A 72,089-nucleotide genomic window follows, 5' to 3' on the forward strand; every position below is an offset into this window, starting at 1 on the left:
TACATTATGAACCGTGTTTATGGTGTGTGGGTCACATGACCAAGGCGCTATTGAATTTCAAAAATTAAAATAAATTATTTTAAATAATGTGAGATGTAAACCAACTAAAAATGTGTGTGTATGCCAGCTAGAACCAGTTTCGAAAGTTTTAGGAGTAATGTTTAAAGAGATATTGAAATTTTTAAAATGTTATTTGTCACTATGTTGACGGTCCCGAACTGCTGTTGGTGGACGTAAGGAAAACTACAGCTGAATATCCGTCAAATATCCAACCTGAATCTGTCTTTACCTCAGTCGAAAGTCATAGTTTGAATGACTAAACAACAAAAACAGGTAAAAAAGCACAGGTAGGATAATTCTCCTTTTGTGACATCGTTCCTGCCCTGATGTTGAAGCTAGTTTCCTCCGGCGGTATAGTAATGAGTCATGGACCATCACAACACGGTTTCATTTTTACAGAGACCTTTGTACAGTCTGTGTTGTAACAATACATGGCAAAACAAAAATTGTCTCTATGCCAGAGTTTCACTGAAAAATGGGCTGCGGTAGGCCTGCAGGCAACATTTTCTCATGTCATTATAGTTCATCTGGCATGAAGGAAAATATCACAACTAAATAAAGGGGCAATCTGCAGTTGCTACATACATTTTTTTTTATTTTTAAAGTATAATACCCATTGATTATTGAAAACATATAGATGACACATTAACTTAGTTCAACTGTCTTACCACATCAGAACCCAAACTATAAGCTTGTCTTACTCCTTTGTTTGTAAATGTAAACAAAAACTCAACATGTGGTCCAAACTATAATGTTGATATCATGGATGGTCAGTCCTTCCATCCATAGTTCTATTAATGAGTTTGAGAGTGGTTACATTTCTCCAGCCCCATCCCTCAGCTGTTTATGAAGTCAGTGGTGGGTGTATGCTTTGTTATTGTTTGAAATGCAGATTGGCCCTTTAATAAAGTAATTGATTTGTTCTAATCAAGCCATGCTGATTTAAATTTCCTGGGGACATCTAGAGGACAGTGTCAGCACAGGGTCAACACAGAATTTCACACAAAACATATGCATGCACACACACACAAAACCAACACACACACAGAACACCCACACATAGAACAGTTTTTGCAAAGGTAGGGACTGTAGTCTATTTTATTCCCTGTTGAAATGGGTCATCACACAGTTAATTCAGCACAATAGCAGGGGGACTTGCAGTGCACAGTAGTACTTACAGGGGGCATGAATCTCTTCAGTCACAGCAGGGAGTCTTTGATTCCAAATGAAATGGGATATTCTTCTATTAAGAATTCTGTCAAAGTTCTGGAGCAAAACGATATGCAAAATTATATGCTCAAACACTCAGAAAAGTAGTCTAATAGATATTCATGTAAATTCACTGAACAAGTTAAATAAGGTCATGATGACAACTTTTAAAGGGACAATCTGGGATTCGACCTGCCACTTGTTTTGGTAAACACCTGAGTGATGGGGCTGGAGAAATGTAACCACACTCAAATAATGCATATACAGAGCAATGGATGCAAGTAAGAAAATAAATATGTCCGTGACTCAACTCACCTCCCATCACCTCTGTCTGACAGTTTTACAGACTACTCAACCAGACGGTTCTTTATTTAACAAGGGTAGTCACATTGAGGTGGATCTTTTTCTAAATGTGTCTTGTTTGTCACTTTCTCAAGTCATTGTCTTGTAGCTATTTGAAAAGAGTTTGTTGGGAAATGCATTACCTGAAGTTAAAAAGTTCCATAGCCATCGTGTAGGAGCTTTGGTGTTTCCCTGTCTTTATCTTCATTCACAGGGGCAGCAGCACTGTCTCTCTCATTTCAAGTCATTATAAAAGGATGATTTATAACATGTGAGACAAACATTACTGGAGAGCGAGCTATCATATGATGCAAACATTATGATCCGATGCTTCTTATTTAGTTATCAGACCACTGAGCAGGCTTGCCCTTACAAAATAGGCCCGTACAGTAAAGGTGGTTTCACAGACACCACCTTCTTAATTTTAGTCCTTGACTAAAAAACTAATTAGGATTAGGTTTAATCTGTGTCTGGGGAAAAAGCCATCTAAAATTTCAGATTTCAATCATAACTCTGCTAACATGAGCAACCAGACATGAGTGATATCTACAGTACAGTGTAATCAATGTGGTATATATTGTCTGTGAACCCAGTGACAGTGAGTTGTGTGGGAGCAGCAGAGTAGGCTGGTATTTACTGTGTGCATGTTGCTCTGTCCCTTAGGAATGATAGGAATGTCTTTCTTCTGCCTCTGCTGATTTAGCAACTTTCATTCCCCCTGCTACCAGCCTGGTCCTGAATCCGTTTGCACTCTCATGCCAACTCCTGCTACCTTGACAATACATCTGGGACCAGGCTATTTGTCTGCTCCATCTCTTTGTAACAGGCTGCTGGAGGTGGCAGTACTGTCTGGGAGTGAAATTGCCTGCAGGAGTTTGCCATTATTGGCCTGGGGCAAGGTTCAGTTAGCCTCAATACAAGGTTCTTCTTCCCTAAAAGCCACATTCTGTCATTTCAACAAGCCTGAATCAATGGGATTAATTGAAATAACCATTAAACAGCAGGGACAATGGCAGAATATGGTGTTAAGACTGATGCACTTTTGAAACCATAGCTCAGTTAGCCTGTGGTCTACAAGGTTCAATCTTTCTTGGAACACTGCTAGATCAAACCACAGTTCAGTCCATAAGACGGAGGGAGAAGCTGAGGGTGAACCCTAATAGACATACCTGCCATATGTAACTTCCTTAGTCCTCATTAGAACGACCCAGCTCTCCAGGCCTTGACAGCCCCATTACCATGCTGGGCCCAGTATGTATAATTTGGGCTCCTGAGTGTCTAGGGCACTGCATCTCAGTGCTAGAGGTGCCACTACAGATCCTGGTTCGATTTCAGGCTGTATCACAACTGGCCATGATTGGGATAGGGAGGTGCACAATTGTCCCAGTGTCGTCCGGGTTTGGATGGTGTAGGCCATCATTGTAAATAAGAATTTGTTCTAAACTGACTTCCCTAGTTAAATAAAAATACAAAAGTCTCAGAGTAGAAGTGGTGATCGGGGATCAGGTCCATGTAATCTTATTCATTAAGATCTAAAAGGCAAAACTGATTCTAGATCAGCATTTCTACTCTTAGACGCCCCCTTGGGCTCCTACATCCCCAGAGCTCCCTCCATAGTTATTTATAGCATGAAAGGAACTTTTCCAGTCCCACTAGTTGTCTTCATACATACTGTAGGCTGTAACCCATTGGCTGTGGTAAATGTAATAGTGGGGGTAGGGAGTTGGTAAGGAGACATAGATTGCAGAATAACTACTGTGCTTAGTTTATTTTTCATAAGTTAGGCCTGTATCTCTGTGGTGAGGTTGGTGGCTGTGATGGATACAGATTGAAACCGGTGTTTTGCTTCTGTTGACTGGGAATCAATTGCTAGATTGTATGATGATGACAGCGTGTCTGCTCTCCATTGTGCTGGGGTGAGGTAGTCTGGCATTGCAAGACATTACAGTATTCTCTAACATGGAAACTTATGACAGCTGGTGTCGAGGCTATGGTGGGGGCATGGATGACATCAGAGCTCAGGTTAATGTACTAGCCTATATTTCCGAGTTCCTTGTCCCAGATCTGTTAGTGATGTCTTCCAAAACAGATCTGGGACAAGGCAATATTTCCACAGCTCCACCAAATGAGTCCACTTTTCACCACCTTTGAATAGGAGGGAGCTGAAGTCCAACACAAATTGAAATCGACCCCAATTCCTCTGTTAGTTGCTGACAGAGCAGAGCTGCACCTCTCTGCTTTTTCATTCAACAAGGCTGCAGCTGTAGCGTTTAGACAGATGTTACTCATCGGTGTCTACTAGCATGTTCAGTGTTTCTATATTTATCCTCCTCAATTCCAGTGGGAGAACACAGGGATTGTGTGTGTGGTTGACTGGTGACAAGACACAGACACGACAAAGAGCAAGATGTTGCTTTCTCCTCCTCTCTAACTTCTTTATGTATTCAGTATTGTTCTCTTGTGTTGGGCTAAATATTACCACATGGCACTATTTGCTGAATTGCCACTAATAAAAGAAACAACCCAACTCGCCAGCTATTACATAATTAAACCAACAGTCAATTTGCCAGCTATTACATAATTAAACCAACAGTCAACTCGTCAGCTATTAAATAATTAAACCAACAGTCAACTCGCCAGCTATTAAATAATTAAACCAACAGTCAACTCGTCAGCTACTAAATAATTAAACCAACAGTCAACTCATCAGCTATTAAATAATTAAACCAACAGTCAACTCGCCAGCTATTAAATAATTAAACCAACAGTCAACTCGTCAGCTATTAAATAATTAAACCAACAGTCAACTCGTCAGCTACTAAATAATTAAACCAACAGTCAACTCGTCAGCTTTTAAATAATTAAACAAACAGTCAACTCATCAGCTATTACATAATTATACCAACAGTCAACTCGCCAGCTACTAAATAATTAAACCAACAGTCAACTCGCCAGCTATTAAATAATTAAACCAACAGTCAACTCGCCAGCTATTAAATAATTAAACCAACAGTCAACTCATCAGCTATTAAATAATTAAACCAACAGTCAACTCGCCAGCTATTAAATAATTAAACCAACAGTCAACTCGCCAGCTTTTAAATAATTAAACCAACAGTCAACTCGCCAGCTTTTAAATAATTAAACCAACAGTCAACTCGCCAGCTGTTAAATAATTAAACCAGTCATGTGGGAAATTTCATGTCGCCGATTGGCTGAGGGAACATCATCTGACTGCGCTGTGTTGGCAGATTTTTATGACACTTTTCAGATTAATCTGAACCAAAATCCCACTAAAATCTACTAAAAGGATCTCAAATGTCGATTTTGAAAACTGCCTAATCTGGCAACACTAACTGTAGGAGAGGTCTCTTAGACAGAATGCTCACTAGGGGGGATTGTGAGGTTATGTATTGGTGTAAATAAGAGATGCCTGATACAGTATATTTCATAGCAAATGCACCAATATACAATACCTGCCAGATGGGGGCTGGTGGGAGTCACTATTGGAGGACGGGCTCATTGTAATGGCTGGAATGGAATTTTATGGAACGGTATAAAACACATCATGCATATGGAAACCATATGTTTGATTCTGTTCCATTAATTCCATTCCAGCCACTACAAAGAGCCTGTCCTCCTATAGCTCCTCCCACCAGCCTCCACTGATACCTGTAGATTCTAGAGAAAAACATTGTATGCTGTTACTCTGTATGTTCTCATCTATGACAATGTTCTGTTCAGCTTTTCAGCAGGGAAGGCCTCTGTGGTGGAGTCTGAGGATAACGTCAACAACAGAACCAGCCATGTGCTCCATGAACAATCCAAACTGGGTGACCTTCGAGGATGAGTGTACTACATCTACGTCCCCTTTTTTTGCCTCAACACCCCTAAAGATCCCAGGGAGTGGGACAAGGTTGGCCTCTACAACCCTGAAGATCCCAGGGAGTGGGACAAAGTTGGCCTCAACACCCCTGAAGATCCCAGGGAGTGGGACAAAGTTGGCCTCAACACCCATGAAGTCACCAGGGGCAAAGATAGGGTCACCCCCTTCCTATGTCTCTACAGCCCTGAAGACACACCCAGGTAGTGGTACTGCCCCCATTGGGAGATCCATCCTGGAGCTTCAGCAGTTCCCTTGAATTCAGCTCCCCTCCAATGCATTTGAACATCAATGGAAGTTCCTGTGTGCCCTGCAACACTCCTCTCTGCACGCCGGTAAGGGAGGCTCCTCCTAGCAGTGCATTACCTTTCCATTGCAGGTCCTGGGATCAGCACGACTTCTTCCGTAGCTTCTCTAGTTCTGCCTCTGCCACCATGCATTCTTCTTCTCCCCCAGGCCTAGACCAGGCCACCCACACAGGCACCACTCCACATCCCCAGAGTGACGTCTCTGTCTCCGATGGCCCCGGCCCCTTCCCCTCCTTCCAGGGGGACCCGGGGCATTTCAACCCATTCTGGGAGCGGGCTGGTGGGCATAGCATGGACTCTGGGAGCTCCTCTTCCGACTGAGGGTGGAGGTTCTAGTCTGCCTTGCTTCTTCATCCAGCCGAAAGACAGCAAAGATCCTCCTCGACCAGACCACCTCCAGAACTCCTACTTCTACATCTGTCACAAGCTGGAGGGCCTGCAGGCTGAGGAAGACAACGATACAGAGGAAGGATTAGGGATGGATAGAGGGGGGAGGAGAGGAGTAAGAGACAAGGAGGACGTCAGGGAGGGACCATCAACAGCCTTTGTCTCTCACAGTCTGTTTCTTAGCGAGAAGAGAGACGGCTGGTCTTTAATGCTGAGGATCCCGGAGAAGAAAAAAACGAATGTCGTCCCGACAGTGGGGCCCCATTTACCTGCGTCTGCTGTCTGGAGGGGTGCTCCAGATGTACTATGAGAAAGGACTGGAGAAGCCCTTCAAAGAGTTCCAGCTGCAGCCTCACTGCAGGTTTTCAGATCTCAAGCTGGAGAGCAACGGAGAGCCTCGCAAGATCCAGACAGTGAAGGTGGAGGACGTGTCTTACACAGAGAAGAAGCGCTACCACCACAAGGTAAGAGGGCTTTAAAAAAAAAAATATCACGTAAAAAAAATAATAATAATTTGGGGCTTGGTGTTTAATCAACAATCAACAATGCATAAAGTTTGATTTGATTCGAAGCTGGAGGTGTCCCACGAGGCTGAGGTGGAGCAGCTGCTGAAATTTGGAACCACGGAATACGGCGACATGGAGGATCTGTTAGAGACCATGGAGGAGGAGATTCTTAGGCTGACTCCGCCCGCCCCTGTCGCAAAAACGGCACTACGAGGAACAGGAGATGACACTGCAGATCCCAGACCACCTCTGGGTGCAGCTGGACAAGGTACATTTACTTCACTACTGTAAGATGGCACACAGTCTCTTCAGGAAATGTACCTAGTAGTTAATTGGTATTTCAGCATTATTACAGGTTGTTATTAAAAACTCTTGAATTACTTGCTGTTACTTATTATCTAAAAATGTAAAGCCTAAATAAGAAGGTTATACATTTCTATGAATGTCTTTTGCTAAAATCATTCACAAAAATGACTCCTTACCTCCTGTTTTTTACATATTGCATGATCCTTGGGGATCCTTTTTTTGCGACCTCTCATTGACTAAAATCTTAAAATACATTTTAAGGACGGTGTGGTAATGGATCGGGCAGCCATGACGAGGATCCACTGCCTGGCTTTCCTCAACGGACCAGGGGAGTGTTTCCTGGCTCTCAACGACCTAGGGCTCCTCCGCTTCGACGCCAGCTTCGGCTCTGAGGAGGTTGGGTGTTCGTTTCTTAACACACATATCAACACATACATACAATTTAACCTGCATATCAAAAGACAACACAATTAGTAGAATCATCCAGGGTGACACCAAAAGGTTGACCTAGGTCTATTTCAATTGTGGTCCTTTAATTCCATTGTGGTCTTTCAGGACGACCTCCTTGAGGGCTGGATGGAGATCAGTGACTGCCACTTCCACAAGTGCATCAATGACTTGGAGTTCCACAGGTCCCGGCTGCTCAAGTTCTCCCCTCCGGACGCCTGTAGAGTAGAACTGATGCGCTACAAGACGTTAGCCCTGGGATGTACTAACCTACCGTTCTCCGTCAAAGCCGTGGTGACTGTCCAAGGGGCCTATGTGGAACTCCAAGCCTTTCTCAACATATCAGCCGCCTTCCCGTCATTTACCGGAGTGTCGGAGACTGAGCCGCTCTACGAGAACGTTCTGATCCGTGTGCCGGTTCCCGGCGGACTGGGTGAAGGTGTCACGCACTGTGACGTTGCTAAGACGGAAGTCCCTGCCGGCCAGGATCAACCGGAACGCGTGTCTGGGGACAGTCAGTGTTGTTGAGTCACAGCCGGTCATGCAAGTTACCGTGGGGACAGTCAAGTATGAGAATGTGTACTTGGCCATGGTGTGGAGGATCGACAGACTGCATGCTAAGAACATGGGTAAGGATTAAGAGGAATAGTCTGGCTGTCTTTGATGATCGATTGATGATGGTCTATTGATAATCCCTTTTTGTATGGAATGCTGGCTTATTCTGATTTGGCTTTATTTTACATGTTACATTTACCGAAACATGTTTCAATATAGGCTATGTTAAAATGTAACTTATGTTCCCTAATCAGTTTAGCTAAAATACATAAAGTCTTTATAGTATTAGGGTTTGTTATACTACAGCTTGGCTAGAAAACACAATCTCCCTTTTTCCTCTCACAGCAGTAGAAAATCCCATACCTTCGCCTGTAAATTAGAGCTTGGTTCAGATCAGGAGATCCCCACTGACTGGTATCCGTTTGTCACGATGGAGTGTGAGATGGTAGGGGCTGTGGTCTCACAGACCAGAGTGACGTCACTGGGCACAGACAGTGACGTTCAGCCTCAGAAACATGTCACCGGTAGGACCCACTATCATTGTCAGGTAAGGCCTGAGATATTGTTATATTAGATAACAAGTTTAATATCTATAATGTGTTGTATATATAATACTGTTTAATATCTATAATGCTGTGGTTGATCTTAATTTTGTTTGTTTCTATTTTGCTCTATTTTTGTTAGTTCCAAAGCAAAATCATGATTTGCGACTTATTAGGGGAACTTGGTATATATTTCAGACAGGGATCTATATTGCAGACACTGGTTGAATCAACGTTGTTTCCACGTCATGTCAATCAAATGATGTTGAACCAACGTTGAATAGATGTTGAATTGACATCTGTGTCCAGTGGGGCCATAGGGGGTATTCCATAATGAAACTAAACCATATTGGTCTGTCCTTTTTGTAGGTGGAAATTGAGAAGAAGTGGATTGAGACAGAAGCACATAGGCAATCAGTCTGCACACCACAGTAGTGATGATGATCAATTACCATACTTCCAAGTCTCGTTCATCGTGAGGAAGCCTCGTGAGGAAGCCTTCGAATCGAGACAAAACACAGGATGCCTTGATGCCTGATGAACACTTGTTTTTATATTGTTTTTATAGTGGCGCAGCGAGCTAAGGCACTGCGTCTCAGTGCTAGAGGCATCACTACAGACACCCTGGTTCAAATCCAGGCGGTATCACAACTGGCTGTGATTTGGAGTCCCATAGGGCGGCGCACAATTGGCCCAGCATCCTCCGGGTAGGGTGTCATTGTAAATAAGAATTTGTTCTTAACTGACTTGCCTAGTGAAATGAAGGTTAAAATAAAATCAAAAGGTTGACATTCCATAATATTGTTTGGCCCTGTTGTATCCCTGTATGTATGGATATTAACATGTTATAACCTAGCCTGGGTGCCAGACATGACAATTCTGTAAGGAGTTGGCAAGAGAGCAGAAACAGACTGGCAGCCAGCCATGGAGGAATCGAAGTAGACTACAAAAAACAAATATATTATTATTATTATTGGAGGAACGAACAACCCAACACACAGCCCTACCATCACAATGCACTTTACAGTTCTCTCAGAAGATTATTCATTGACAGGAGGTTGCAGAAGCTCTTTATAAAAGAGGAAATACCTTGTAGACATTCACAGGGCCAGTTTCCCGGTCACAGATTAGGCTAAACCTTGTCCTGGATGAAAAAGCACTTTCAATGGAGGTTCTCGTTGAGATTGCTTTACAAATCAAATCAAATTTTATTGGTCACATACAAGTGTTTAGCAGATGTTATTGGGTGTGTAGCGAAATGCTTGTGCTTCTAGCTCCGACAGTGCAGTAATATCTAACAAGTAATATCTAACAATTACACAACATATACACACAAATCTAGTAAAGGAATGGAATTAAGAATATACAAATATATGGACGAGCAATGTCAGAGCGGCATAGAATAAGATACAGTAGAATAGGATACAGTATATACATATGAGATGGGTAATGCAAGATTGGTTGTTAGTCCAGGACAAGGATCAATCTGTCTGAGAAACTACCCCATAGTGTTTAGGCTTAGTTCCAAAAACTATTTGGAGTGTATTTAAAATTTTAAGGAAAAATTGGGTAATTATATAAAATGTTGATCCCCTAATTTGTTGTTTAGCTAGCTTTTGTTGTTTAGCTTTGTTGTTTAGCTAGCTAACCATGGCCTTTTTCCACAGCTAAGCATGCAAGCTCTCATCTCTTATTTTTCCATAGGTCAATATCTTTGAAGTATGGTTATGTAATCCTAGAAATGCAGGAATGGCCTGCACTCACATATACAATTATATAAAAAATGTTTTATTGTATGTATGTGTATATGACTTCAGTGCTAGTTATAAATAAAACAAATTGAATATATTTGCATTTTATGCATGCGTTTGTGAGAAGGGGGAGGAGTTGAACAAATGTAGAGGTCAAAGGTCACACCTGTGTTGGAGTCGACAGCCTGCAGTTGGAAGTAGCTAGTTGTTTTGAGTTATTGAAACCAAGGTCCGCTATATCAATGTCCACTTAGGAAAGAATTACAAAAACCACAGATCTGTTAATATTGAAATAGAAAATTCCTGTCAATATTTTCTGTTTGTCTGCTAGCTAACGTTAGCTATTTTGCTTACCTCGCGCTAGCTAGCGAGACCAAGGCACCATCTTAGACCCTCGAAATGCTATCAAATTCAAGTCATGTGGTAAGGAGCAAGTTGCCCATAAACGGATCATTATGTTGTTGTTTTGGTTACTTAGTAACTTGATAATGTGTCTCGACATAGCCATGTCACAAACTTTACTCTTCTTGATTGCCAAACTGTCAATCAGCCAAATAACTAGTTGTTAGCGCTAGATAACTTGACTACATACTGTTAACTAGATAACTAATAATCCTTCGTGCTTCCCTGTATCCTCCTTGAAAACCCCTCCAGCCGAAGCTCTACCTGTCCATCATAGATGATGTGATTGAGAGCATGCGGGAGGTGTTTCTGGATGAAGGACTGGAGGACCGTGTCCTTGATGACCTGAGACAGGTGAGTGGGACTTCAAGGATTTTTATAAGCACGATCTTCTCCCCTACGGCAGAGGCCGGCAGATGGCGATATCGACTCAACACCGCCAGCCTTTGTGGTACTTCTCCCCGTTCTTCTTGCTGACGTTAGTCCTCCCTGACTGGAATGACTTCACTTTGTTACACACAGTGGACTTAACTGCCTGCCCTCTTCACAAAAAATAACTGCATTCATGACGTATATAAATACTGCAGAATATACAGCATCACATTGAAGTGATGAAATCAAGAAAAGAGCATAGACCCTACTGCAGTAATACTACTGCTGTGTAACTGGAACTGCAATCATATTTGGTATGGCTTTTGTCAAATCAACTAACTAGCAAACCAACATTTAATCTGTAGCTCTGGGAGTCAAAGATTATGCAGTCCAAAGCAGTGGATGGCTTGGCCCTCATGAAGAACACCATCAACTCATCCAACTTTGTGCTGCAGCTCCCTCCAAACTATGGACAGACTTTTACAAAACCTGCAGGTAATGTTTTTATGTCCAAGGGTCCCAGATATCTCTCCTTCCTACCAAGGTGTGCAATTGTTCACTTCCCTTCACTGGAAATGACTGATAAAGGAAATATGGTGGAAACTCCCTCCATGCCTCCACCAATCCAATGCTTTTAGATTTGTTGGAAGAAGAGTGTAAACTTCAGGAACATTAGATATTATTGGGATGCACCCGAAGACCAACTCACCCATTGCTATCTAGGCCTATTTCACAAATCAATGAGTTGATCCACTATATCGGGTAATTGTTGCATTTTCTACAGTGTGTGAGTTAATCGGGCCAATTGATTATTGCATGCAGATCGCTATGTATTTAATTGATTAAGCTAATCATTCCATTCTTCCTTTCATCCCCAGCCTCTATGGTGATCCCTGCAGGTCAACACGTCCAGAGTTTCACTGCTAAGGCAAGTTACACAAAACTGTCGTACATTTTATGTACTTAACGTTTTGTTGTGCAGTACATAATATCTGCAAACCGCTATTTGGAAGAAGAGCTACTGAAGCCTGTAGACGGGGTGGGGGACTACTGGCAGCCTGTAGACGGGGTGGGGGGCCTACTGGCAGCCTGTAGACGGGGTGGGGGCCTACTGGCAGCCTGTAGACGGGAGGGCCTACTGGCAGCCTGTAGACGGGGTGGGGGCCTACTGGCAGCCTGTAGACGGGGTGGGGGGCCTACTGGCAGCCTGTAGACGGGGTGGGGGGCCTACTGGCAGCCTGTAGACGGGGTGGGGGGCCTACTGGCAGCCTGTAGACGGGGTGGGGGGCCTACTGGCAGCCTGTAGACGGGGTGGTGGGCCTACTGGCAGCCTGTAGACGGGGTGGGGGGCCTACTGGCAGCCTGTGGACGGGGTGGGGGGCCTACTGGCAGCCTGTGGACGGGGTGGGGGGCCTACTGGCAGCCTGTGGACGGGGTGGGGGGCCTACTGGCAGCCTGTGGACGGGGTGGGGGGCCTACTGGCAGCCTGTGGACGGGGTGGGGGGCCTACTGGCAGCCTGTGGACAGGTGGGGGGCCTACTGGCAGCCTGTGGACGGGGTGGGGGGCCTACTGGCAGCCTGTGGACGGGGTGGGGGGCCTACTGGCAGCCTGTGGACAGGTGGGGGGCCTACTGGCAGCCTGTGGACGGGGTGGGGGGCCTACTGGCAGCCTGTGGACGGGGTGGGGGGCCTACTGGCAGCCTGTGGACGGGGTGGGGGGCCTACTGGCAGCCTGTGGACGGGGTGGGGGGCCTACTGGCAGCCTGTGGACGGGGGGGGGGGCCTACTGGCAGCCTGTGGACGGGGTGGGGGGCCTACTGGCAGCCTGTGGACGGGGTGGGGGGCCTACTGGCAGCCTGTAGACGGGGGGGGCCTACTGGTAGACGGGGAGGGCCTACTGGTAGACGGGGAGGGCCTACTGGCAGCCTGTAGACGACACCTGTAGACGGCAGTGCTAGAGGTGTCACTACAAATCCGGGTTCGATCCCGGGCTGTGTCGCAGCTGGCAGCGACCGGGAGATTCATGAGGCGGCACACAATTGTGCAAAAAAAATGTGTATTATGTTGGCGCCAAAACCTGATTTATATGCCAAGTTGTCGGCACCAATGATCAGAGCCAGGCCGGCAGCAGTGATCAACACCAGTTATTGTGCAGTAAGTAAGCTGTTTTAAGAGGATTGTTTTTACAATTACATACTGTATCAATATCCAGCGTTCACCTGACCAGTCTGTCATGGTGTTCCTAATGTTTTGTACACTCGGTGTATATCTGCACACCTGATGAGGCTCCCGAGTGGCGCAGTGGTCTAAGGCTTTGCATCTCAGTGCTAGAGGCATCACTACAGACACCCTGATTTGAATCCAGGCTGTATCACAACCGGAAGTGATTGGGAGTCCCATAGGGCGGCGCACAATTGGCCCAGCGTCGTCCGGGTTTGGCCGGTGTAGGGCGTCATTGTAAATAAGACTGACTTGCCTAGTTAAATAAATAAATATGCAGAATGATATTTTCTCATGAGTATTAGACAGCTTCTAGTTTCCTAGGACTTAGGCCTGAACCCATGACTCTCAGGAAAACAGTGCCCACTGTTACTGACATTGACATGTCAACCCAGCAGTCCCATTATTTGTGTGAGAGCGGAGGTCAAAAAGACTTTATTTTCGTGGCTTTCTTTTGCGAATGACTATGAATTAAGACATATTTCCTGAAACTACTTGTCAATACTAGGCATCATATTAAGGTGTGGGACATTAATTGTTTCACAAGAAATAACTAGCAGGTCTATTATGCTCCAGCAGCTGGAATTTGTCCGTCCACAATTCACCAGTGGGAACATGGTGGCTCTCAGCACCAGACAACAGAAAGAGCTGGCCGGCACTATCCGGGAGATAGCTTGTGTGGAGATTACCTCTGCCCTCAATTTACCATTTAATACCGGTAAATGAATCATTGGCACTGGTAAAGTGGATACCTATTCAACCGAAGTGGAAAGTCTGGAGAACAGTCAATGTGACAGGTATGATTCCGTGACCTGGAAAGTGCAAGCAAAATTGGAAGGGATAATCCAACTCTTGTTGGGTCATAGGACTTGAAACTGGTGTGGAAGCGGGCAACCCAACGTCCTTCATGAGCAATCTTTTCTATGAACTGTTCGGAAGGAGAAGCTGCCTTTTTTGCCACTGATTAACATTGCGGGTTAACTCCTCAATGGCTCTCACTGTATACGGATCCATAACTTTGAAGTCAAGTAGCAAATTGTTCACCTTGCAACAGCATCTGGGGGCCTGACCTATGCAGGGAAGAGGATCAGCATCTACCCAGACCTCTGTGCCGAATTGCTGAAACAGAGGGAGACCTTCAATGAGGTGAGATCCCAGCTACTCGAGCTCTCAAGCTAAACTTGAGATGCGGCTTCATCCACCTGGCAAAACTCAACTTGCCCTTAGAACACACCACACATGTTTTCCACTGCCAAGGAAGCTCACTACTTATTGGAGAAGCACATCAAACTAAACACACAAGGGGACAAGCCGACTAATGGAACCCCATGACTGGCTCATTATTCAGGTATTCTAACCATGCACAATCATGCAGCCTAGCCTATGATATTGCCTATGGTTCAAGACATTTACACAGTGCTAACACCATGCCAATTAATAAACCCTACTGCTATCCTATGTTTGACTTTTTAGTAATGACTTGCATATGTCATCTTTTGTTTTCATGTTCATTCGCTTTTCTTCGTTACCTACCCTTCCTGGTCCAGTCTGCTAACTTCGTTACCCACTCTTCCTGGTCCAGTCTGCTAACTTCGTTACCCACCCTTCCTGGTCCAGTCTGCTAACTTCGTTACCCACCCTTCATGGTCCAGTCTGCTAACTTCGTTACCCACCCTTCATGGTCCAGTCTGCTAACTTCGTTACCCACCCTTCCTGGTCCAGTCTGCTAACTTCGTTACCCACCCTTCATGGTCCAGTCTGCTAACTTCGTTACCCACCCTTCATGGTCCAGTCTGCTAACTTCGTTACCCACCCTTCATGGTCCAGTCTGCTAACTTCGTTACCCACCCTTCATGGTCCAGTCTGCTAACTTCGTTACCCACCCTTCCTGGTCCAGTCTGCTAACTTCGTTACCCACCCTTCATGGTCCAGTCTGCTAACTTCGTTACCCACCCTTAATGGTGCGGCAGGTAGCCTGGTGGTTAAAGCGTTGGACTAGTAACCGAAAGGTTGCAAGATCGAATCCCCGAGCTGACAAGGTAAAAATCTGTCGTTCTGCCACTGTTCCTAGGCCGTCATTGAAAATAAGAATTTGTCGTAACTGACTTGTCTAGTTAAATAAAGGGCAAATAAAAAAATATATAAAATGGTCTGGCCCACTAGCTTCATTACCCACCCTTACTCGTCCGTGATAATGCACGGCCCCATGTTGCAAAGATTTGTACACAATTCCTGGAAGCTGAAAATGTTCCAGTTCTTGGCCTGCATAATCACCAGACATGTCACCTGTTGAGCATGTGTGGGATGCTCTGGATCAATGTATACGGCAGTGTTCCAGTTCCCGCCAATGCCCAATAACTTCGCACAGCCATTATTTTAAAAGGTATCTGTGACCAGCAGATGCATATCTGTATTTCTATTCATGTGTAATCCATAAATTAGGGACTAATACATTTTTTTTTCAATTGACTGATTTCCTTATTTGAACTGTAACTTGTTAATATACTTTTATGCTTGCATTTATTTTTGTTCTGTTTATAAACAACTTTTGGAAAGCTCAATCTGAGCCAGCCATTAAAACGGTATGGGCCACAGATCTAAGTGAATCTGAACCCTTTAACTGGAACAGAATATGGAAAAATAATACTTTGGTATCCTGTAATCCCAACCATCAATTTATAAATTAAGTTTGTTCAGACTGTATTTAACACACCGGTTTTTATATGAAATGGGGGACTAAAAACCAACCTGTTGCTAGGCGTGGTGGAATTTTTTTTTTTCCATGTGGGGGTTTGGATGGAGACATGATGGGGAGCTGGGGGTGATGTTGGGCTTGGGGGAGGAATGGGATGGGGAGCTGGTTGTGACGTCGGGCTTGGGGGGGGGGGGGGGGGTGGTGGTATGTCGGGCTGTGGGTGACATTGGGCTGGGGGGGAATGGGACAGGGGGCTGGGAGGCACATCTTTTTTGTTTATTTTTTCTCTACCAATTGTATTTTTACAAAATCCTGTGTGATCATTTCTTTATGTACTGTACCAGTCACAAGTTTGGACACCTACTCATTTCAAGGGTTTTTCTTTATTTTTATTATTTTCTACATTGTAGAATAATAGGGAATATATCAAAACTATGAAATAACACACATGGAATCAAAAAAGTGTTAAACAAATCAAAATACATTTTAAATTCTTCTAAGATCCAATATGTGTAAAGCATCTCATTGTGTTGCAGAACAACGGTGGGACTCTGGCCACCTTCTCTCTTCCTCCCGGGATGACCTACCCAGTCCAGATCCCTGCAGGGGTCACACTGCAGACGGCCTCTGGTAAGAAGGGCCACAGCATGCATAAACCTTCATACAGACACCCGTTTTGACAAACTTGATTTAAAAAGAACATGAATCACTCTGTTTGAACACTTATACACTCCTTTGGACACTGGTATGGTTCTGGGCAGAATTAATAATATATTAAAATGTGGTAAGTCCCCATTTGGATAAAGCCGTGTCCTCAGAGAATGCGCAGACCTGCTGGCTGGTGTGTTTACGGACATATTCAATCAATCCTTATCCCAGTCTGCTGTTCCCACATGCTTCAAGAGGGCCACCATTGTCCCTGTTCCCAAGAAAGCTAAGGTAACTGAGCTAAATGACTATCACTCACTTCCGTCATCATGAAGTGCTTTGAGAGTCTAGTCAAGGACCATATCACCTCCACCCTACATGACACCCTAGACCCACTCCAATTTGCTTACCGCCCCAATAGGTCCACAGACGATGCAATCGTAACCACACTGCCCTAACCCATCTGGACAAGAGGAATACCTATGTGAGAATGCTGTTCATCGACTACAGCTCAGCATTTAACACCATAGTACCCTCAACTTGTCATCAAGCTCGATACCCTGGGTCTCGACCCCGCCCTGTGCAACTGGGTACTGGACTTCCTGACGGGCCGCCCCCAGGTGGTGAGGGTAGGTAACATCTCCACCTCGCTGATCCTCAACACTGGGGCCCCACAAGGGTGCATTCTGAGCCCTCTCCTGTACTCCCTGTTCACCCACGACTGCGTGGCCATGCATGCCTCCAACTCAATCATCAAGTTTGCGGACGACACTACAGTGGTAGGCTTGATTACCAACAACGACGAGGCGGCCTACAGGGAGGAGGTGAGGGCCCTCGGAGTGTGGTGTCAGGAAAATAACCTCACACTCAACGTCAACAAAACAAAGGAGATGATCGTAGACTTCAGGAAACAGCAGAGGGAGTAGCCAGTATCCACATCGACGGGACAGTAGTGGAGAGGGTAGTAAAGTTTTAAGTTCCTCTGCATAGCCATCACAGACAAACTGAATTGGTCCACCCACACAGACAGCGTGGTCGAAGAAGGTGCAGCAGCGCCTCTTCAACCTCAGGAGGCTGAAGAAATTCGGCTTGTCACCAAAAGCACTTTCAAACTTGTACAGATGCACAATCGAGAGCATCCTGTCGGGCTGTATCACCGCCTGGTACGACAACTGCTCCGCCCACAACCGTAAGGCTCTCCAGAGGGTAGTGAGGTCTGCACAACGCATCACCGGGGGCAAACTACCTGCCCTCCAGGACACCTACACCACCCGATGTCACAGGAAGGCCATAAAGATCATCAAGGACAACAACCACCCGAGCCACTGCCTGTTCACCCCGCTATCATCCAGAAGATGAGGTCAGTAAAGGTGCATCAAAGCTGGGACCAAGAGACTGAAAAACAGCTTCTATCTCAAGGCCATCAGACTGTTAAACAGCCATCACTAACATTGAGTGGCTGCTGCCAACACACTGACTCAACTCCAGCTCACTTTAATAATGGAAAAATGTATGTAAAAATATATCACTAGCCACTTTAATTTAACCTTTTGTGAGTATTTTCATTTTTGGAAAAATAACGTTCCCGTACAAAACAGGATATTTTGTCAGGACAAGATGCTAGAATATGCATATAATTGACAGCTTAGGATAGAAAAGACTCTAAAGTTTCCAAAACTGTAAAAATATTGTCTGTGAGTATAACAGAACTGATGTTGCAGGCGAAAGCCTGAGAAAAATCCAAACAGGAAGGGACTCTTATTTAGAAGGCTCTGCGTTCCTATGCGTCCCTATTGAGCAGTGATATCAACCAGATTACTTTTTCTATGGCTTCCCTAATGTGTCTAGTGTCACAATACATAGTTTCAGGCTTTTATTTTGAAAAATGAGCCTGAACGTCAACATTGCGTCAGTGGTCAGCTGAAGTCTCTCACAGAGTGTTTGGTGCGTAAAGGACAAATGCGGCCATTGTTTCTCTCTATCCTACTAAGAAGCCACCAGTCCCGGTTGATATATTATCGAATAGATATTTGAAAACACCTTGAGGATTGATTATAAACAACGTTTGCCATGTTTCTGTCGATATTATGGAGCTAATTTGGAATATTTTTTGGCGTTTTCGTGACTGCAATTTCCAGGAATTTCTCAGCCAAACGTGAAGAACAAACTGAGCTATTTCGCCTACAAAAATAATATTTTGGGGAAAAAGGAACATTGGCTATCTAACTGGGAGTCTCGTGAGTGAAAACATCCGAAGCTCATCAAAGGTAAACTATTTAATTTGATTGCTTTTCTGATTTCCGTGACCAAGTTACCTGCTGCTAGCTGGACAAAAATGCTATGCTAGGCTATCGATAAACTTACACAAATGCTTGTCTAGCTTTGGCTGTAAAGCATATTTTGAAAATCTGAGATGACCGGGTGATTAACAAAAGGCTAAGCTGTGTCTCAATATATATTAACTTGTGATTTTCATGAATAGGAATATTTTCTAGGAATATTTATGTCCGTTGCGTTATGCTAATTAGTGTCAGTCGACGATTACGCTCCCTCATGCGGGATGGGGAGTCACTAGAGGTTTTAAACAATGCCACTTAATATAATGTTTACATACCCTACATTACTCATCTCATATGTGTATATACTGTACTCGATACCATCTACTGCATCTTGCCTGTGCCTTTCTGTACCATCACTCATTCATATATCTTTATGTCCATATTCTTCATACCTTTACACTTGTGTGTGTATAAGGTAGTTGTTGTAAAATTGTTAGGTTAGATTACTCGTTGGTTATTACTGCATTGTCGGAACTAGAAGCGCAAGCATTTCGCTACACTCGCATTAACATCTGCTAACCATGTGTATGCGATAAATAACATTTGATTTATTTGATTTGGCTATGGATACACATTTCTAGAATGGATCCTTTTACTTATCGTTTCCTCTCCTCTGCCTCCCTAAGGCCAGCTTTATAAGGTCAATGTCCCAGTGATGGTGACCCAGACTCCAGCCGGTCATCACCATCTCTCTCAGGCCCAACCCAGGCAAGGGGTACCTGTAGTGGAGTGGAGAGATCCCAGCTCAGCTTCCCAGCAGTCAGCCACAGTGGTCCCTTCTACTGTCCTAAAGACCATGGCCTTTCCGAAGACTGAACCTTTTTCCCCACAGCCTGTGGCTCCTCCCAGAGCGAATCCTCAGACCACAGAGCAGAGGAGCCTGATTCCTCCGGTCCAGGTGAATCACCATCTTGATGTTTTTATTGTAGCACTTTGGGTTTTTCCAAATGTGTTTTACAAAAAAATAATGTATTTTTCCCCAGCCACCTAATGAGAAGCCTTTGCTACCCCAACCTGTGGTCCAGCCCCCAGTTCAGGAGAATAATCTTGTTCAGCAGCCACAGGTTCCTTCAGCTCAGGCAACCTTTTCTAGTCAGACTCCAGTGTCCTTCCAGCCCCCAGCCCAACCTCCATCTCACCCCCCAGAGAGCCCCTTCGACAGTGGTGATTTCACTCTGGATGGGATTGATTTTGACAGTCCACAGCCACTAGACATGAGCCTGTCCTCCGGCTCCGCCCACATGCCAAGCCTTCAGGTAAATAATTCCGCAATATCTTCTTCAAACAGTCAAACATCTCATGTTTTTACAGTGGCAAGGCAGGGTACTGCTATATTTCAGAAGACATAGGCTTACTCACAAATGGCACCCTATTCCCTATATACTGCACTGCTTTTGATCATGGCCCATAGGGTGCTGGTCAAAAGTAGTGTACTATAAATATAGGGCAAAGGGTTCCATTTGAAAACAAGAGACCTGAGCCAAGGTTCAACATACAGCTTATATAATCATGTTTGTTTTTACCCAGGTCAAGATGGAGACGACCCTGTCTGAAGGGTCAGGGTTTATGGGTCAGGGGTCAGAGTTTGAGGCCAGCGAGATGGTGAAACAGGAGGATCATGGAGGAGCGGTGGCTGATATGACAACCCACCTGGAGGGTCTACCTGTGGATGCTACCAAGGTAAGACAGGAGATGGCAACTGGGACTAAGGCCCAATCGCAAATTCAATCCCTAGAACCTTGTAGATTTGAGAGGATTTCATACTGTAGGATTAATCAATCTGGTTAAACTCACCCCTAACCTGTCAGAGGGCAAGGTGGAGTGTTTGTCATATTGCTAACACCAATCAAATTCTCTCAGATCTCCATAAGTATTTAGGGCATCTGGTCTCAATTGGTAGTTCATAACACTTCCTGTTCCGTCTTCCACAGCTGGAGATGGCCCTGTTGAAAGACTACAACTACAATGATGCTCTGGCAGACATCATCCAGCTGGATGGGCCTGCAGACAGCAGCTCTGAGGAGGTGGAGGAGTTGGAAGGAGGTGTGCAGCATTGTCAACAATAGTTATGCTAGAGAAGTGATTGCTTTGTTAGCTAACAATTGCTGCATCATTCTAATAGGCTGCGTTTACACAGGCAGTCCAATTCTGATATTTGTTTCACTTTTCACTGATTGGTCTTTTGACCAATCAGATCCATTCTGAACAAGATCTGAAAGATGTGAAAAGAGCTGATGCGATTGGTCAAAAGAGCAGAATGGTCTGCCTGTGTAAACGCAGCCATAGATGAGTTGAACAAGCTAAGAGTGTGGTTACAGGTGCGATGGGAGAAAATGAGTTCCTAGGAATGATGACTGTGGAGGCTCTCCAGGCCCTACAGGAGGTAGATGGCAGCAGTGATGATGGCATCTCCAGCTCCAGTGGTGACAGTGTGGGGATGGATGAAATCACAGTGGAAGAGGTAAGAAATGGTTATTGAGGAAAAGAGATGCATCCTGTCCTTTTTGTTTTTCAAAATGACTATTTGGGTCTGGCTACCTGGACACAGATCAAGCCTGGGCCTGTCTGGTTACCTGGACACAGATCAAGCCTGGGCCTGTCTGGTTACCTGGACACAGATCAAGCCTGGGCCTGTCTGGTTACCTGGACACAGATCAAGCCTGGGCCTGTCTGGTTACCTGGACACAGATCAAGCCTGGGCCTGTCTGGTTACCTGGACACAGATCAAGCCTAGTGCTGTCTGGTTACCTGGACACAGATCAAGCCTAGTGCTGTCTGGTTACCTGGACACAGATCAAGCCTAGTGCTGTCTGGTTACCTGGACACAGAACAAGCCTAGTGCTGTCTGGTTACCTGGACACAGATCAAGCCTAGTGCTGTCTGGTTACCTGGAATCAGATCAAGCCTAGTGCTGTCTGGTTACCTGGACACAGATCAAGCCTAGTGCTGTCTGGTTACCTGGACACAGATCAAGCCTGGGCCTGTCTGGTTACCTGGACACAGATCAAGCCTGGGCCTGTCTGGTTACCTGGACACAGATCAAGCCTAGTGCTGTCTGGTTACCTGGACACAGATCAAGCCTAGTGCTGTCTGGTTACCTGGACACAGATCAAGCCTAGTGCTGTCTGGTTACCTGGACACAGAACAAGCCTAGTGCTGTCTGGTTACCTGGACACAGATCAAGCCTAGTGCTGTCTGGTTACCTGGAATCAGATCAAGCCTAGTGCTGTCTGGTTACCTGGACACAGATCAAGCCTAGTGCTGTCTGGTTACCTGGACACAGATCAAGCCTGGGCCTGTCTGGTTACCTGGACACAGATCAAGCCTGGGCCTGTCTGGTTACCTGGACACAGATCAAGCCTGGGCCTGTCTGGTTACCTGGACACAGATCAAGCCTGGGCCTGTCTGGTTACCTGGACACAGATCAAGCCTAGTGCTGTCTGGTTACCTGGACACAGATCAAGCCTGGGCCTGTCTGGTTACCTGGACACAGATCAAGCCTGGGCCTGTCTGGTTACCTGGACACAGATCAAGCCTGGGCCTGTCTGGTTACCTGGACACAGATCAAGCCTAGTGCTGTCTGGTTACCTGGACACAGATCAAGCCTAGTGCTGTCTGGTTACCTGGACACAGATCAAGCCTAGTGCTGTCTGGTTACCTGGACACAGATCAAGCCTAGTGCTGTCTGGTTACCTGGACACAGATCAAGCCTAGTGCTGTCTGGTTACCTGGACACAGATCAAGCCTAGTGCTGTCTGGTTACCTGGACACAGATCAAGCCTAGTGCTGTCTGGTTACCTGGACACAGATCAAGCCTAGTGCTGTCTGGTTACCTGGACACAGATCAAGCCTGGGCTTGTCTGGTTACCTGGACACAGATCAAGCCTGGGCCTGTCTGGTTACCTGGACACAGATCAAGCCTGGACCTGTCTGGTTACCTGGACACAGATCAAGCCTGGGCCTGTCTGGTTACCTGGACACAGAACAAGCCTAGTGCTGTCTGGTTACCTGGACACAGAACAAGCCTAGTGCTGTCTGGTTACCTGGACACAGAACAAGCCTAGTGCTGTCTGGTTACCTGGACACAGAACAAGCCTAGTGCTGTCTGGTTACCTGGACACAGATCAAGCCTAGTGCTGTCTGGTTACCTGGACACAGATCAAGCCTAGTGCTGTCTGGTTACCTGGACACAGATCAAGCCTAGTGCTGTCTGGTTACCTGGACACAGATCAAGCCTAGTGCTGTCTGGTTACCTGGACACAGATCAAGCCTAGTGCTGTCTGGTTACCTGGACACAGATCAAGCCTAGGCCTGTCTGGTTACCTGGACACAGATCAAGCCTGGGCCTGTCTGGTTACCTGGACACAGATCAAGCCCTAGTGCTGTCTGGTTACCTGGACACAGATCAAGCCTAGGCCTGTCTGGTTACCTGGGCACAGATCAAGCCTAGGCCTGGACAAACATGCATTTTAAATGGATAATCTCCCGATGCTGCTGAACCTGTACCAAAATCTGTAGTTGGTGTTGCATCATTTGACAATAATCACCTAACGTTATTTGGGTCCTGTTATGCCTTATTGGCATGAACAAAAGCAGAGATGAACCTAGTTTAAGTCAGTGTGCTGGAGGAGGATGTGAAGTCTGTTGGATGTCTTTGACTGCTGAGCTGTCTCTGACATGTTGACTGCCTCTGACGTTTGTATTTGTATTTATTAGGGATCCCCATAGCAGCTACTCTTCCTGGGGTCCAAACATATTAAAATATGTTGACTGTGCCTCTGACACCTCACCACTATACAGAGCTGTCATTGACATCTGGGTTGAGGGTGTTTCAGACGGGGAATGCAAGGTTAAAACTCTGTTCTGCTTGTTCTATAAATCAAAACAGCTAAATACCTTAGTAGACATTTTTATCCAAAGCCATAAAGTGTCTGCATTTTCAGTACTTGATCCCACAACCTTGGTGCTAATCATGAGCATCCAGTGTCCCATATAACTCTCTCCCTCCCCCCTCTTTATCTCTAACTATCGCTCGCTCACTCCCTCTCTCCCCCCGCCTCTTTCACTGTCCTCCCTCCTCTTTCTGTCCTCATCTTTCTGTCCCCTTTTTCTTTTTCCCTCCCTGATAGGATCCTTTAAACTCTGGGGATGACGTGAGTGAGCAGGACATTCCTGATCTCTTTGACACTGACAATGTGATAGTGTGTCAGTATGATAAGGTATGCTTCAGCTTCCTAGTGTGTCAGTATGATAAGGTATGCTTTAGCTTCCTAGTGTTGTAAATACGGTATGCCTCAACTTCCTAGTGTTGTAAATACGGTATGCCTCGGCTTCCTAGTGGTGTAGATAAAACATCCTCTTCCTTTATCTTTCATATTGATGATGGGTGTAACATATATTGATTAAACAATATATAGATAGAATACAAGCATTGATTTCTGAACCTTTGATTTCTAATGACTTCCTGGTAAAAACAGATTTCTAATGACTGTGTATAGTGTGTATGACACACACACACTACCGTTCAAAAGTTTGGGAAATGAAGGCTATTCCATGGGAGAAATTGCCAAGAAACTTAAGATCTCGTACAACCCTGTGTACTATTCCCTTCACAGAACTGCGCAAACTGGCTCTGACCAGAATAGAAAGAGGAGTGGGAGGCCCCGGTGCACAACTGAGCAAGAGGACAAGTACATTAGTGTCTAGTTTGAGAAACAGATGCCCTACAAGTCCTCAACTGGCAGTTTCATTAAATAGTACCCCCAAAACACTAGTCTCAACGTCAACAGTGAAGAGGGACTCTGGGATGCTGGCCTTCTAGGCAGAATTCCTCTGTCCAGTGTCTGTGTTATTTTGCCCATCTTAATATTTTATTTTTATTGGCCAGTCTGAGATATGGCTTTTTCGTTGCAACTCTGCCTAGAAGGACAGCATCCCAGAGTCGCCTCTTCACTGTTGACGTTGAGACTGGTGTTTTGCGGGTACTATTTGAAGGGAGTAGTACACAGCATTGTACGAGATCTTCAGTTATATATATTTTCATAGTTTTTTATACTTTCAAGATGATTGATCAATCAATGTCCATGCTTTCTAATGACTGTATAGTAATGATGTGTGTTTGTTACCACTTCAGATTCACCGCAGTAAGAACCGGTGGAAGTTCTATCTGAAGGATGGGGTGATGTGTTATGGAGGAAAGGACTATGTCTTCTCTAAGGCTGTCGGCGAGGCAGAGTGGTGACTGGGTTTTTGTTATGTTCCAATGTCCATACGAGAATAGTTCAGAGGCGAAGAGGGGTTTTTGTACAATACCTCTTGGGATGCAATGGTAGTACATTCTAAGTAGAATGCTAGTGTGAATATTGAAACAGAACCTTGGTCTGTATTTCACCCATGTGGATACAGCCTTGACTTAGTCTTAAATGTGTCCAACGAGGCGCATAAAACATGAATATATTGAGAGAATAATATCATTTGAAGTTAATGGGGAAAACCACAGTTGTTCAGTGAGCTAGAACATACAATAATCTATGCAGGCTTCTAATCTGAAGAAAAATGTCTGGACGAGTAAAGAGTCCGTCCCACACGGCAACCTGTTCCCTATATAGTGCACTACTTTTCACCAGCCACCACAGTGCACAAAGGGCTTTTTGAGTTGTTAATTTTGTTTATGTAACTATTTATTTATATTTTTGTATTTGTTGTGTAATGCCATTAAAGGAGCACTGAGCACTAAGTTGGTCCAAACGCAGAGCGTAGTCATTTTTAATGGTGCTCTCTTTATTGTTTATATGTACCAAATCCATTCATGGTATGGTTGCCTGGTCTGCAATGTAAATTCAAATACCTTATTCTGTTTTCACTGACAATTAACTATAAGCATTAATAATGAACCCTGCTGCTGTTTAGTTTTTGAAGGTGAATGCACATGTAGACTAGGAAAAATGTCACTTCATAGCTATTTTTCCATCCAATTAGCAACAGATTTTCATGGGAAGATTCAAAAAATCCTCTTTCTGAAATATGAACGTTTTCCCACCAATGTGGTTTCCACTAATATGATTTGTTGCGGATAAATGTCAGTCCGTGATGACCGTGTGCACAATGTACCGAACAAAAATCTAAAGTTCAATGTGTTTCCATCGCATTTTCAACTCCACCAATTGAGTTATGTCACAAGATGTTTTTTCTAAAGAGCATGTGCTCTAGCCGACGACCAGTGGTAGGAAAAGTACCCAATTATCAGACTTGAGTAAAAGTAAAGTTACCTTAATAGAAAATGACCTAAGTGAAAGTCACCCAGTAAAATACTACTTGAGCAAAAGTCTAAGCTTTTAAATATACTAAAGTATCAAAAGTAATCGTAAAAATATACTTAAGTATCAATTATAAATAATTTCAAATGGCTTTTTGTTTTTTTACAGATAGGCAGAGGCACATTCCAACACTCAGACATCATTTACAAACGAAGCATTTGTGTTTAGTGAGTCTACCAGATCAGAGGCAGTAGGGATGACCAGGGATGTTCTCTTGATTAGTGTGAATTATACAATTTTCCTGTCCAAATGTAATAAGTACTTTTTGGTGTCAGAGAAAATGTATGGAGTACAAAGTGCATGTAGTGAAGTAGAAGTTGTCAAAAATAAATAGTTTTTGGGGGTATCTGTACTTTACTATTTTAAAGTATTTTTACACCACTGTAGCCAACAGCTCGCAAATAGTGTAGGCTAGTCTACATGAGATCATGGATAAGAGCGAGAACATTTTTGTCAAACAGCAGTCAAGCATCGATCATCATGTCACCATAATAAGACCCTCAATATTTATTCTAAAAGAGCATCAAGATCACTATGCACTTATACCACCCTGTAAAGTTCATAACTTATTTCATCTGTAGCCTAATAAACTGCATGCTTTCCCGAATCGTAGTGGGATCATCACACAACATATCATGTGACTCCAAGTTTACTTCGATAAGATAGTTATTATATCCATATCTGCGCATAAAAGCATGTCCACTGCTATATCTTAAATAATTGATTTTAGAGACTAAGATCCCACAATGTCCAACAAATAATCTGTCTGCATTTAACATTTTTTACTGAAACTTCCTGTATCTTTGACAGCTGATTTAATTTTTTATATACGGTATGACTAACCACATTTCATTCTAGTTATGTGAGTGGTGTTCACAGGTTGGTATTCTGCTAAGGCCCTATTGGTCAGCATGTTCTCCAGTTAGTCGCCACTGACTTTTCTATAGTAAATGTTCCAGCACACACACCTCAAGGGCTGGGCCCATGTTGACATTAAGACACAGAAACACCGCTGTGACTGTCCATGCTGCTCTGTTTGGGACGCTTTTCTGTTCTTGTAGAGTTTGGTTAGCGTAGCTAGCTACATTAGCTTATGAGGTGGATCTCACATTTCACTGTTAGTGGAACACAAACACTCATTGGAAGAAACTTGCAGTAAGGAGAAACTCAAGGAATACTACTGAAACTCAACAGACATTGGGTATTATAGTTGGGCTGATTCTTGAATCCCATTATTGTGTCAGTAAAGGGAAAAGGTTATGGGAATTGGATGCTTTACATTATCTGTCCCAAATGCCACCGTATTCCCTGTATAGTGCACTATTGACTAGGGCCCTATACGGAATAGGTTGCCATTTGGGACATAGCCTGTCTTTGCATACAGGTTCATGTGATCAAAAATATTAGCTGCTCAGCTTACTTAATTGAAAGCCAAACAGAAAGTTGAGCAAATAGCAGAAAGTCCATTTCCAATTAAATTGAGATTTAGTCAATTCTGGTTAAATTGTCTATGCAACACACAGATTCTTGGGATAGGGCAGAGTCAATGGAGACATCAACTGGGTACAACACCAGGGAAACGCATCTCACACAGAATTACAAAAATATAGTTTATTACAAGTTTCAATTAAACATAAGGGAAATGCACGTGTTGACATTACTATAAGCTACCAATGCATCAGACTTAAGGTAAATACAAACTGGCCTATAAAATGTACACATGCAAACTGACCTTCTCCTTTAAAATGTACACATATACAAATGGGCCTTCCCCTTTAAAATGTACACAAGGAAAAATACAGTATTAGCAATGAAAAGGTTGTGCTATAACTTGTTGGGCTCCAATCTGCCACATCAAGTTACAAACAATGCACTTTACTTTTTACATTATTACACTCAACAACAATACTCTAAAACACGTTCACGCCAAACCAGCATGGCAGCTTGGAGGCCGGCAGCAGCTCCTTCCCTGATATGGCCTGCCCAGAGAACTCCCATGTGCTTGTCTTTATTTTTTAAATTTAACCTTTATTTAACAAGGCAAGTCAGTTAAGAACAAATGCTTATTTACAATGATGTCATTTACAATGACGGGAAAGGGGGATACCAGTTGTACAACTAAATGATTTCAACTGAAATGTGTCTTCCGCATTTAACCCACCCCCTCTGAATCAGAGAGGTGCGGGGGGCTGCCATAATCGACAAGGGAGGGGCACAGAGGCTCAATCACCTTGTTACAGCAGAGATTAAGGCTATGGCCACATTGAGGCGTGGCTTGTGCAAGCCAGAAAAGCTCATAGAGGCAGGAGCCTCTCTTATTTCTGTAGTGTGAGGCAGCTGAATGTACAGTACAACCCTTGGACAGGACGCTAGCCTATCACAGGGCCTGAACGAGATGCATAAACAAGGATGAAATTGTATATGACGTACATCATTGCCCGTTTTTTCTCATCAAAAGTTGAATTGAATGCTTTGTGTATTTTTGACAGACAATCTGTTGTCATTCATCTGGATAACGGATGACTCACATTGAAAAACCATTGGCTCAATCTGAAATTTTCAGGGTGTGTTCTCTGCCCAGGCGTTGCTGACGCATGCCAGATCTTACAATGTCTGGATAGGCATTTTACGTATTAGCTAACCACATATGTTACAGCGATCTGTCAGTTGACGACACTGTCAATGATGTGGCACGCAGCCATTGGTTGATGCAACGTCTGAGCAGGGCCACGCGACCAAAATCTCAATGTGGCTGTACCCTTAGTTCTGACTGACTGAGACTAGTCACACACTCCACCTCCCTTGCTGAGGAAGCATCCCTGCATCTTGATGTGGTAGGCATAGAACCTGAAAGAGTGAGGCTTTCTGGGGGATGTAGACCTACCCTTAGGCGGTATAGTGTGTGTTGCCAGGTTATGTGCCCTGTAGAACTCCGCTCTGGCATGGCAACAACTACAGCGACTCAACAATAGACACAAATCCTTCCGAAATGCTCGAGTAAATATGGTGTAGAGGAAGGGGTTACAGAGGGAGTTGATTGGGTAGAAGAGGACGAGGAGGATCTTGGAGTGGGAGATGGTGATGAGGGGCATGTGGAGACCCGCCGAGATGGCAAAGAAGGAGATGGGTGCCATGCAGAGGAAGTCGGTGAAGATGAGGATGGCCATGCGCTTGGCGATCCTGGCGTCGCCGTGGCGGGTTGCTAGGTCGGGGTTGTGGATGGACATGTAGATACGTACGTAGCAGCAGCAGATGATGAAGAAGGCAGCGACGTTGAGGAGGAGGAGGGCTACAACATACACCTGAGAGGCTAGGGACTCGATGTCCATGGGCAGGCAGATCGACACCTGGAAGAAAATCAAATATAACTATATATAAAGTCCTTTTAAGTTAACAACAGCAATTGTCATTGAGTTATTTTACAGTGAAAATAAAAAGGCTGAATTTTCATCTACTAAATAACACCATGGCTGTTGTGTGTAAATGTAATGTTTGTAAACCTGGGCCTGTATTCAAAAAGCAGCCGAGTAGGATAGGATCCGTTCCTCGTCCTGGACTAAAGAGCAATGGAGATTGAAAGGGCTTTATAGTCCAGGACGAGGCTTCATCTGTGTCCGGGAAACCGGCCCTTTGTAAATACGGGCCCTAAACGTAAAACATTCTGCTGACCTTAGTGTAGCTGCTGACCCCCAGGATGGGAAGCAGAGCGGCCAATAGGGAGAAACCCCACCCTCCAGCCATCATGATCACCACATGCCTCAGCCGCAACCTCTTGTTGATGTGCATGGCGTTGGTGATGGTGTGCCACCGCTCTAACGTTATCATGGTCAGCGTGTAGACAGATAGCTCGCTGGCGAACACCGTCAAGAACCCCGCCACGCCACAGCCCCCGCCTGTCTGCCAGTCCGTAGCGTGATTATAGTACTCCTACAATACAATACAACTATATTATTGGTTATAGACTAGAACTTCTATAATACAGTACAACTGTATTATTGGTTATAGACTAGAACTCCTAGAATAAAATACAACTATTATTGGTTATAGACTAGAACTCCTACAATACAACTGTATTATTGGTTATAGACTAGAACTCCTACAATAAAATACAGCTATATTATTGGTTATAGACTAGAACTTCTACAATACAACTGTATTATTGGTTATAGACAAGAACTCCAACAATAAAATACAATTGTATTATTGGTTATAGACTAGAACTCCTACCATAAAATACGTTAGTGTCCAAATCGGAAAGAGTCATTACAGAAATACACTGAACTAAAATATAAACGCAACAATTTCAAAGACTTTACTGAGTTACAGGTCATATAAGGAAATCAATCAATTGAAATAAATTCATTGGGCCCTAATCTATGGAGTTCATGTGACTGGGAATACAGATATGCATCTGTTGGTCACAAATACCTTAAAAGTAGGGGCGTGGATCAGAAAACCAGTCAGTATCTGGTGTGACCACCATTTACCTCATGCAGCGCGACATATCTCCTTCACATTGAGTTGATCAGGCTGTAAAACAAGAAGCTCCCACGCTCAGGTCTGTTCAACGCTGGTCCGATCAATCTGATTCCACGCTTCAAGACTGCTTCGATCACATGGATTGGGATATGTTCCGCATTGCGTCCAACAACAACATTGACGAATACGCCGATTCGGTGAGCGAGTTCATTAGAAAGTGCATCGGCGATGTCGTACCCACAGCAACTATTAAAACATTCCCAAACCAGAAACCGTGGATTGATGGCAGCATTTGCGCGAAACTGAAAGCGTGAACCACTGCTTTTAACCAGGGCAAGGTGACCGGAAACATGACCGAATACAAACAGTGTGGCTATTCCCTCCGCAAGGCAATCAAACAAGCTAAGCGTCAGTATAGAGACAAAGTAGAGTTGTAATTCAACGGATCAGACACAAGAGGTATGTGGCAGGGTCTACAGTCAATCACGGATTACAAAAAGAAAACCAGCCCCGTTGCGGACCAGGATGTCTTACTCCCAGACAGACTAAATAACTTCTTTGCTCGCTTTGAGGACAATACAGTTCCATTGACACGGCCCGCTACCAAAACCTGCGAACTCTCCTTCACTGCAGCCGCCGTGAGTAAAACATTTAACCGTGTTAACCCTCGCAAGGCTGCAGGCCCAGACGGCATCCCTAGCTGCGTCCTCAGAGCATGTGCAGACCAGCTGGCTGGTGTGTTTACGGACATATTCAATCAATCCAAATCCCAGTCTGCTGTTCTCACATGCTTCAAGAGGGCCACCATTGTTCCTGTTCCCAAGAAAGCTAAGGTAACTGAGCTAAACGACCCTGGGTCTCGACCCCGCCCTGTGCAACTGGGTACTGGACTTCCTGACGGGCCGCCCCCAGGTGGTGAGGGTAGGTAACAACATCTCCACCCCGCTGATCCTCAACACAAGGGTGCGTTCTGAGCCCTCTCCTGTACTCCCTGTTCACCCACGAATGCGTGGCCATCAAGTTTGCGGACGACACTACAGTGGTAGGCTTGATTACCAACAACGACGAGACGGCCTACAGGGAGGAGGTGAAGGCCCTCGGAGTGTGGTGTCAGGAAAGTAACCTCACACTCAACGTCAACAAAACAAAGGAGATGATTGTGGACTTCAGGAAACAGCAGAGGGAGCACCCCCCTATCCAAATCGATGGGACAGTAGCGGAGAGGGTAGTAAGTTTTAAGTTCCCGGCGTACACATCACGGACAAACTGAATTGGTCCACCCACACAGACAGCGTTGTGAAGAAGGCGCAGCAGCGCCTCTTCAACCTCAGGAGGCTGAAGAAATTTGGCTTGTCACCAATAGCACTCACAAACTTCTACAGATGCACAATCGAGTGCATTCTGTCGGGCTGTATCACCGCTTGGTACGGCAACTGCTCCGCCCACAACAGTAAGGCTTTCCAGAGGGTAGTGCACAACGCATCACCGGGGGCAAACTACCTGCCTTCCAGGACACCTACACCACCCAATGTCACAGGAAGGCCATAAAGATCATCAAGGACAACAACCACCCGAGCCACTGCCTGTTCACCCCGCTATCATCCAGAAGGTGAGGTCAGTACAGGTGCATCAAAGCAGGGACCGAGAGACTGACAAACAGCTTCTATCTCAAGGCCATCAGACTGTTAAACAGCCACCACTAACATTGAGTGGCTGCTGCCAACATACTGACTCAACTCCAGCTCACTTTAATAATGGAAATTGATGTAAAAAATGTATCACTAGCCACTTTAAACAATGCCACTTAATATAATGTTTACATACAATACATTACTCATCTCATATGTATATGTATATACTGTACTCTATCATCTACTGCATCTTGCCATCTTTATGTAATACATGTATCACTAGCCACTTTAAACTATGCCTGTATCGGCCGTTGTCGGTGGAAGAAGGTGAGGACCAATGCGCAGCGTTGTACGTGTTCATCTTTTTAATAAAGTAACTGAACACTGAATAACAAAACAACAACCGGAACAGTTCTGTCTGGTGTAGACACACAAAGTCTGAAAACAAACACCCACACAACACAGGTGGAAAAAGGCTACCTAAGTATGATTCTCAATCAGAGACAACCAACAACACCTGCCTCTGATTGAGAACCATACCAGGCCAAACTCAAAAAACAACATAGAAAAACGAACATAGACAACCCACCCAACTCACGCCCTGACCATACTAAAACAAAGACCTAAATAAAAGAACTAAGGTCAGAACGTGACAATGCCACTTTTATATTTACATACCCTACATTACTCATCTCATATGTATATACTGTACTCGATACCATCTACTGCATCTTGCCTATGCCGTTCTGTACCATCATTCATTCATATATCTTTATGTACATATTCTTTATCCCTTTACACTTGTATGTATAAGGTAGTCGTTGTGGAATTGTTAGGTTAGATTACTCATTGATTATTACTGCATTGTCGGAACTAAAAGGTCAAGCATTTCGCTACACTCGCATTAACATCTGCTAACCATGTGTATGTGACAAATACAATTTTATTTTGATTTGATTCAATGGCTGTGCAAAGTTGCTGGATATTGGTGGGAACTGGAACATGCTGTCATAAACATCAATCCAGATCATCCCAAATATTGTCAATGAGTGACATGTCTGGTGGTGAGAATGCAGGCCATGGAAGAACTGGGAAATGTTTTTAGCTTCCAGGAATTGTGTACAGATCCTTGCTACATGGGCCGTGCATTATCATGTTGAAACATGGCGGCGGGTGAATGGCACGACAATGGGCCTCTGGATCTCGTCACGGTATCTCTGTGCATTCAAATTGCCATCGGTAAAATGCAATTAAATTGTGTTCACTGTCCGTAGATTATGCCTGCCCATACCATAACCCCAACGGCACCATGGGGCACTCTGTTCACAACATTGATATCAGCAAACCGCCTGCCCACACGACACCATACACGCTTTCTGCCATTTGCCCAGTACAGCTGCAACCGTGAATCATCAGTGAAGAGCACACTTCTCTAGCGTGCCAGTGGCCATCAAAGGTGAGCATTTTCCCACTGAAGTCGGTTATGACGCCGAACTGCAGTCAGGTCAAGACCCTGGTGAGGACGATGAACACACAGATGAGCTTCCCTAAGACGGTTTCTGAGAGTTTGTGCAGAAATTCTTTGGTTATGCTAACCCACAGTTTCATCAGCTGTCTGGGTGGCTGGTCTCATGAAACACACTTTAAATGTTGTGTATATATACACTACTCAAAAAAATAAAGGGAACACTAAAATAACACATCCTAGATCTGAATGAATGAAATATTCTTATTAAATAGTTTTTTCTTTACATAGTTGAATGTGCTGACAACAAAATCACACAAAAATTATATATGTAAGTCAAATGTATCAACCCATGGAGGTCTGGATTTGGAGTCACACTCAAAATTAAAGTGGAAAACCACACTACAGGCTGATCCAACTTTGATGTAATGTCCTTACATGAGGCTCAGTAGTGTGTGTGGCCTCCACGTGCCTGTATGGCCTCCCTACAACGCCTGGGCATGCTCCTGATGAGGTGGCGGATGGTCTCCTGAGGGATCTCCTCCCAGACCTGGACTAAAGCATCCGCCAACTCCTGGACAGTCTGTGGTGCAACGTGGCGTTGGTGGATAGAGCGAGACATGATGTCCCAGATGTGCTCAATTGGATTCAGGTCTGGGGAACGGGCGGGCCAGTCCACAGCATCAATGCCTTCCTCTTGCAGGAACTGCTGACACACTCCAGCCACATGAGGTCTAGCATTGTCTTGCATTAGGAGGAACCCAGGGCCAACCGCACCAGCATATGGTCTCACAAGGGGTCTGGGGATCTCATCTCGGTACCTAATGGCAGACAGGCTACCTCTGGCGAGCACATGGAGGGCTGTGCGGCCCGCCAAAGAAATGCCACCCCACACCATGACTGACCCACCGCCAAACCGGTCATGCTGGAGGATGTTGCAGAACGTTCTCCACGGCGTCTCCAGACTGTCACGTCTGTCACATGTGCTCAGTGGCGAATTTGCCAATCTTGGTGTTCTCTGGCAAATGCCAAACGTCCTGCACGGTGTTGGGCTGTAAGCATAACCCCCACCTGTGGACGTCGGGCCCTCATACCACCCTCATGGAGTCTGTTTCTGACCGTTTGAGCAGACACATGCACATTTGTGGCCTGCTGGAGGTCATGCTCTGACCTCTGCTCTGGCAGTGCTCCTCCTGCTCCTCCTTGCACAAAGGCGGAGGTAGCGGTCCTGCTGCTGGGCTGTTGCCCTCCTTCAGCTTCCTCACGTCTCCTGATGTACTGTCCTGTCTCCTGGTAGCACCTCCATGTTCTGGACACTACGCTGACAGACACAGCAAACCTTCTTGCCACATCTCTCATTGATGTGCCATCCTGGATGAGCTGCACTACCTGAGCCACTTGTGTGGGTTGTCGACTTCGTCTCATGCTACCACTAGAGTGAAAGCACCGCCAGCATTCAAAAGTGACCAAAACATCAGCCAGGAAGCATAGGAACTGAGAAGTGGTCTATGGTCCCCACCTGCAGAACCACTCATTTATTGGGGGTGTCTTGCTAATTGCCTATAATTTCCACCTGTTATGGAAATGTGCAATTTATTGTCAATCAGTGTTGCTTCCTAAGTGGACAGTTTGATTTCACAGAAGTGTGATTGACTTGGAGTTACATTGTGTTGTTTAAGTGTTCCCTTTATTTTTTGGAGCAGTGTATTTTTCTACAGTGTATAAACATTGGAAAGCAAGCATCACAGGGTCAGCCAGAGTGCATCCCCTCTGGAGCAATTTAGGAGTTGTGGTAAGTGGTGGTAGGTGGTTGAACTACCACTCCCAGTGGTAGGTGGTTGGACTACCACTACCGTACCTTGCGGGAGTGGTAGTCCATGGCTGCAATGAGGAGGAGGTAGAGCCCCATGCAGAGATCTGCGAAGGCCAGGTTACACATCAGGAACTGGGAGACATTAAGCTTCTGGTGACTGGTGAGGAGAATGATCAAAAATGTTAAAAAGATCAGCAATCACTTGAATATATTTAGCAATTGAAACATTGTTTTAATGATATTGTTTTAATGATTTTTTTCACCTTTATTTAACCATATTGTTTTAATTATATTTATCTTATTTAAGCAACATGTCTTAGTAAACCACACACTGTAATGTGGATAAGAGTTGAGCATGTTCTTTCCCATAGAATTAAAAAGATTAAATTGATCCCTTACTAAGATGGCTGCCATTATCCCCACACTCTAAAACTATGTGGGTCTATGCCAGCCAGTCTTGTGTATTATACATCTCGATGTTCTCTCTCTCTACCTGGGTTGTGACTAGACGAATACAATACTTCAGCTTTTTTATTTATTTTTGCTTTTTGTAGCTATCACGGATCCCTCCAGAACTGTGTCATTACGTACACCTGGTCCCCATTTCCCTGATTGTAATTGTATAAATGTGCCCTTTGGTTTCCATTAGGCTGTCGATTATTGTTCCAATGTCCGTTGTGCCTGTGAGTACCTGTGCCTTGTTGTTTTGGATTTCGTGCCGCTTGTATTGCGCAGATGATTACGGGTCTCGTCCCGTGTGGTATCATTGTTCGCTTGTGTATTTATTCGAGGTACTCTCAACTCTCACTCTTTTGTTTGGGTCTCAACCCCATGTTTTGTATACGTGTTTGTTTGGTCTTCGTCCCTGTACCTTTACATGGCACGCTGTAATTTGGGTGAAATAAAAAAAACTATTACGCATTTCTGTGCCTGTCTCCCAATCCTTCACACGTGACAGTAGCAGGTTAGGAGATTATTTTAGCTAACCTTAAGCCTTTTCCTAACCTTAACCTAAGGTCCGTTCATTCAACTAACCTGCTGCGTAAGTTTTCCTAACTTGCTACTAAGTCACTTCCTGTCGTAGCTGTACACCACCTAGTCAAAACCCTTTACCTGGTGATCAGTACAATCAGCACAGTCATGTTCCCAGCCACAGCGAACACAGTAATGAGCCAGGTGACTGCACGGAGGAAGGAGTACCCCAGCAGGTCCTCACAGGGGTTGAAGGCATCAGGCTCTGGGGTGCACTGGAAGGGTCCAGGACACAGGCTCAGCTGCAGGTCTGGGTATTGGAGGTTGATGTCGTACAGGTCTGTTACATTGTCTGCTGATGGGTCCCTGTAGAAAAGGGGAAGACAACATTGAACAGAGAATTTGAGACCAAAAAAAGAAAAGAAAATGTGCAATCAATGGTTAAAAAACAGCCTGTCAATAGAGACCGCTACATGTGTACAGAACTTTCCCCTGATACATGGTGCAATAATTGTCTTACATGATTTTATCATCGTCATCGCACAGCCTTCTGAGGTTCGGAGAGAGTGCAAGGATAACTTTTTCCCTTTGGATGGATAAGGAGAAAAACAGGAAGGTTATAGTAGACTCTTGAATGTCAAACTGTGTGTGTACCAATATGTGATGTGTACCTACCTGTGTTTGCGTCGCCAGGTGTGGAAGGCACAGCAGTGGCTGGGGTAAGTGACCTCTGCCACCTCTAGCTCTAGGAGGCTTTCCAGAGGGGGTAGAGTCTTCAGGTAAGGGGTAGAACGGGCAATCAGGACCTTCAAATGTCCCAAGCCTCGACGGGGGAGGGTGTGGAGAGCTGTGGAGGAGATGTCACTGGACAACAAACATACAGTAAAGACCAGAGTGTTTTTTACAATAGAAACAATAGAAACTTAATTGTCTATAGTTATAGCAAACGTTATAGCTATCACACGATAGCACACATCACACAGTTGAGAGGAGCGTAGGGTCAAGCTGCAATGGATGAAAATAAATGAAAGCTCATCCTTTGTTCAAAAATTACTTTTTTGCCTTCATACAGATTACAACTTCTCATTTCCAACTAATTGGAAATGAAATTATCGCCGTTTCTTAAACAAGCCGTACAAAGCTGGTTACAATTTCAGTTTTATCCTAGCAGAAAATATATAACAAATATTACAACAAATGTTATGGTTAAATTCAGATATATTGATTAATATAAAAACATTCGATATGGAAAAAATGTTTCAAAATGTTATTATATTTATTCATGATATTACAAATAGAAATGGAGGAGTTATGTCACATATGCAGTTATTGAAAATACATGGGACTATCTGCTCAATCCAAATTTACAACCAACTGATTGCAGCACGACCACAAAAATGGAGGCAAGTGGAAAAGGGAGAAGGAACTTGATACAAATTGGCTGAAAGGAACTGGCTCAAATAGAAAAATATACCATCTGAGGATAAAAATGTTGACAGCTGAGCCATACAGGTTGCAAAATAAATGGGAGGAGTTTTTCAATGTACCAATTCCATGGCATTATGAACTGGTACAAAAAACTACACTTGACTCAACAGAGTTTTTCAATTTAAAATATTATATAATATTCTTGCCACCAATAGAATGCTATATATACAGTGCCTTGCGAAAGTATTCGGCCCCCTTGAACTTTGCGACCTTTTGCCACATTTCAGGCTTCAAACATAAAGATATAAAACTGTATTTTTTTGTGAAGAATCAACAACAAGTGGGACACAATCATGAAGTGGAACGACATTTATTGGATATTTCAAACTTTTTTAACAAATCAAAAACTGAAAAATTGGGCGTGCAAAAATGTTCAGCCCCTTTACTTTCAGTGCAGCAAACTCTCTCCAGAAGTTCAGTGAGGATCTCTGAATTATCCAATGTTTACCTAAATGACTAATGATGATAAATACAATCCACCTGTGTGTAATCAAGTCTCCGTATAAATGCACCTGCACTGTGATAGTCTCAGAGGTCCGTCAAAAGCGCAGAGAGCATCATGAAGAACAAGGAACACACCAGGCAGGTTCGAGATACTGTTGTGAAGAAGTTTAAAGCCGGATTTGGATACAAAAAGATTTCCCAAGCTTTAAACATCCCAAGGAGCACTGTGCAAGCGATAATATTGAAATGGAAGGAGTATCAGACCACTGCAAATCTACCAAGACCTGGCCATCCCTCTAAACTTTCAGCTCATACAAGGAGAAGACTGATCAGAGATGCAGCCAAGAGGCCCATGATCACTCTGGATGAACTGCAGAGATCTACAGCTGAGGTGGGAGACTCTGTCCATAGGACAACAATCAGTCGTATTTTGCACAAATCTGGCCTTTATGGAAGAGTGGCAAGAAGAAAGCAATTTCTTAAAGATATCCATAAAAAGTGTTGTTTAAAGTTTGCCACAAGCCACCTGGGAGACACACCAAACATGTGGAAGAAGGTGCTCTGGTCAGATGAAACCAAAATTGAACTTTTTGGCAACAATGCAAAACGTTATGTTTGGCGTAAAAGCAACACAGCTCATCACTCTGAACACACCATCCCCACTGTCAAACATGGTGGTGGCAGCATCATGGTTTGGGCCTGCTTTTCTTCAGCAGGGACAGGGAAGATGGTTAAAATTGATGGGAAGATGGATGGAGCCAAATACAGGACCATTCTGGAAGAAAACCTGATGGAGTCTGCAAAAGACCTGAGACTGGGACAGAGATTTGTCTTCCAACAAGACAATGATCCAAAACATAAAGCAAAATCTACAATGGAATGGTTCAAAAATAAACATATCCAGGTGTTACAATGGCCAAGTCAAAGTCCAGACCTGAATCCAATCGAGAATCTGTGGAAAGAACTGAAAACTGCTGTTCACAAATGCTCTCCATCCAACCTCACTGAGCTCGAGCTGTTTTGCAAGGAGGAATGGGAAAAAATTTCAGTCTCTACTTGTGCAAAACTGATAGAGACATACCCCAAGCGACTTACAGCTGTAATCGCAGCAAAAGGTGGCGCTACAAAGTATTAACTTAAGGGGGCTGAATAATTTTGCACGCCCACTTTTTCAGTTTTTGATTTGTTAAAAAAGTTTGAAATATCCAATAAATGTCGTTCCACTTCATGATTGTGCCCCACTTGTTGTTGATTCTTCACAAAAAAATACAGTTTTATATCTTTATGTTTGAAGCCTGAAATGTGGCAAAAGTTCGCAAAGTTCAAGGGGGCCGAATACTTTCGCAAGGCACTGTATATGGGGCATACAACAATCTCAGCTCTGTAGATTTTGCTGTGAAAGACAGAATCAACAGATAATGTATTCTGGTATTGCCCCTATGTAGCTTGTTTCTAGTCACAGGTTCAGGAATGGTTAAAAAATCACAACATGCACTTAAAATTAACCTTACAAATAGCAGTGTTGGGCGATTTGGGAAGCCATAGTCAGTCAATAAATAATATAATAATACTCATAGGAAAGGTTTTCATCTTTAGCTCACAATCTGTGGATAATATACGATTAGAAAGATTCAACATTTTTGTAAAACATCACAGCACAATTGAAAAATATATGGCATGGAAACCAAACAAGGGAGGTCTATGGTGATAGGTGGGATTAAAGAGTTTGTTTGGTAATGTTATATATAAAAGTACCATGCAAAATGTGTATGTAAAATGTATAGGTAAAATGTATAGGTAAAATGTATGTATGTGTAGCAAAAAAGCTGTAAAAAACAAAACAAAGATATTTGCCCTCCAAAGGGGGGGGGGGGGTAAAATGAAAACATTAAAAAATCTGCAATGGATGGAGAGCATGTTGTGGGGCCTAGATCAAGGTCCCAACAGTAGGGGATTGTTGTTAGGATGTGAACCCAGCAGCACTCCAGTTGCCAGAGCAATATCCCCCTTTTTTTCCCCCATGGTCCGGCCCGGGAATCCAACAGGCAAACAAGTCTAACTCCTTAGTCACTGGGCTACTTACCACCCCAGAGCTAACCCTAACCTTTCACCCTAACATACTTTAATTAGGGCTGCAATCCCATTAACGGGATGATATGACAACAGCCAGTGAAAGTGCAGGGCGCCAAATTCAAAACAACAGAAATCTCATAATTCAAATTCCTCAAACATACATGTATTTTATACCATTTTAAAGGTAATCTTGTTGTTAATCCCACCACAGTGTCCGATTTCAAATATGCTTTACAGCGAAAGCACCACAAACGATTATGTTAGGTGACCACCAACACACAGCCATTTTTCCAGCCAAAGAGAGGAGTCACAAAAAGCACAAATAGAGATACAATTAATCACTAACCTTTGATGATCTTCATCAGATGACACTCATAGGACTTCATGTTACACAATACATGTATGTTTTGTTTGATAAAGTTCATATTTATATAAAAAAATATGAGTTTACATTGGCGCGTTACGTTCACTAGTTCCAAAAACATCCAGTGATTTTGCATAGCCACATCAATTCAACAGAAATACTCATCATAATGTAGATGAACCTAGATATACCTCTCCTTATACCTCTCCTTAATGCAACCGCTGTGCCAGATTTGTTCGATAATGTCCATTATTTATGTCCAAGTAGCTACTTTTGTTAGCGCTTTTAGTACACAAATCCAAACGCTCGTGTAGGTCCATCCGAACATCTGCCGAAAAATTCAAAAAGTTATATTACAGGTCGAAGAAACTTGTCAAACTAAGTATATTATCATAGATCTTCAATAAAGTTCCAACCTGAGAATTCCTTTGTCTGTAGGAAAGCCATGGGACGCAGGTCGCTATCATGTGAATTGCGCGTGACCAGCCCATGGCTCTCTGCCAGATACCTGGCACATTCAGCCTCACAACACAGTAGCTGCCTCATTCAAGTTTCTAAAGACGGTTGACATCTAGTGGAAGCCCTAGGAAGTGCAACTTCATCCATACCCCACTGTGAATTCAATAGGGGCTGGGTTGAAAATCGATCAACCTCAGATTTCTCACTTCCTGTTTGGATTTTTTCTCAGGTTTTCGCCTGCCACATGAGTTCGGTTATACTCACAGACATCATTCAAACAGTTTTAGAAACTTCAGAGTGTTTTCTATCCAATACTAATAATATTATGCATATATTAGCAACTGGGACTGAGGAGCAGGCCGTTTACTCTGGGCACCTTTCATCCAAGCTACTCAATACTGCCCCTGCAGCCATAAGAAGTTATTAACATTATTTTTTTTTAAGATATTAACAAAGTAAAGCAGGATGCAAAAAAACAACACTACTAGACTAAACAACATGCATACCATTACAATCTCATAAATACGGAGATAGACCTGGCCGACAAATCGTAGACTACAGCATAAACCTTGTATTGTTGAACATGGATGAATAATCATTATGCCTAAGAAATCCCTCCAATGCACCATAAACCACAAGTTCTCTATGATAAAAATGAATCAGTAGTCAGATGTTGTCTATGTAATATTTGTTAAATGTATAACTAATGTGTATGTTTGACATTGTTCGTTATAGGTAGTGAAACAGGATATACTGGGGCTCTGTGGAGGTCAGTGTGGCAGGAAAGATGTGAAACAGGAAATACTGGGGCTCTGTGGAGGTCAGTGTGGCAGGAAAGATGTGAAACAGGAAATATTGGGGCTCTGTGGAGGTCAGTGTGGCAGGAAGGGTGTGAAACAGGAAATATTGGGGCTCTGTGGAGGTCAGTGTGGGTGGAAGGACGTTTATATTATAGGAATGGACTATTATACTGAAGGTGAATTTTACATTATGGTTGTCTTTAGGAAGTATTCACTTACAGCATAATTGGCCCTGAGGCCCCCTCAAAGGCATCTTCATGGATGTTCCTCAGATACCTGTTTCCTTTCAGAATCCTACACAAGAAAACAGTCAAAAACATGGGATGAGGTCATGTTTGTCTTCATCACAGATGAGCACAAGCCATGACAGTTATATCCTTGCAATAAATGAGTGAAATATGGGCGTTTTGCTTTTGGATTCTGATATTTGTCCCTTTTTTTGTTTTTTCTTCTCTAAAACCTATACTTTTCTATGTATGCCCAACTGATCCTCATCTCAACTAACTAACTAACTTACTAAGCTTTGTTTGTTTAGACTCCTTGAAAGCGATTCTGGCGAGACCAAGACGCCGCTGACGCCTCAGTGTGGCAAGGGGGTAAAATAAACAACGGGGCACCCAATCAATGTTTTGTCTCACAAGACATTTATTTACTGGTACATTGAGTTTCTTTGATTAACCCAAGCCTTCGACACAACTCTGAAACAACAGCAAAACAGGCTTAGAAAAACTCACAACAGCAGCTCCTGCTGAGAGAGAGGATGTGTGTGTGTTTCCGGCACTTTGTTGTAACAACTGAAACTCAGCAGCAGCGGAGAGAAATGTTGATTGTTTGAGGGGAATACATACAGTTTATCCAGATTTGTTCCGTTGAAAGCGTGTGACCTGATTTCCTTGAATCCATTTTTTATAATTTTCCTGAAAGAAAAACATTTCTAAGCATTTCATTTGAATTGGTTGTCAATGTCAGCTTCGCCGATTACAATTGCTTACAGACATACAACAGAAAAGGATTAAAAAACATAATTTACAAGTGCTGTCCTAAACCTGGACTCAATGACAATTATAATGGTTACTGCAACCAATTAGATGAGGTTAAATGAAATCAGCAGTGAAACGATTCTTAGGTTACATGAAACGCCTAGATGAGAGAATTCTCTAATCAATGATCTAAACACGTGCTGAGAAAATTAAAGCCCACAAAACGAGTCATTTGCTCAAGAAAGTATGGCTGTTTGGAGTATGGCTGTTTGGAGTATGGCTGAAAATAAGTCATAGTATTGTACTGATACTCACATGTAGACACTCTCCTCTGTGATACCTTGAAAGGCATTGGCAGGTATGCTGTCGAGATGCATGTTATCTCCCAGCTCACTGAACACAGAAACGAGGAGGAGAGGATAAGAGAGAAGAGGGGAGAGGAGAAGAGGAGAGGAGAGGTGAGTGAAGAGATGAGCAGAAAGAAGCAAAGAGTAGAGAAGAGATACTAAATATCAGTGCCTGGCCACTGAACATGTCATGTCACAGACCAGGGTCAGTTCCTTTTCAGTGAGAAAAATTGGAATTGAAATTGCAGGGCAACACTGGGGTTGAGTGTATATTATCTTAAAATGGGTGAAGCTATATTATCATAACATATGATTTTAAAATATAAGGTAGACCAACATCAACTTGTAATCCAGTTTCAAGTGGGTCAAGTTCTGGATACGTACAGGAAGAAGTTATCCAGTATCACCAAAGAGGACATGGTGGAGAAGTCAGGAAAATGTATTATTCCTGTGTTACAGATACTCCTGGGAGAGAGAAAAGAGGAGAAGGTAGGAAAGAGGAGATGAAGAAAGAAACAGAGGTAAATATATATATATATATATATATATATATATATATATATAAATTGAACATTGACAAACAGGTATTGTACCTGGAATTACAGTTGTATGGTAACTAACAATATACTGTACTTGTAATAAAGACTTACAGGTATCTCAGCCTGGGCAGATCAGTGAAGGCCCCCTTCTCTATACTGATCAGATTTCTGATGTTCTGTATCTGTCTAAGGAATAACAGAAAACAGAACAATATTAACATTTATTTAAAAAAAGTTAACATTGATTTCCAATATCCCAATCAAGTAACATATATATTTTTACTCATGAGTGTACTTGTGACTCATACTTTTAAATGTTTTTGTTACAGTAATGTTATATCTAGGAATGAAGAGGATAAATTAAGTAAATTATATTCTGCATGCATTGTTGTGTTCAAGGCAGACTAATGGATTTAGATAACGGCTCATTCAAGGCAGACTAATGGATTTAGATAATGGCTCATTCAAGGCAGACTAATGGATTTAGATAATGGCTCATTCAAGGCAGACTAATGGATTTAGATAATGGCTCATTCAAGGCAGACTAATGGATTTAGATAATGGCTCATTCAAGGCAGACTAATGGATTTAGATAATGGCTCATTCAAGGCAGACTAATGGATTTAGATAATGGCTCATTCAAGGCAGACTAACGGATTTAGATAATGGCTCATTCAAGGCAGACTAATGGATTTAGATAATGGCTCATTCAAGGCAGACTAATGGATTTAGATAATGGCTCATTCCAGGCAGACTAATGGATTTAGCAAATGGCTCACTCATGGCAGACTAATGGATTTAGATAATGGCTCATTCAAGGCGGACTAATGGGTTTAGATAATGGCTCATTCAAGGCAGACTAATGGATTTAGATAATGGATCATTCAATGTGGACTAATGGCTTTAGATAATGGCTCATACAAGGCAGACTAATGGATTTAGATAATGTCTCATTCAAGGTAGACTAATGGATTTAGATAATGTCTCATTCAAGGCAGACTAATGAATTTAGATAATGGATCATTCAAGTCAGACTAATGCATTTAGATAATGTCTCATTCAAGGCAGACTAATGAATTTAGATAATGGATCATTCAAGTCAGACTAATGGATTTAGATAATGTCTCATTCAAGGCAGACTAATGGGTTTAGATAATGGCTCATTCAAGGCAGACTAATGGATTTAGATAATGTCTCATTCAAGGTAGACTATTAATTTTAGATAATGGCTCATTCAATGCGGAAATAAACAGACTAATGGCTCATACAAGGCAGACTAATGGTTTAGATAATGGCTCATTCAAGGTTCAATGAACCACAAATCTTCACATTAATCAGTGTATTACAGTAACATCAGAACTTATCAGGGTAGGAGACAACACAGTCTAATCCATGGCCTCCAATGGAACAAAACGTTATCTCACCAACTGAAACCTTGACAATTTTGAGATGAAAGTTCTGTAACTGGTGTGTGTGTGTGTGTGTGTGTGTGTGTGTGTGTGTGTGTGTGTGTGTGTGTGTGTGTGTGTGTGTGTGTGTGTGTGTGTCTGTGTGTGTGTGTGTGTGTGTGTGTGTGTGTGTGTGTGTGTGTGTGTGTGTGCGTGCATGCGTGAGACACTTACATCTCAGCCAAGCTGTGGAGAGAGAGGAATGCATGGTTTCTTATGTTCCTGATGCAGTCACTCTGAGAGATCTCACTGTGGCAGAAAAATACACAGCATAATGTACATTCCCATTCTAAAGGAATATCCGTTAATCATCGAATAGAGATTATGCAGAGCGTAGACTGCAAATGGAAGAGTGAAATAATAAGTATTGTGATGAGGTCAAGGTGACTAGGCTCAGAGAGGAAGAGAAGCGTTATGACACTTCTTTAAAAAACAAAGAAATGCAGTGAGGAAGGCTCTAGTGACATGCCCTTGACTGTTTCCTGTCTTCCTGATGATGCCCTTGCTACCCTCCAACCCATCCCCCATCCCAAACCAACCTCCCACACCCCCTCAACCCCCTTCTTCTAGTGTTAATTATACCTTTTTATAAACCTCCATACGTTTGACCTTTCCAAGCCACCGTACCGCCGACTGATCTGTAATTAACCAACACTTTCCATTTAGATAGCCATTTAGATTCCATTTTAAACCAGAGAATAATTAAACCTAGCGACCCACTATGCTTATATTTTCACTCAGCCCTGTGTGTGTTGTGTGTGTATGTACCTTCCCTCTTAAGTTGTTGTATACCATCTTAATTAGCATTACTTTTGGAGAACGATTAAAAAGCCATTTCAGAGCATCATCATCCTTGGAGGAAAGTGAGTGAGTCCAGCCAATGTGAGTCATTCATGACAAGACAAGACCATCTGAACTCCGCAATAGCAAACTGGCCAGTGTGACCTAGGACTAGATTCAATCAGATTGACATAGCAGTTATTTTGGAGGTGTCCGAGGTGGAACTGTGTTAGAGCTGCCAAATCCACAAGCGGTTCGTTACGTTACCTGATCGCGGACACTGCCATTGGATGCATCAAAACATGCATTAGCCTAACACCAATGGGTTGACATTGGAGTCATTATTTCTATAATTTATAGAGACTACACTTTCTAGTGACTTCTAACGTGGTAGGAAAATAAGGAAGGGAGTGGGTTGTGACTTCTAATATGGTAGGGATGACAAGGAAGGGAGTGGTTGTGACTTCTAATATGGTAGGGATGACAAGGATTGGTTGTGACTTCTAATATGCTAGGGATGATAAGGAGGGGAGTGGTTGTGACTTCTAATATGGTAGGGATGACAAGGAAGGGAGTGGTTGTGACTTCTAACGCAGTAGGATAATAAGGAAGGGAGTGGTTGTGACTTCTAATATGCTAGGGATGACAAGGAAGGGAGTGGGTTGTGACTTCTAACGCAGTAGGATAATAAGGAAGGGAGTGGTTGTGACTTCTAACGCAGTAGGATAATAAGGAAGGGAGTGGTTGTGACTTCTAATATGCTAGGGATGACAAGGAAGGGAGTGGGTTGTGACTTCTAATATGGTAGGGATGACAAGGAAGGGAGTGGTTTTGAAGTCTAATATGCTAGGGATGATAAGGAAGGGAGTGGTTGTGACTTCTAACGCAGTAGGATTATAAGGAAGGGAGTGGTTGTGACTTCTAACGCAGTAGGATGATAAGGAAGGGAGTGGTTGTGACTTCTAACGCAGTAGGATAATAAGGAAGGGAGTGGTTGTGATGTCTAATATGGTAGGGATGATAAGGAAGGGAGTGGGTTGTGACTTCTAATATGGTAGGGATGACAAGGAAGGGAGTGGTTGTGACTTCTAATATGCAAGGGATGACAAGGAAGGGAGTGGTTGTGACGTCTAATATGCTAGGGATGACAAGGAAGGGAGTGGTTGTGACGTCTAATATGCTAGGGATGACAAGGAAGGGAGTGGGTTGTGACTTCTAACGCAGTAGGATAATAAGGAAGGGAGTGGTTGTGACTTCTAACATAGTAGGATTATAAGGAAGGGAGTGGTTGTGACTTCTAACGCAGTAGGATTATAAGGAAGGGAGTGGTTGTGACTTCTAACGCAGTAGGATAATAAGGAAGGGAGTGGGTTGTGACTTCTAATATGGTAGGGATGACAAGGAAGGGAGTGGTCGTGACTTCTAACGCAGTAGGATAATAACGAAGGGAGTGGGTTGTGACTTCTAACGCAGTAGGATAATAAGGAAGGGAGTGGTTGTGACTTCTAACGTAGTAGGATTATAAGGAAGGGAGTGGTTGTGACTTATAACGCAGTAGGATGATAAGGAAGGGAGTGGGTTGTGACTTCTAATATGGTAGGGATGACAAGGAAGGGAGTGGTTGTGACTTCTAATATGCTAGGGATGACAAGGAAGGGAGTGGTTGTGACGCCTAATATGCTAGGGATGACAAGGAAGGGAGTGGGTTGTGACTTTTAACGCAGTAGGAGAATAAGGAAGGGAGTGGTTGTGACTTCTAACGCAGTAGGATAATAAGGAAGGGAGTGGTTGTGACTTCTAACATAGTAGGATTATAAGGAAGGGAGTGGTTGTGACTTCTAACGCAGTAGGATGATAAGGAAGGAAGTGGTTGTGACTTCTAACGCAGTAGGATAATAGGGAGGGAGTGGGTTGTGACTTCTAATATGGTAGGGATGACAAGGAAGGGAGTGGTTGTGATGTCTAATATGCTAGGGATGACAAGGAAGGGAGTGGGTTGTGACTTTTAACGCAGTAGGAGAATAAGGAAGGGAGTGGTTGTGACTTCTAACGCAGTAGGATAATAAGGAAGGGAGTGGTTGTGACTTCTAACATAGTAGGATTATAAGGAAGGGAGTGGTTGTGACTTCTAACGCAGTAGGATGATAAGGAAGGGAGTGGTTGTGACTTCTAACGCAGTAGGATAATAAGGAAGGGAGTGGTTGTGACTTCTAACGCAGTAGGATAATAAGGAAGGGAGTGGTTGTGACTTCTAACGCAGTAGGATTATAAGGAAGGGAGTGGTTGTGACTTCTAACGCAGTAGGATGATAAGGAAGGGAGTGGTTGTGACTTCTAACGCAGTAGGATAATAAGGAAGGGAGTGGGTTGTGACTTCTAATATGGTAGGGATGACAAGGAAGGGAGTGGTTGTGACTTCTAACGCAGTAGGATAATAAGGAAGGGAGTGGGTTGTGACTTCTAACGCAGTAGGATAATAAGGAAGGGAGTGGGTTGTGACTTCTAATATGGTAGGGATGACAAGGAAGGGAGTGGTTGTGACTTCTAATATGCTAGGGATGACAAGGAAGGGAGTGGTTGTGACTTCTAACGTAGTAGGATTATAAGGAAGGGAGTGGTTGTGACTTATAACGCAGTAGGATGATAAGGAAGGGAGTGGGTTGTGACTTCTAATATGGTAGGGATGACAAGGAAGGGAGTGGTTGTGACGCCTAATATGCTAGGGATGACAAGGAAGGGAGTGGGTTGTGACTTTTAACGCAGTAGGAGAATAAGGAAGGGAGTGGTTGTGACTTCTAACGCAGTAGGATAATAAGGAAGGGAGTGGTTGTGACTTCTAACATAGTAGGATTATAAGGAAGGGAGTGGTTGTGACTTCTAACGCAGTAGGATGATAAGGAAGGGAGTGGGTGTGACTTCTAACGCAGTAGGATAATAAGGAAGGGAGTGGGTTGTGACTTCTAATATGGTAGGGATGACAAGGAAGGGAGTGGTTGTGACTTCTAATATGCTAGGGATGACAAGGAAGGGAGTGGTTGTGACTTCTAACGCAGTAGGATAATAAGGAAGGGAGTGGTTGTGACTTCTAACGCAGTAGGATAATAAGGAAGGGAGTGGTTGTGACTTCTAACGCAGTAGGATTATAAGGAAGGGAGTGGGTTGTGACTTCTAATATGGTAGGGATGACAAGGAAGGGAGTGGTTGTGATGTCTAATATGCTAGGGATGATAAGGAAGGGAGTGGTTGTGACTTCTAATATGGTAGGGATGACAAGGAAGGGAGTGGTTTTGAAGTCTAATATGCTAGGGATGATAAGGAAGGGAGTGGGTTGTGACTTCTAACGCAGTAGGATAATAAGGAAGGGAGTGGGTTGTGACTTCTAACGCAGTATGATAATAAGGAAGGGAGTGGTTGTGAGGGGGAAGTGGCGTTGTAGTGCCCTCTTCACAAATGTGTTGGTGAGTTTGGACCATGATAGATCCTTAGTGATGTGGAAACTGAGGAACTTAAAGCTCTCGACCCGCTACACCTCAGCCCCGTTGATATGAATAGGGGTGTGCCCTCCGTTTCCTGTAGTTCATGATCAACTCCTTTGTCTTGCTGACGTTGATGGAGAGGTTGTTGTCCTACCAGCTCTCACAGTCTCACATCAGAATTAGACATTCATACATTTTTCTCTAAGTAATTCCAAACGTCAAATTTTTAAGTGTTTAAGGTTAGGTTTAGGCATTAACTACACATTTTTAAGGTCAGGTTTAAATAAGGCATTAACTCCAAATTCTTCAATTAAGGCATTAACTCCAAATGGTTAAGATAAGGGTTAAGGTTTGGGATAGGCTTAAAACAAATATTTTAAAAACGACTTTCTATCACTTGATTTAAACTTACCGCCATTCCCGTCCACAACGTCAAAACCGAAATCTACTTGAAGGAAACAGCGCTCACTGTTAACCCTAGTGGCCAGCTTCCACTATGGTGTTGAACACTGAGCCGTAGTCAATGAATAGCATTCTCACATACTGTAGGTGTTCCTTTTGTCCAGGTGGAAAAGGGCAGTGAGGAAGACAGTGAGGAAGACATGTTCTTGTTATGACTGTGGAATGTTGTTGTCTCTCTTATCTAGCTACCTTAAAGATAAAGTAAGTCAAATCACAGTCTAGCAGATTCATTAATTACCAACAACAGCTGCAAATTCCAATAAAACTATTTCACATTTGAAGTTCACTTTCCTTGCTTTGTCTAACAACACTGTCATGAATCTAGCAAATAAGTTTTGTTGGTCAGAATGCAGCATTTATTTAGTTTCACAGCAAAAACATTTGTTAGCACATTTCTCACACTGGCTTTAGTCACAGAGGGAGCAGGCCTCCCCAGGCAAGTACCGGGGGGTTTCTTAGCAACACGTGCCTTGGTGGGAGACAATGTGTTCATAGCACGACAAATTCCCATCATTTGTGAATCTGTTTGGACCGAACAGCTAGCGTGACAGCTAAAACGTCTTTGAAAAAATACGATTTTAGCTAATTGGGAGAAGATTCTAACAAAATAATGACATTATGGCATTCACTACATATAAACGAATAAAATATAATCGAAATTTGGGTACATTTGTCGAAAAACTCTAACTTACTCAACCTTTAAGATGAATGCACTAACTGTAAGTTGTTCTGGATAAGAGTGTCTACTAAATGATTAAAATGTAAATAGTAAATTCACATTCGCAGCTTTAGTTCAGTGTGCTAACAGTCTTGTATCACACAAGAAACCAGGTTTTGATACCCAATCAGTCACATTATGAGACTTTATTGTGTGTCTATGAGATTCAAAAACAAAAGTGATTAATGAAATTCATAGTGAAAACTTCAATGGTAAATGGCTGTGCGATTCTATTTCTATCCACACAATGCCTCATATTCAGACCAAGACCCTCTATGCATATTAACTTTGTGTGTTTAAGTTAACACCTATACAAATACACTACTGACATATAAGGCAAAACACACAAAATCTTACCAGATATTAATGAGATACAAATAATCTTCTTATGCAGTACAAGATTCTTATTCACTTTTCATGATTATATTCCATATGGGTTGGCTTGTGCAAACTAGAATGGGTTTCTGTAGCATGAGGCAGCTTGATGTACAAGTAAACCCCCTGGACAGGATGTTAGTCTATCACAGAGCTTTAACCCCAATCTATCTTCTTAATGGGGCGACAGGGTAGCCTAGTGGTTGGACTAGTAACCGGAAGGTTGCAAGTTCAAACGCCCGAGCTGACAAGGTACAAATCTGTCGTTCTGCCCCTGAACAGGGCAGTTAACCCACTGTTCCTAGACCAGTTAACCCACTGTTCCTAGACCAGTTAACCCACTGTTCCTAGACCAGTTAACCCACTGTTCCTAGACCAGTTAACCCACTGTTCCCCGGCCGTCATTGTAAATAATAATTTATTCGTAACTGACTTGCCAGGTTAAATAAAGGAGACGCTTTGGGTCCCGTTTTTACAATCTTTGGTATGACGCGGCAGGGGATTGAACTAGCAACCTTCCAGTTAACACTCTTACAGGGGATTGAACTAGCAACCTTCCAGTTAACACTCTTACAGGGGATTGAACTAGCAACCTTCCAGTTAACACACAGGGGATTGAACTAGCAACCTTCCAGTTAACACTCTTACAGGGGATTGAACTAGCAACCTTCCAGTTAACACTCTTACAGGGGATTGAACTAGCAACCTTCCAGTTAACACTCTTACAGGGGATTGAACTAGCAACCTTCCAGTTAACACTCTTACAGGGGATTGAACTAGCAACCTTCCAGTTAACACTCTTACAGGGGATTGAACTAGCAACCTTCCAGTTAACACTCTTACAGGGGATTGAACTAGCAACCTTCCAGTTAACACTCTTATAGGGGATTGAACTAGCAACCTTCCAGTTAACACTCTTACCACAAGGCCACCGAGTTGGTTCACCAACCATGCTTAGCATTATTTCCCATATAGTAACCAACAATTTGTTGATATGAATTGACATGCTTTTTATCTCCTAAATAGCGGGTGAAAAGTAATAATACATCACAAATGAAAGAACGCCAAACTACTTTCTCTAAAAGGATGTGTGTTGCTAACTCTTCCAAAGCTACCCATTCAAAGTGGACATCTCCTTTCCTCTTCTTAACATGCATTTAGAGTCATTTTTCATACAATATCACACTTTTCACAACAGCTACCAGCAGTATGTGTTCCGCAACACAAATAAAATAAGTATATAAATGTGCACAAGTCGAGTTTAAACAGACCTATTACACTGAAAAGGCAACCCCAGAGTTAAACAGAAAACAAGTAACGTCACTAGGGCTAATAATGGCACTCTGACGATATACAGTTGAAGTCTGAAGTTTACATACACCTAGGTTGGAGTCATTAAAACTCGTCCTTCAACTACTCCACAAATGTCCACTCCACAGTCACGGCTTTAGACGCTTCTGATAGGCTAATTGACATAATTTGAGTCAATTGGAGGTGTACCTGTGGATGTATTTCAAGGCCTACCTTCAAACTCAGTGCCTCTTTGCTTGACGTCATGGGAAAATCAAAAGATCAGAAATCAGCCAAGACCTCAGAAAAAGAAATTGTAGACCTCCACAAGTCTGATTCATCCTTGGGAGCAATTTCCAAACGCCTGAAGGTACCACGTTCATCTGTACAAACAATAGTATGCAAGTATAAACACCATGGGACCAGGCAGCCGTCATACCGCTCAGGAAGGAGACGCGTTCTGTCTCCTAGACATGAACGTACTTTGGTGTGAAAAGTGCAAATCAATCCCAGAACAACAGCAAACGACCTTGTGAAGATGCTGGAGGAAACAGGTACAAAAGTATCTATATCCACAGTAAAATTAGTCCTACATCGACATAACCTGAAAGGACGCTCAGCAAGAAGCCACAGCCCCAAAACCGCCTTAAAAAAGCCAGATTACAGTTTGCAACAAATATCGTACTTTTTGGAGAAATGTCCTCTGGTCTGATGGAACAAAAATAGAACTATTTGGCCAGAATGACCATCATTATGTTTGGAGGAAAAGGGGGAGGCTTGCAAGCCGAAGAACACTATCCCAACCGTGAAGCACGGGGGTGGCAGCATCATGTTGTGGGGGTGTTTTGCTGCAGGAAGGACTGGTGCACTTCACAAAATAGATGGCATCATGATTAGGGAAATATATTGAAGCAAAATCTCAAGACATCAGTCAGAAAGGTAAAGAAAGCTTGGTTGCAAATGGGTCTTCCAAATGGACAATGACCCCCAAGCATACTTCCAAAGATGTGGCAAATGGCTTCAGGACAGCAAAGTCAAGGTATTGGCGTGGTCATCACAAAGCCCTGACCTCAATCCTATAGAACATTTGTGGGCAGAAATGAAAAAGCGTGTGTGAGCAAGGAGGCCTACAAACCTGACTCAGTTACACCAGCTCTGTCAGGAGGAATGGGCCAAAATGGGCTTCGGGCTACCCGAAACGTTTGGCCCAAGTTAAAGAATTTAAAGGCAATGCTACCAAATACTAATTGAGTGTATGTAAACTTCTGACCCACTGGGAATGTGATGAAAGAAATAAAAGCTGAAATAAATAATTCTCTCTATGGTTATTCTGACATTTCACATTCTTAAAATAAAGTGGTGATCTTAACTGACATAAGACAGGGAATTTTTACTCGAAAATGTCAGGAATTGTGAAAAACTGAGTTTAAATGTATTTGGCTAAGGTGTATGTAAACTTCGGACTTCAACTGTATGTCATGGGTGAAAATGGCTTAATAAATACATGTAATTGATTGATTGAAACTCACATTCTGGACACGTTTATCAGTCCCCTGAAGGCATTGCTTGAAACTTCTGTCAATGGCAGATGAATTAGTCTTCTAGAAATAATACACAAAGAAAAAACTTGTTTAAAACGTAAGGTATTATGATGAAGGCAAAGCACACCAGTAGGTACTGTACTGATGCCCTCATTGTAAATATGAATTTGTTTCTTAATCGACTGGTTGAATTGAAAGGTTAAATTCAAAAAACAAATAATAAATAATCAGCTCGACAAACGTGCATTTTAACAAGCACTGTATACATATTGACGCTATAATTTCAAAATATCTGCACATTTCCTCCTCAAAAACTGAATAGAATTGTAGGCTACTTACACGTTTCGATTAAACGAAGGAGCGACTCGGGACCTTAGTTGCGTTTCCCTCGTGCAGCTGAGTTTCTCTCCCGTTTCTCTCCCGTTTGTGGTACATGTATCGCTCTTCATTGAACATTCGCAAATGGAAGGACAAGTAAAAGTCCAGCAGGAGCGCACATTCAGGACACCGGACAGCGCGAGAAGAACCCACACCGTCCGCGGGGCTGGTGCCATCATGGAAGTCTATGCCACCTGGGCACTTTGTCAACCGCCTTCCCCCAACTGTCACTTTCTCCAGAGAAAACCAATAAAACCGTCTTCAGGCACTACTTGACAAAGAGGAGAAAAGAGAGGACTGGTATCGTTTCCACCTGCCTGCGCTCGTGCTGTACTTGTACCTACTGTATCTTGTGTGCGTCACTCAGTCATTAGTCACTCAGCACTCAACAAGGTTACAGTTAGAGCCCAGTCCTGACAGGGTCACACCATAACCACTCTACTCTCCCCCCAACCCAAATTCATGGCAGTTTAATGTGTTATACATTAAATCATGTGAACATGAGTGTGGTTTTATGAGGGGTGTATGGAACCTTGGCGAGGCAGCTGTGTGGCTATATAACCCTCATGAATTTAACCTTCAGGCCTGTCAAGCAGTGGACTTCTTCTTTAGACCCTCCAAGAGTCAGTTTAAGCTAGAGATTTTTTTGTTGTTGCATGGGCGGTGTTTCAATCCATGCAAAGTGTCAGAGCTACAGTGGTGTTTGTCAGACAATGAGACATCCCGAAAATCGGTCTTCCCAAAAACGGCTGTAACGGTTTGGCCTACAAAAAAATATGATCACTCCCACTCTCACGACAGTGGTCTTTACTTTATGACTCCCACAAGCCCCACATGATTATTCTGAAGTCTGTACCATCCACATGCCAACTTCTGTTTGTAAAGTCTGAACCGTTTGGGCTACAAACTAATGTGACCTCACTGTGGAAAGATAATATTCTCAGCAACACAATGATGTTCTCCGTTTTCCTCTACCACCCCCCACAATCCATAAAAGTTACCAGTACTGGTTTAAAAAACAAATGGAAGTATGGAGGTAGTTTTGTGTCTACCCCAAAAAATAGGTTAAATATGTGTAAAAATATATATATATTTCCTGAGCTCTTTTAAATCTCCTAGATATAGGACAGACACTTAAAAAAACTTCAAAAAGTGACATATTTATAATATATAGTCCTAGAGATTAACTGCTCATCTCCTCATTGGACCATTCAGACCTAGCATGTTTTAAAAACGTCATTGTACTGTGTATACCCATGTGTATCCTGTGCATATGACAAATAAACTTGACTTGAGATGGAGTGGAGGGACACAGGCGATCATACACATGGTAAAAAAAAATGAATGAATTCCAATTTCCACTGTTAAAACCCCCTAGAGTCGATGTCCGCTCCCCTCAGAAAACGAATTAGACGCACCGGTTTGAGTGTGTCAAGAACTACAACGCTGCTGGGTATTTCATGTGCAACAGTTTCCCGTATGTATCAAGAATGGTCCACCACCCAAAGGACATCCAGCCAACTTGAAACAACAGGGGAGAGCATTGGAGTCAACATGGGTCAGCTTTTGACACCTTGTAGTCCATGCCCCGGCAAATTGAAGCTGTTCAGAGGGCAAAAGGGTGAGCAAGTCAATAGTAGGAAGGTGTTCCTAATGTGTTGTACAATCAGTGTATATGGAAGTAGTTTAGTGTCAATATGTTTAGTTAAATGTGGGTAAAAGTAGTTAAATTTACAAAAGTACAAAAGTTAAATTAGTGTATTCGGCTATTTCAGCCATACCTGTTGCTGACAGGTGATTCAAATTTAGCACACAACCATGCAATCTTCATAGACAAGCATTGGCAGTGGAATGACCTTACTGAAGATCGCACTGACTTTCAACGTGGCATCGTCATATGATATATATATGACATATGACCTTTCCAACAAGTCAGCTTCATGAAATGGGTTTCCATGGCCAAGCAGCCACACACAAGCCTAAGATCACCATGTGCAATGCCAAGAGTCGGCTGGAGAGGTGTAAAGCTCACTGCCATTGGACTCAGGAGTAGTGGAAACACGTTCTCTGGAGTGATGAATCACGCTTCACCATCTGGCAGTCTGAAGGACGAATCTGGGTTTGGTGGATGCCAGGAGAACGCTACCTGCCCCAATGAAAAGTGCCAACTGTAAAGTTTGGTGAAGCTGAAATAATGGTAAGGGGCTGTTTTTCATGGTTCAGGTCCCTTAGTTCCAGTGAAGATAAATCTTAATGCTACAGCATACAATGACATTCTAGATGATTCTGTGATTCTAACTTTGTGGCAAAAGTTTGGGGAAGGTCCTTTCCTGTTTCAGCATGACAATGCCCCCGTGCACAAATCAAGGTGCATACAGAAATGGTTTGTCGAGAGCGGTGTGGTGTAATGGAAGCAAGTCCCCGCGGCAATGTTCCATCAAGTGGAAATCCTTCCCAGAAGAGTGGAGGCTGTCGTAGCATCAAAGGGGAGACCAAAGGGGGGACCAACTCCATATTAATGCCCATGGTTTTGGAATGAGATGTTTAATGAGCAGGTGTCCACATGCATTTGGTCAAGTAGTGTATTTCCTTATCTTTCTTGTATCTCTCAGATATATGACATTTTAAAACAAACATCCTTTAGATGTATTTTGTCCATGTATGAATTCAGTATGTTTCTATTCGCTAATAGCAGTAAGGCCAAATTCAATGTTTAATCAACATTTTTTTTAAAATATTTTTTGGGGATACCTAAAGGGGTCCTAAAATTTTAAATCAAAAAGCTAAATGATCCCTGGTACGACCGTCTTAAAAAAATTCCATCCGGCTTAGACTCTTAAGGATTAAGAGAGGAGTTTTATTTAGCAATACCGCAGTTTAACGGTTTGGAACAGATGCACATGGCCAAAGATAAATAACAAAAGACACAGTTTAATGAAATTTGCGCAAATTTAAGGAGGCAAACGTCCACAGGTAAAGACAAGCTTAAGGATCCGTGTATATAAATAATATTATAAACTGGGTGGTATGAGCCCTGACCTTTCTTATGTCTATTTTAGTTTGGTCAGGGCGTGAGTTGGGGTGGGCATTCTATGTGTTGTTCTATGTTTTTGTATTTCTGTGTTTGGTCTGGTATGGTTCCCAATCAGAGGCAGCTGTTTATCATTGTCTCTGATTGAGAACCATACTTAGGCAGCCTGTTTTCCAACTATGGGTTGTGGGTAGTTGTTTTCTGTGTCTGTGTTTTACCATACAGAACTGTTTCGGTTTTCATTTATTTATCTTGTTCTTTTGTATTCAGTGTTCGGTGATTTCATTAAAATATGGACACTTGTCACGCTGCGCATTGGTCCGATCTTTCCTACTCCTCATCAGACGAGGAGGAGATTCGTTACAGAATGCTGATTGGCTGACTCTGCGATGCCTCGTGCCTAAGAACAGCCCTTAGCTGTTCTTAGGCCATATACCACACCCCCTTGTGCCTTATTGCTTAAATGTATAAACTGGGTGGTTTGAGCCCTGAATGCTGATTGGCAGACAGCCATGGTATATCAGACTGTATACCATGGGTATGACAAAACACTTATTTTTACTGCTCTAATTCCGTCGGTAAACAGTTTACAATAGCAATAAGGCACCTTGTGGGTTTGTGATATATGGCAAATGTACCACGGCTTAGGGCCGGGAGGGAGGAGAGGTGGAAGGGAGGAGAGGTAGAAGGGAGGACAGGTGGAAGGGAGGAGAGGTAGAAGGGAGGAGAGGTGGAAGAGTAGAGGTTGAAGGGAGGATAGATGGAAGGGAGGAGAGGTAGAAGGGATGAGAAGTAGAAGGGAAGATGAGAGATGGAAGGGTGGAAATAGAGGATAGATGGAAGGGATGAGAAGTGGAAGAGAGGATAGTAGGAGGGGGGTGGGGGGGGGTGGAAGGGAGGAGAGATGTAAGGGAGGAGAAAGCCGGAAGTCCTTAATTTTCATCCGGTCAGAAGGCATCGGTCATGCTAAGAGCCTGTCAGTATGTAGAGAGAGGAAGGAGAGTGAGAGGGCAAGAGAGAAGGTGGGTGCTAAAGAAAGGCTGAAAGAGGAGGGAGGGAGGGAGGGAGGGAGGGAGGGAGGGAGGGAGGGAGGGAGGGAGGGAGGGCGGGAGGAAGGGAGGGAGGGAGGGACGGTGTGTGTGTGTGTGTGTGTGTGTGTGTGTGTGTGTGTGTGTGTGTGTGTGTGTGTGTGTGTGTGCGTGGCTTACATTATTTTTTGTAAATCAACATTTTTGTGGAAGGTACTACGCCGAGCACAGACCCCTCCTGCACTCAACTTTGTGGAGATATGTTGAGTTTCCTTGTAGGCCTATTTGTCAGGGAAACTGTGAAGCCAGCTGTATATACAACCTGATTCTGTTTAGGAGTCTTTAATTAAAGCATGTGAAACAATGTTGTTTCTTTTTTATCCTTTTCATTACGTCATGCAGAGGTTCTTTATATGGCCTAAAATAAATGTGTTCATATGGGCAGAATATTATCTATAGGTTATAGCATACCCAATTTTTATCAGTTGTGAAAATAAAACATTTAATGTGAAAATAATGTTTCTGGTAATACGTCAACATTTCAATTACAAAATACTGGATGGATGGCTTCGATAGTTCAGCAATCGAATTGCAAGACTTTCATATGCTAATAATCAAAATATTCTGCTTAAAAAGATCTGCTACAGTACCCTCCCCCAGTATTTATTATTCTCAGAGGAGCAGAACAATGGAACCCAAATGTATCCTCTCTGTGTGGGTAAAAAAAGTCCTGTCGCATGAAGGCTACACCTACAGACCTGAACCGACCAGTTTTCGTACATAGGACGCCACTACAGTAACGGGTTGATAGCAACAATTGATATCCTTTCAGACAATTAAAAAAGTGCTGCATCTCAAGCACCTTTCACACAGTAGATTTCAAATCAAATCAAATCAAATGTATTTGTCTCATACACATGGTTAGCAGATGTTAATGCGAGTGTAGCGAAATGCTTGTGCTTCTAGTTCCGGCAATGCAGTAATAACCAACGAGTATTCTAACCTAACAATTCCACAACTACTACATTATACACACAAGTGTAAAGGGATAAAGAATATGTACACAAAGATATATGAATGAGTGATGGTACAGAACGGCATAGGCAAGATGCAGTAGATGGTATCAAGTACAGTATATACATATGAGATGAGTAATGTAGGGTATGTAAATATAAAAGTGGCATTGTCACGTTCTGACCTTAGTTCTTTTATTTAGGTCTTTGTTTTAGTATGGTCAGGGCGTGAGTTGGGTGGGTTGTCTATGTTCGTTTTTCTATGTTGTTTTTTGAGTTTGGCCTGGTATGGTTCTCAATCAGAGGCAGGTGTCGTTGGTTGTCTCTGATTGAGAATCATACTTAGGTAGCCTTTTTCCTGCCGGTCTACACAGTGCGATATCAACCCAGAGCATATCGAACTGCTTTTTCATTACCACATCTCCCGATTCCTACCGCAAGCTCTGAACCTTTACAATGGATCATCGCCGCTAGCTAGCTGCTATCCGAGTGGCTACTCCTGGCTAACGTCACTGTCCCAATGCAAGCACCAGTTAGCTTGGAGCTATCCTCGAGCTAATCCCATCTCCCGGCTAGACAAAGAGATCCATCAGACAATTCCTGGGCTTCAATACCTCTTTTGCCAATTGGCCTGGACCCTTTGCTGCTGACACGGAGCACCGCCGATCCATCACGACTGGTCTGCAGACGTAACCGTTCGAGGGGGTTTCAATAGGCTTTTCCGTTGCGAAGTCCCCTGAGGCCCGTCTGCTAGCCTGCTTGCCCCAGCCTGCTAGCTGTCTGAATCGCCGTGTCTCCAGCTTGCCTAGCTACTCACTGGACCCTATGATCCCTATGATCACTCGGCTACACATGCCTCTCCCTAATGCCAATATGCCTTGTCTATTGCTGTTTTAGTTAGCCTTTAGCCGTACCCTTATCCTACTCCTCTTCTGTTCCTCTGGTGATGTAGAGGTTAACCCAGGCCCTGCAGCCCCCAGGAAAACTCCCATTTCCCATCACTCCCATATCCCTCTCATTTGTTGACTTCTGTAACCGTAAAAGCCTTGGTTTTATGCGTTAACATTAGAAGCCTCCTCCCTAAGTGTATTTAATTCACTGCTTTAGCAAGCTCCGCCAACCCAGATGTCCTAGGCGTGTCTGAATCCTGGCTTAGGAAGGCCACCAAAAATCCTGACATTTCTATCCCTAACTATAAAGTGCTGCATCACAAGCGTCTTTCTATACCCTTTCAGACAGTAGAATTCTGCTCTGGCATAGAAATATAGAACTGCCAAAAGGGGCGGAGTTAGCCTGCAGAGTTCTGTCATACTATCCAGGTCTGTGGCCAAACAATTAGAGCTTCTACTTTTAAAAATCAAGTCTCTCACCTTTGCCGATTGTTTATAGACCCCCTTCAGTCCCCAGCTGTGCCCTGGACACAATATGTGAATTTATTGTTCCCCATCTATCTTCAGAGATCGTACTGTTAGGTGACTTAAACTGGGACATGCTTAACACCCCGGCCGTCCTACAATCTAAGCTAAATGCCCTCAATCTCACTCAAATTATCAAGGAACCTACCAGGTACAACCCTAAATCCGTAACCATGGGCACCCTCTTAGATATCATCCTGACTAACTTGCCCTCTAAATACACCTCTGCTGTCTTCAACCAGGATCTTAGCGATCACTGTCTCATTGCCTGCGTGCGTAATGGATCCGCGGTTAAACGACCACCCCTCATCACTGTCTAACGCTCCCTAAAACACTTCAGTGAGCAGGCCTTTCTAATCGACCTGGCCCGGGTGTCCTGGAAGGATATTGACCTCATCCCTTCAATAGAGGATGCCTGGTTGCTCTTCAAAAGTGCCTTCCTCACCATCTTAAATAAGCATGCCCCATTCAAAAAATGTAGAACTAAGAACAGATATAGCCATTGGTTCACCCCAGACTTGACTGCCCTTGACCAGCACAAAAACATCACGTGGCTTTCTGCATTTGCATCGAATAGCCCCTGCGATACACAACTTTTCAGGGAAGTCAGGAACCAATATACTCAGTCAGTTAGGAAAGCTAAGGCTAACTTTTTCAAACATAAATGTGCTTCTTGTAGCACTAATTCCAGAATGTTTTGGGACACTGTAACGTCCATGGAGAATAAGAGCACCTCCTCCCTACTGCCCACTGCACTGAGGGTAAGAGACATTGTCACTACTGATAAAACTACGATAATCGATAGTTTCAATAAGCAATTTTGAATGACAGTCATCCAATATGCTGTAATATAAATAAGGTCATGCTCCTAAAAAAATAATATTGGCCTCCCTCATCTTAAACGGCATCGACTGCCACTGTACTGTACCACATGGTGGCCTAGTTTCAAAACAAGAGTCTTCACTCAACATCAGTACTATTTAATCTCTGAGGTCAAGTTCAAAGAGAGTAAGAGAGAAACCACTTTAGGAGGAGCCCTCCAGTTGCTGTAGATTGTTTATTGTGCATGTCTTCCATCCTTTGCACTTATCCAGCTGCTCTCTCGCTCTTGTTAGTGTCATTCGCTGTGAGATTGTGATTCAGTGCTTTTGTGTCTAGCTGTTGTTGCACTGCCTTAGACGTCATGACAGCCCCAGGCAGACCCTGATGGTTAGCAGCCCTCTTCATAATACTTCACAGGCTGGGTCTCTTGGACTGACTGCGGCTCTCTCCCATGCAAACCTGGGTTCAAATACTATTTGAAGTCTTTCAAATACATTGAGCGTCTGCCTTTATCCTGCATGTCACCTCGTAAACCCAGAAGTGAGATGTTCCTCCCGTCGGTAGCTCCACCCCCCTTTTTCTGCAAGTTGCTGGCAATACTATGGGCCAAATGTCCCCTCTACTTCCGAAATGTGAAAGATGCAAACACCAGTGAAATAATGATGTCCAAATGATCAGTGACGGAAAAATCTTCCCAGCAGAACAAAGTTTGTCATTAGTTGTCACATCACACAGTCTATTGAAAGCAATACGATATAATTCATGTTAAGTGCATCTGTACACAAAAAATTAGCCTGCATGGAGTGGCAGGTCAGCACTGTCTTTGGGTTCTATTGCAATAGACAAGCTCAGTCAAGCACAGATACATTTTAAATAATTTCAGTATTTGAAATAGTATTTGAACCAAGGTCTGCTCTCTCGTGCCACTTTAACTATCCAGTGAAAATCTAACTTTTAAAAGTTCATATTCTGTTAACTCATACTGTCACGGGCGTCGTAAGAAGTAGACCAAAGTGCGGCGTGGTGAGCGTACATTTCTGTTTATTTAGGTAAATGTCGCCAACAAAACAAAGCCACGACCGTGAAGCTTAACATAAGCTATAATGCCTCTAACAAAGTCAATTACCCACACTGAAGGAGGGGAAAAGGACTACCTAAGTATGATTCCCAATCAGAGACAACGATAGACAGCTGTCCCTGATTGAGAACCATACCCGGCCAAAACATAGAACTAAAGAAACATGGAAAACAAAACATAGAATGCCCACCCCACATCACACCCTGACCTAACCAAATAGAGACATAAAAAGGCTCTCTCAGGTCAGGGCGTGACACATACCACCAAAAATGTGTTGACTCATCCTATACTAGTATTTGTGGCCAAAGCATAAATTGGAGAAAAAACACACCAAAAACCCTACCTCAAACAAGTATCTCAAACAAATGCTTGCTATTTCCTCAAAAACTATTATTATTATTATTATATATTTGTTAACCTTTATTTAACTAGGCAAGTCAGTTAAGAACAAATTCTCATTTACAATGACAGCCTAGGAACATTGGGTTAACAGCCATGTTCAGGGGCAAACTTCAAGTCTCGTTGTTTGACTCCGCACTCTGCACCTGCCTGGTTGACTGCCTCATCAGAGAGAAAACACTGATTTTCATGGAAAACAAGGTATGTATTGATAAAAGCAGTTAATAAAATAAGTTGAGTCATGCTCTAAAACCAGCTAGAATGATCCCAACTATAACTATCTAACAAAACTACTAATGTTAGCTTTAGTAGCCAGGCTAACTAACATTCTAGGTTGATGCAATCATGCAGCCAGCAGCTAACGTTAATCATTTTGAGTAGACTCACTGAATAAATGGGTTTGGCACAGGATAAAGAAGATGAAACAATCTGCTGCTGCCACCCAAGGCCAAGGGATACTGAAGTTCCTGAAAAGGTTATTCAGACAGTTTGTTAGTCAAGTAATGTTGGACATTTATTTTATTTCCACTGATGGTGGTTATAAAGAAATGTTTTTGGCACAAATTTCACTGTCTTAAAAGTAAAGAAACGTTAAATTCCACCACGGTGCAGTTGACACAGACAATTTGAACACATTTGTCCAACCCTAACAGATGGATGGTTAATGCAGAAAGAGAGAATTTATGGATTCTAGCACCACCATCATTTTCACACATACAGAGACAGGCATCCATCATGACGTCAAGTCCTTTTCGGCTAGCTAGTACATAGTGACACCTACTGATATGAACTGGTAATGCAGGTTTGGTTAGAATAGAGTGCAGTAGAACAAGTAAAATCTACTTAATAAAAAACGTAGATGATTTAATGATTGAATATGGATTATACAGCCAATCACTTCCTGCAATGAGTGCCAGGGAAGCAACCCATGGGGGGCCAGGTGGAGACTAGGAAAACAATACAAGGCTACTGGTATTATGATTTAAGAAAAGACAAACACATAAAAAAAGTATAGTGTTAAATGTAACCCTGCCTTGTTACAGTCTACAATCTATAGTGTTAAATGTAACCCTGCCTTGTTACAGTCTACTGTCTATAGTGTTTAATGTAACCCTGCCTTGTTACAGTCTACTGTCTATAGTGTTAAATGTAACCCTGCCTTGTTACAGTCTACTGTCTATAGTGTTAAACGTAACCCTGCCTTGTTACAGTCTACTGTGTATAGTGTTAAATGTAACCCTGCCTTGTTACAGTCTACTGTGTATAGTGTTAAATATAACCCTGCCTTGTTACAGTCTACTGTCTATAGTGTTAAATGTAACCAAATCAAATCAAATCAAATCACATGTATTTATATAGCCCTTCGTACATCAGCTGATATCTCAAAGTGCTGTACAGAAACCCAGCCTAAAACCCCAAACAGCAAGCAATGCAGGTGTAGAAGCACGGTGGCTAGGAAAAACTCCCTAGAAAGGCCAAAACCTAGGAAGAAACCTAGAGAGGAACCAGGCTGTGTGGGGTGGCCAGTCCTCTTCTGGCTGTGCCGGGTGGAGATTATAACAGAACATGGCCAAGATGTTCAAATGTTCATAAATGACCAGCATGGTCGAATAATAATAAGGCAGAACAGTTTAAACTGGAGCAGCAGCACGGTCAGGTGGACTGGGGACAGCAAGGAGTCATCATGTCAGGTATTCCTGGGGCATGGTCCTAGGGCTCAGGTCCTCCGAGAGAGAGAAAGAAAGAGAGAATTAGAGAGAGCATATGTGGGATGGTCAGTCCTCTTCTGGCTGTGCCGGGTGGAGATTATAACAGAACATGGCCAAGATGTTCAAATGTTCATAAATGACCAGCATGGTCGAATAATAATAAGGCTGAACAGTTAAAACTGGAGCAGCAGCACGGCCAGGTGGACTGGGGACAGCAAGGAGTCATCATGTCAGGTAGTCCTGGGGCATGGTCCTAGGGCTCAGGTCCTCCGAGAGAGAGAAAGAAAGAGAGAAGGAGAGAATTAGAGAACGCACACTTAGATTCACACAGGACACCAAATAGGACAGGAGAAGTACTCTAGATATAACAAACTGACCCTAGCCCCCCGACACATAAACTACTGCAGCATAAATACTGGAGGCTGAGACAGGAGGGGTCAGGAGACACTGTGGCCCCATCCGAGGACACCCCCGGACAGGGCCAAACAGGAAGGATATAACCCCACCCACTTTGCCAAAGCCCAGCCCCCACACCACTAGAGGGATATCTTCAACCACCAACTTACCATCCTGAGACAAGGCTGAGTATAGCCCACAAAGACCTCCGCTACGGCACAACCCAAGGGGGGGGGGGGGGGGGGGCGCCAACCCAGACAGGATGACCACATCAGTGAATCAACCCACTCAGGTGATGCACCCCCTCCAGGGACGGCATGAGAGAGCCCCAGTAAGCCAGTGACTCAGCCCCTGTAATAGGGTTAGAGGCAGAGAATCCCAGTGGAAAGAGGGGAACCGGGCAGGCAGAGACAGCTCCAGAGCCATTCCGTTCACCTTCCCACTCCTGGGCCAGACTACACTCAATCATATGACCCACTGAAGAGATGAGTCTTCAGTAGAGACTTAAAGGTTGAGACCGAGTTTGCGTCTCTGACATGGGTAGTCAGACCGTTCCATAAAAATGGAGCTCTATAAGAGAAAGCCCTGCCTCCAGCTGTTTGCTTAGAAATTCTAGGGACAATTAGGAGGCCTGCGTCTTGTGACCGTAGCGTACGTGTAGGTATGTACGGCAGGACCAAATCAGAGAGATAGGTAGGAGCAAGCCCATGTAATGCTTTGTAGGTTAGCAGTAAAACCTTGAAATCAGCCCTTGCTTTGACAGGAAGCCAGTGTAGAGAGGCTAGCACTGGAGTAATATGATCAAATTTTTCGGTTCTAGTCAGGATTCTAGCAGACGTATTTAGCACTAACTGAAGTTTATTTAGTGCTTTATCCGGGTAGCCGGAAAGTAAAGCATTGCAGTAGTCTAACCTAGAAGTGACAAAAGCATGGATTAACCCTGCCTTGTTACAGTCTACTGTCTATAGTGTTAAATGTAACCCTGCCTTGTTACAGTCTACTGTCTATAGTGTTAAATGTAACCCTGCCTTGTTACAGTCTACTGTGTATAGTGTTAAATGTAACCCTGCCTTGTTACAGTCTACTATCTATAGTGTTAAATGTAACCCTGCCTTGTTACAGTCTACTGTGTATAGTGTTAAATGTTAAAACGTCTCTTCACAGTCGAACAGTACTATAAAGATCCATGACTACATGGAACTCAAACGAGCAGTAAAATCAAATGTTTTAAAAACTTAAAAAAAGTACACCCTTTGAAACAACAAGCACTGTGAAAAGACACACACATACACAGGCACAGAAACATGCTAACACACGCTAACACACGCTATACATTTTGTATTGTTGATTTGTTGTGGTTGAGTAGTGGTGTCATAATGTTTTGTATTGTATATATGTAGTGGTAGAGTAGTGGTGTAATAATGTGTTGTATTGTAGATATGTTGTGGTAGAGTAGTGTGTAATAATGTAATAATGTGTTGTATTATAGATCTGTAGTGGTAGAGCAGTGTGTAATAATGTGTTGTATTATAGATCTGTAGTGGTAGATTAGTGTGTAATAATGTGTTGTATTGTAGATGTGTTATGGTAGAGTAGTGTGTAATAATGTGTTGTATTCTAGATGTGTTGTGGTATAGTAGGGTGTAATAATGTAATAATGTGTTGTATTGTAGATATGTAGTGGTAGAGTAGTGTGTAATAATGTGTTGTATTGTAGATATGTTGTGGTAGAGTAGTGGTGTAATAATGTAATAATGTTTTGTATTGTATATATATTGTGGTTGAGTAGTGGTGTCATAATGTTTTGTATTGTAGATATGTTGTGGTAGAGTAGTGGTGTAATAATGTGTTGTATTGTAGATATGTTGTATTAGAGTAGGGTGTAATAATGTGTTGTATTGTAGATATGTTATGGTAGAGTAGGGTGTAATAATGTGTTGTATTGTAGATATGTTATGGTAGAGTAATGGTGTAATAATGTAATAATGTGTAGTATTATAGATCTGTAGTGGTAGATTAGTGGTGTAATAATGTGCTGTATTGTAGATGTGTTGTGGTGGAGTATTGGTGTAATAATGTAATAATGTGTTGTATTTTAGATATCTTGTGTTAGAGTAGTGGTGTTTCAGTTTCAGTAAAAGTGCCGGTTTTAGCCAGCAGGCTAATTTTCAACCGCAGTCCCTTGGTAGGTTATTAAAAACAATTACAATATAGACAATCATTGAGCAGTGAGCACACGCAGAGCAACATAGGACAAGCAAAACATAGCATGCAGACAGAGCAACATAGAACAAAAAGCAGCAAGACAAAATTCATAAAAGCAACAAAGTGTTTCCACACCTCACAAGCGGCAATACACAGCTAGGGATTATGATCACAAATCTGATTGACCTTTAGCCATGTATTCATACATCTTGTGAAAGTGTGATAGGTAGTGCAGTTATGTGTGTCTGATGGCAGTGTATCCCAGACATGGGAAGCTCTCACAGAGAAAGCAGATTTACTAAAGGTGCTTTTCCTTAAGGGAACTATACAGTTACCTCTCATGGCAGACCTTGTGGATCTGCTGCCATATGTTTGGGTTTTCTGTTTAACAAAAATACTGAGTGGAGGGGGAGCCAGGCCATTTAGGATCTTGAATACAAGACATGCGTCGGTGTATTGCAAGATTTTTCCAACTCAGGAGCTCATGCTTTCTGAGGATGTAACAGTGATGATGGCTATAGGGCTTTCTATCAAGTACTTTGAGAGCCTGTTTGTAGACAGACTGAATAGGTTTTAATGTTGTACAGCAAGCTTGGGCCCAACTAGTTAAGCAGTATGTTAAGTGGGGGAGTATCATAGATTTGAAGTACAGTTTTGCTACCTCTGTAGTCAAACAATTTTGATTATAAATCGGAAAATTGCTAGGTTGAATTTGGTTATCTGAAGGACCTTTTTCACATGCTTTTTAAAAGAGAGGTTGGAATCAAGTATGATGCCAAGGTACTTAAAATCAGATACCACCTGGAGCTTCTCCCCTGACACATCGACATCTGGTTCAGTAGCATCTGTTGCCCTCTTTGTGAAGAACATGCAAACAGTTTTTTCACATTGAGATGTAAACACGAGTCACTGAGCCACTTTGTAACCTGGACCATTACAGTAGTGAGTTTTTGTGCAGCTTGTTTGCTCTTTGCATGCACATAAATCGCTGTATCATCTGCATACATTTGAACTTCAGATGGACGATTTTGTGATGAGAATCTCATGGTTAACAGTATCAAAAGCCTTCCTTAGGTCCAGAAACACAGCCCCAACAACGCCCCCTTTGTCCATCTTGGACTTCACATTTTCCAGAAGAAAGCAGTTGGCCATTTCTGTGGAGTGTTTCGCTCTGAAGCCAAACTGCATGGAGTGTAATGTGAAGGGGCTGTTGTTGAGGTGGGCAATCAGTTGTTCTGCTACACACTTTCAACAACCTTTGACACCACAGGTAGTATACTAATGGGCCTGTCAGCAGGGTCGCCTGATTTAAAGATGGCCGTTATTACGGCCGACTTCCATACCCTTGGAAACACCCCGAAACCAATAGATGTGTTGGTGACCTTAGTAATGGGGCCAATGAGTAACTCTTTGTAGTTTTTAAGAAAGGTACAGTCCAGCCCAAACACATCTTTGGCTTTAGAATTCTTTAGTGACCTAATCACCTTGTTCACTTTTGACTCAGAAACCTCCTGCAACGGTTTTCTTCCGCTGAAGGAGAGGAGGACCAAAATGCAGCGTGGTTGGTGTTCAACATCTTTAATATAGACGATAAACGAGAACACTACAAAATACAAAACAACAAATGTGAAAACTAAAACAGTCCTATCTGGTGCAATGACACAAAGACAGAAGACAATCACCCACAAAATACCCAAAGAACATGGCTGCCTAAATATGGTTCCCAATCAGAGACAACGACAGACAGCTGCCTCTAATTGAGAACCAATCTAGGTAACCATAGACATACAGTGCCTTGCGAAAGTATTCGGCCCCCTTGAACTTTGCGACCTTTTGCCACATTTCAGGCTTCAAACATAAAGATATAAAACTGTATTTTTTTGTGAAGAATCAACAACAAGTGGGACACAATCATGAAGTGTAACGACATTTATTGGATATTTCAAACTTTTTTAACAAATCAAAAACTGAAAAATTGGGCGTGCAAAATTATTCAGCCCCCTTAAGTTAATACTTTGTAGCGCCACCTTTTGCTGCGATTACAGCTGTAAGTCGCTTGGGGTATGTCTCTATCAGTTTTGCACATCGAGAGACTGACATTTTTTCCCATTCCTCCTTGCAAAACAGCTCGAGCTCAGTGAGGTTGGATGGAGAGCATTTGTGAACAGCAGTTTTCAGTTCTTTCCACAGATTCTCGATTGGATTCAGGTCTGGACTTTGACTTGGCCATTCTAACACCTGGATATTTTTATTTTTGAACCATTCCATTGTAGATTTTGCTTTATGTTTTGGATCATTGTCTTGTTGGAAGACAAATCTCCGTCCCAGTCTCAGGTCTTTTGCAGACTCCATCAGGTTTTCTTCCAGAATGGTCCTGTATTTGGCTCCATCCATCTTCCCATCAATTTGAACCATCTTCCCTGTCCCTGCTGAAGAAAAGCAGGCCCTTGTTAAAAAAGTTTGAAATATCCAATAAATGTCGTTCCACTTCATGATTGTGTCCCACTTGTTGTTGATTCTTCACAAAAAAATACAGTTTTATATCTTTATGTTTGAAGCCTGAAATGTGGCAAAAGGTCGCAAAGTTCAAGGGGGCCGAATACTTTCGCAAGGCACTGTATAAAACTACCTAGAAAGGAAACAGCCCCATAAACATACAAAACCCCTAGACCAGGGGAAACACATAAATCCCCCATGTCACACCCTGACCTAACCAAAATAATAAAGAAAACAAATATAACTAAGGCCAGGGCGTGACAGTACCTCCCCCCCAAAGGTGCGGACTCCCGGCCGCACACCTAAATCCATAGGGGAGGGTCTGGGTGGGCGTCTGTCCACGGTGGCGGCTCTGGCGCGGGACGTGGACCCCACTCCACCATAGTCTTTGTCCGCTTTAGTCTCTTCCTAGGAACGGCGACCCTCGCCGCCGACCTAGGATTGGCAACCCTACTAAAGGGTTGCCAAGGGTCCACTAAACAAACTCCTCTGGACTGAGGGGCAGCTCCGGACTAAGGGGTAGCTCAGGACTGAAGGGCAGCTCAGGACTGAGGGGTAGCCCAGGACTGAGGGGTAGCCCAGGACTGAGGGGTAGCCAAGGACTGAGGGGTAGCCAAGGACTGAGGGGTAGCTCAGGACTGAGGGGTAGCTCAGGACTGAGGTGTAGCTCAGGACTGAGAGGTAGCTCAGGACTGAGAGGAAGCTCAGGCTGGTTGACGGCTCTGGCAGCTCCTGGCTGACTGACGGCTCTGGCGGATCCTGGCTGAATGGCGGCTCTGGCAGATCCTGGCTGACTGGCGGCTCCTGGCAGATCCTGGCTGACTGGCGGCTCCTGGCTGACTGGCGGCTCCTGGCTGACTGGCGGCTCCTGGCTGACTGGCGGCTCTGGCGGATCCTGGCTGAATGGCGGCTCTGGCGGATCCTGGCTGACTGGCGGCTCTGGCGGATCCTGGCTGACTGGCGGCTCTGGCGGATCCTGGCTGACTGGCGGCTCTGGCGGATCCTGGCTGACTGGCGGCTCTGGCGGATCCTGGCTGACTGGCGGCTCTGGCGGATCCTGGCTGACTGGCGGATCCTGGCTGACTGGCGGCTCTGGCAGATCCCTGCTGACCCTGGCTGACTGGCGGCTCTGGCGGATCCTGGCTGACCCTGGCTGACTGGCGGCTCTGGCGGATCCTGGCTGACTGGCGGCTCCTTGCACACTGGCGGCTCTGGCGGCTCCTTGCAGACTGGCAGCTCTGGCGGCTCAGGACAGACGAGAGACTCTGGCAGCTCTGGACAGGCGGGAGACTCTAAGCAGCTCTGGACAGGTGGGAGTATCTAAGCAGCTCTGGACAGGTGGGAGACTCTAGCAGCTCTGGACAGGCGGGAGACTCTAGCAGCTCTGGACAGGCGGGAGACTCTAGCAGCTCTGGACAGAGCTGGTACGTGGTGCCGGCACTGGTGGTATTGGGCAGAGGACACGCACCTCAGGGCGAGTGCGGGGAGGAGAAACAGGGAGTACTGGGCTCTGGACACGCACAGGAAGCCTGGTGTGGGGTGCTGCCACCGGAGGGCTGGTGCGTGTAGGTGGCACTGGAATGCCCGGACTGTGCAGGTGCACTGAAGCTCTTGAGCACCGATCCTGCCCAACCTTACCTGGCTCGATGCCCGCTCTAGCCCGGCTGATACGAGGAGCTGGAATGTACCGCACCGGGCTATGCACCCGCACTGGAGACACCGTGCGCTCCACAGCTTAACACGGCGCCTGCCCGGGCCCTCTCGCTCTCCGGTAAGCACAAGAAGTTGGCGCAGGTCTCCTACCTGGCTTCGCCATACTCCCTTTGTGCCATACTCCCTGTGCAACCCCCCCCCCCCCCCCCCCAAGACATTTTTGGGGCTGACTTTC

General features: G+C 43.6%; 1 protein-coding gene and 1 pseudogene across 1 annotated transcript; one reads left to right on the top strand and one right to left on the bottom strand.

Moving 5' to 3' along the window:
* Positions 1-1,540: 1,540 nt before the first annotated feature.
* On the top strand, positions 1,541-25,719 carry LOC139381300 (uncharacterized; annotated as a pseudogene).
* A 3,349-nt stretch (positions 25,720-29,068) lies between these two features.
* LOC139381301 (lutropin-choriogonadotropic hormone receptor-like) lies at positions 29,069-54,785 on the bottom strand. Its single transcript, XM_071124754.1, has 14 exons — positions 54,571-54,785; positions 54,220-54,291; positions 45,765-45,839; positions 44,254-44,328; positions 43,988-44,068; positions 43,572-43,649; positions 43,125-43,193; positions 42,496-42,570; positions 37,324-37,512; positions 37,169-37,234; positions 36,790-37,014; positions 35,722-35,833; positions 29,958-30,215; positions 29,069-29,635 (listed from the first exon to the last, which is right to left on the bottom strand). Exons 1-14 carry the CDS (start codon positions 54,783-54,785, stop codon positions 29,069-29,071), a joined length of 2,157 nt encoding a protein of 718 aa, XP_070980855.1.
* Between the last annotated feature and the right edge of the window lie 17,304 nt (positions 54,786-72,089).

Source organism: Oncorhynchus clarkii, chromosome 23, assembly GCF_045791955.1.
Source record: "Oncorhynchus clarkii lewisi isolate Uvic-CL-2024 chromosome 23, UVic_Ocla_1.0, whole genome shotgun sequence".
In the NCBI taxonomy this organism is placed as follows: Eukaryota; Metazoa; Chordata; class Actinopteri; order Salmoniformes; family Salmonidae; genus Oncorhynchus; species Oncorhynchus clarkii.

Coding starts and splice junctions, on each gene's coding strand:
- LOC139381301 (XM_071124754.1), bottom strand. CDS start 54,785: ATGGCACCAGCCCCGCGGACGGTGTGGGTTCTTCTCGCGCTGTCCGGT. Junction 43,650..43,987: donor ATACTGGATAACTTCTTCCT/GTACGTATCCAG, acceptor TTCTGTGTTCAG/TGAGCTGGGAGATAACATGC. Junction 29,636..29,957: donor GGGTCAGCAGCTACACTAAG/GTCAGCAGAATG, acceptor ATTTTCTTCCAG/GTGTCGATCTGCCTGCCCAT.